Source organism: Convolutriloba macropyga, chromosome 3 (genome assembly GCF_964194025.1).
Source record: "Convolutriloba macropyga chromosome 3, txConMacr16.3, whole genome shotgun sequence".
Classification (NCBI taxonomy): domain Eukaryota; kingdom Metazoa; phylum Xenacoelomorpha; order Acoela; family Convolutidae; genus Convolutriloba; species Convolutriloba macropyga.
The window spans coordinates 14,260,637-14,320,419 of record NC_134470.1 but is presented as its reverse complement, the minus strand read 5'-3'; the positions used below and the strand labels follow the sequence as shown (position 1 = coordinate 14,320,419).

The 59,783-nt window shown below is 34.7% G+C and overlaps 2 protein-coding genes across 2 annotated transcripts; both read left to right on the top strand.

The window, feature by feature from the left end:
• The first annotated feature begins 23,429 nt into the window (after positions 1 to 23,429).
• On the top strand, positions 23,430 to 38,662 carry LOC142336882 (uncharacterized). Its single transcript, XM_075385845.1, has 3 exons — positions 23,430 to 23,807; positions 35,737 to 36,061; positions 38,431 to 38,662. Exons 2-3 carry the CDS (start codon positions 35,752 to 35,754, stop codon positions 38,523 to 38,525), a joined length of 405 nt encoding a protein of 134 aa, XP_075241960.1. The 5' UTR covers positions 23,430 to 23,807; positions 35,737 to 35,751; the 3' UTR covers positions 38,526 to 38,662.
• Positions 38,663 to 45,845: 7,183 nt separating this feature from the next.
• On the top strand, positions 45,846 to 58,463 carry LOC142336543 (uncharacterized). The gene is made up of 3 exons (XM_075385451.1): positions 45,846 to 46,089; positions 49,584 to 49,965; positions 58,005 to 58,463. Exons 1-3 carry the CDS (start codon positions 45,846 to 45,848, stop codon positions 58,198 to 58,200), a joined length of 822 nt encoding a protein of 273 aa, XP_075241566.1. The 3' UTR covers positions 58,201 to 58,463.
• The last annotated feature ends 1,320 nt before the right edge of the window (positions 58,464 to 59,783 follow it).

Below are 59,783 nucleotides of genomic sequence, written 5' to 3'. Positions count from 1 at the left end.
TTAGTTCTGGGAATTGCTATAATGACTTTTTCTCTTATTCATTTTTTCTTAACTATAGGAACTTTTAACGAAACGAAGGAAGCTGTAAGTTTTTTAATTGTCACCAAACAGTCAACATAAAAAGATCCATAGTGGTCTTAATACATCGTAGCACATATGGCATATAAAATATTAACAACCCCAAAACTTTGAGATAATGCATATAATCCTTTGTAATTTAAGAATGGGCCAAGATTTTTAAATTATGATTCGCTCTCCTTTAAAAAACTTACTACAGTCGTAATTTTGCTAATTTAAAATGAAATATCAATAAAAAAGTAGCTGCGCTCTTGCTTGGTTTTTAAAATCAATTATAATAACACAATACAATTATGTTGCGTATTTCTCTAGCCAGCATTCTTAAAATTTTTGATAGACCTTTTAAAATATATTAAGACGAAAAACTAATTAATAACTCAGCCAACAAATTTTACTCCTATACAAAGACAAAATTTAATCAAGTTTCACAGAGCAACCGAGCAACTTTTCGCCAATTAATTCAAAATTGGTGAAAATTATTAAACATACCGCAAAAGTTACACAATCCATTCATAATACAGACGCTAAGGAAGTGATAAAATCCACAAAACAAATTCTGGGGCTTCAACTCTAAAGATAACATGTTGAATATTACGTTGAGCACTATTTTAGGAAAACATCTTAGGAGAATCACTAGTTTGCAAGACAAGCCGGCTGGAGTAATACTAAGTAAAAGTATTGTGAAATTGCGCCGAAGATCAAAATATCTCTCGCATTTGGCGTCGATACCTATTTTTGATTAAGTGTGAACAGCGCAGTAACAAGATCTTTTGTCCAATTGGAGCAAAGTTCAGACCCGCTCCTCCACATTTTTGGCAAAATTGTCTACCAAATGAGGAACAGATAGAAATCCCCCAAAAATTCAATTATTTTTAAATGATGTATGACCAAAGGGATCGCCTCTAACGCAAATAACCCAGTGGAATAAGAAGTGCCGCATTAGATTCATGAGATCTGCCATTGTTAAGAAAGCGAGTCAAGATTAACAACTAAATCAAACCATAACAAACATTAATTGCTTCAATTGCAATAATAAAGTCAAAATAGCGTCAGATAAAACTGAATTTAAACAAAATAACATAATTGCAACAATAAAGACAAAATAGCATCAGACAAAACTGAAACTTAACAAAATAACTTGTACCTTGGAACTAGTCCTAAAAATAACACTACGAAAAGACACGGAACTAGTCCAAAATGAAGCTTGGTAACAATTAGACAGGTAAAAACCAGCAAAGTTTAAAAAAATTGCTGCTTATAATTCTTAAAAAAATACTTTCAATGTAATGAAAATACTTAGATATCAACTGAAAACATCCAATGGGTTTGAAATCAACTATGCTCCTATCAGAAAGCATTAAAACAAAATTATTCATTATCTTATGCTGTTAAAAAAGAACAACAAATAGAGACAACAAACAAAAATTCAATTTAAACTCGCGAGAAAACACTGACGAAGCCGTAAAGCCATATTTTGCCCTTCAATAAATGTTCAATTTCACTTTCCTTGTACACAAAGATTCAAATAAATGACGTCTCATTAATGGAACTAGGTAACAAGTTTAACAAAAAGGAGAAAAAGGTCAAAATTGGAAAATTTTTCGTCTTTTTCGGAAACTATTGTTTTCTTATTCACTAACCCATTGGCTACAAAAAATTTTTTAACTAGAATCGTTTAATAGTTCAAAGGCAGCCCTTGAGATCTGTAATTATTCAGAATCTGTCTTACGTGTACAAAAAGAACGTCAAACAAAGACAAAAATAAATCGACAATTATTTTAATTTTTTTTTCAAAAAACCGTGTCGAAGCCAGCAATGTCAAAACGAATTCCTAAAAACATTAGATTTTGTACACTTGCGCCTTCCCTAGACGCCGTCATATGTGAACTATAATTAACGAGACTAGGTAACAGATAGACGAAAAAATAACAACAAGTGCAAACTTAAAAATTATTTGATAATTATTTTTGAAAACAACTGTTTTCAAAGTCATGAAGTCTATCAATTGTCTACTCAAATCAAAATATAGGCTCAATTTTTTCTATAAAAAGCCAATGCCAATGAAATCTGTCATTATCCAGGAAAATTCACACGGCTAAAAAGACAAAAAATAAACGACAGTTAAGGAAAATGTTAAAAGATCAATTAAACTCTTTGAGAAAGTGATGTCGAAGCCGTTGAAACTATGATTGCTACACTTTAAGATTTTGATATGTTCAATTTTGTCTCATTTGGAACGTCAACAATGTGATACGTGAACTCTAAATAATGTGATAAGATGGCAGAAGGAGGAAAAACTTGAAAAAAGGCAAAAACTTAAAGATCAAGAAATTTGTGAATTCCAGTATCGAAACCAGAAAATTATAATTTAACGAATAAAACCGCAACGAATATGAACTTTTAATTCACTAGAAAAAGAAGCATTATTTCTTTGCTGTCACTAAGCTGCAAGTTGACCAAATTAAGAGAAAATGAGTGGCAAATTTCAATAAGCCTTTGTTTTTTTAAGAATCAAATTCTTTTGAAAGTTAAGTCTACCAAAAGTTTTTGAGTAAAAAAAACCAGATTCACCAGATTGGAACTGCCCAGGAAACCAATTGGAACTATCACCATTGAGCTTTAATTTGATTTATTTTGTTCTTTAATTGACAAAAAAGATAGCATTGCTATTGCTCTTCGTCCATTAAAAACACTTAATTGTTTCGAATGTTATAGATAAAGATAATTTGTTGGTCTTTTGATAATCCTTGAATACCATTAGCAGAAACGGCAAAATTTTATTTCCAGAGCACTCTCAAAGGAAGTGGAAATGGGACTAGCCCACTTTGCAATTTACAAAGATTGTATTATTATTTTTGGGTGTGCCTTTCCGAAAAAATTAATCAAATTGAACTAAATGGGCTTATTTCGCGCATATTTTGATATAATAAAAGCTGAATTTTGAAATAATTAGCCAAAATTTTAGCCCAAAACTATAACATTAAAAAGTCAACAATGCTTTTTTGTCTTGAAAAAAAATCAACATCACTTTGTTCACAATTTTACCATATTTTAGCAAATTTGACGAAAGTTTAGGCAGAAATTCCGGAGAATGTAAAAAAGCGCAAATCGGTCTAATATTCACAAAAATTTTAACCTCGGTAACTCTTTCTAGAAATCGAAAATCAAAAAAAAAATTTAATTCCATATTTAACGCCGGACGAGCTTTTTGATGATACCACTTACAACTCTCTACGATGAATATATCGATCGACCAAAATTGACTGAACAAAAAAACTCATTTGAGTTTATAGTTCCTACCCACCTCAAGAGGGGTCGGCATAATGACAAAATCGATGTGCTTCCATTACTTTTGTTCAGGATTAAAATGTCGCTTTTTCATTGTTGTCCCCGCACACTAAATAAAATATTAGATGACGAGGTTTTATCTTTGTTGTCTACGAAAAACCGAAAATGTCGCAATGTTGCCAAATGCAGTTTTGGGAACTTAATGAATGTTGCCAGCAATTTTTATGTTTCCTTTGATTGGTTTAAACATTTTTTCAAACTTTAAGCGTTTTAATTTTAGTATAAGTGTTTTTCTCAAAATTAGCTCTAATAGAACGTGAAACTCTTCCAAAATTTTGCTGAATGCATTGTTTGTTGGCAGGAGTTTTCTGGTTTGAAAATTCTCGATATTTGAACTAATTTTTAAATAAATGGATTTATCTTTGACATAAAGTGCTTTTGGTTCCTCTTCTTCACGTTATAAAGTTCCGAAAGTTGAGACAAATTATCAAACAGACGCGGATCAGCAATTTTGGTGCAATATTCTTCCTGAATAATGGCATGAAGTAAAGATGTGACACGGTATTGTCATTTTTAATTATGAAAAAACCTTAATATGCTTCAAATAAAAATGTGTCGTGGGCAACGTAATAAAAGCTTGATATCTCAAATTTTAACTCTTTTCAGAAATTAAACTTGATCCAAATTTGATCTACCAACAAAGTCTCATGAATCAGAAATAATTTAAGCAGAAAATATGCTTGCATATTAAAGCTTTTTAGTATTGGTTTTTGACACTTCCGTATAATATAACGATTCTAACTTGGAAACCCTGTGATTAACGCCGTTTTATCGCATATCCGTAATGACTCGAACATAGGTAGAACATGGGGCGTATCTTTTGAGCCATTATCTCGCTCTTTTTTCTTCAGTTTTTCATTCTCCTACTCTAACTTAAAGAAAAAAGCAGTAAAGTGCTTATTGCACGTAAACATTATCCAAGCATCTTAGAAAAATGCATTGTTAATGAGAGTCTCCGCCAATATAATCTGGTTTTGTCGGCAATTTCTGTTAAGCAACTTTTCTTTCCAATTTTATTATGCTAAGTTTGATGAAGTTTGCACTTTTGTTCAATATCTTCTCGAGGCATAACTCCAAAAAATTTGAAATTTTTAAACAATAAATTGTACAATAATTGTTTTTTTCTTAGCTGACGAAATCCTCAAAGTGCTTACAACTCTGGCTTGTTTACCGCGTTAAATTGACAATTTTTCTGTGTTTCAGGAATGAAACTGCAACTGCGGTCTCCCGCGGGTGGACTTGAACCCACACCATCAAACGGAGCAAACTACGCGTTCCAAACCTCAGCCAACATGAATCACAGTATTTCTGGTGCTAACTCAAACCCCCAAGGTCACCCCGCCTCCAGCTCCTCCGATTCGGACGAACTCTCTTCAGACATCCTTTACATTGCAATTGCCGCGAGTGCAGCTATTGTCATACTTCTAGCCGTTTTATTACTTCTCAAAATATCACGAGGACAATTTTTCTCGTGTTCATGCCGACAAAGACCCAACACCAACTGCTCAAATGGGAACCCCTCTGATGAGATCTCAGCTAAGAAGTGTGGGCGGGGCAAAAGTGGGTCCAAGACGAAGGCGGAGGATCCTTTGAAGAACCTAATTGTGCCTGACATTAAAATTATGGACGAGGATGGTAATATTATTCCTAGGGCATCATTCAGTTAGAGTCAGACAATTATATTTTGTAAACAAAAAACAACAATGCAAAATTCTATTGAACTGCTTCTATTAGAAAAAAAAAACAAGTATGTTTCGTTTCTTATTCTCGGTGTACAAAATTGGCAAGGGGAGTGATTCAATATAAATTTGTTCAAAAAAGTATTTAAAAAACTCGAAAGGCAATTTAATGGAAGGCAAAATTTGCTTTTGTTGCAGACAATTCACCCCAGAATGTGAAAAACGTTATCCCAACCCCCCCCCCCCCCCCTGTTGCCCCGCCCTCCCTCTCGCTCTATCTCAAGCATAAAAGGTTTCCACCACCCCACCACCGTATTACCTCTTCAATCAAAACAGACGCTTAATAGGGGCGATGTTTTGTTAAAAAGAAAAGCAGCAAACCTGCGAATAACATTTCGAAAATGACAATTAATAGAAGCAGTTCTGTCATGAAAAAAAAATTAAAAACTTTCCAATTAAAGAGTGCGTGTCATTGAAACTTTTTGTAGGGTTATTTGAAGCACTTTCTGCTATGCGCTCTCTTTGTCTCAATTTTTGCTGTTGCTTTCCTTAAACATTCAGATCCACATCATCTGATGGTAGTGCTTTAATGTTGTCCTCTCCGTCTTTCCTAAAATGCCAGGTTTGAAGTCCCATCATCGGATCAGCATAGGATTCTGATAATTTTATTCAATCATTCAGGTTTCGGATCTATTCTGTTTGCCCCCCCTCAAGCTTGTTTTTTTACATAGTAACGTGCTATATAACAACATGTAATTTGTAACTGGGAGCGTAAAAAACAATGGGGGGGGGGCAAAATACAAAATAGACTAGATCCCAGGTTTCTTTGACAATTAATTTCGTCAACCGGATATTTTTCGCATTCAGAAACATTTTATAGCCTTGGTCCATACTACCCCTTTAATTCCTCAAAATGTATCTTAAAACGTGCAAAAAAGAAGGGCCTTACAGTGTAGGATCTGGCAACAAAGGAACTGTTTTGCTAATACTATTAAACAACTTTACCTGTCCTGCAATTAGCTGAACTCAGTTCAGGTAAATTTACCTCAACTTTATTTTGTGTTTTGGCTGATACTATTGAACAATGGATTATAGTAAATTATACTATAATAAAACCTAAAGAATAATTGGTATATACTTTATAATTCCTTCGTCTCAAATTTCCACAAATAAATATCAACTATAAAATCGATTGGTAGGGGCTCTTAGTTGATTTTGTTGGCACGGTTGTTTTCTTCGCGTTTCTGAAGGTATTCTACCTCTTCTCGAATCCCCCCCCCTATCTCAGCTCTCAATCTATAGTTCAACTTTCTCCGAAAGCTCTGCAGAGTTCTGTTTAGTCACAAAAGCTCAATTCGATTATTTTATATCACGACCTTTAAATTTTTTCATCTCGCCTTTTGCCATCGTTTACATTGACGAGAAAATGTCAGTCAGCAATGCTGACAAAAGCTCCAATGCATTTACTGGTCTGGTAGACGTCTTAATTCTCAAAAAGGTACGAACTTGTTCCGTGCTTTGATTCAAGATGCAAATGGAAGTCATAGAGAGTAAGAATATAATGCTCTTAGTTTTAAGCTGTGTCTGCGTTAATTGAAAATTTCGGCGCTTTTTTAATGCATAGAATATTTTTTAAGTGAAGATTGATGTTTGACGAACTGAAGCGACATACATTGAAGAATTTGTTCTAACTTTATCAGATTGCACTTATTTTCGTCTCCGATCACATCTGTGATTGAACCTTTAATCTAAAAAAGTATATTTTAGAAAACGGGAAAAAGAGAAGAATACAAATAAAAAGACTTAGAGGCGACAATAGACACTAACACGGCAGCCAATCAAAATGCGGAACGAATTGTCTTTCAATTAATAAACAAATAAATTCACTTTTACAAGCACGACTCCAAATTGCCCAGGTTCTGTAAATTTTTTCAGGCCGCATCAAAGTTTAGATGTAAAAATGAGTTTAGGTTACGAAAAAGATTTTTGAAGATGCTATCAAATTAGGCTTGTCTCTTACAAATCACACTCTTTGGGATCTCTTAATGCATGGCAGCCTAAATTGACAATAGATAAAACAAATCAAAGCAAAAGGCAACGCCTTTTTGTGCTATAAGTCTCATTTAAAGTTAAGCGTTGGGCTGAAGGACCTAATTCAATAATGAAACAATTAAATAAACACGTCTTTCTGACCAGGAGGTGAGTTTGAGCTGTTTGTTTTAACTCTGATAGTTGATATTTAGGGCGAGTCCTCCTTCTCCGTAGTTTTTTAAGCTGCCTAAATTCGCGAAAAAAAATATATATTAAATAATATTAGAAGATATTCAATTGTCAGTTTTCTAGTTTAAAGTGAACATCTCTTTCTAGAAAGATAAAAAAGAAAGCAATAGGCTGTTGTCTGCATCCGCTCGGTGTTTCAATAAAAAATTTCATCCTGCATCTTTCCTCAATTTAATAATAGAAGCTATGGATCGATACGGGATGGAAAACTACTTTCAAGTTTACTGTCAAAACGGTTATCTAATTTCTCCATTGGCCAAAATTTAGTGAGCGAACTAACTCGGCTTATCTCATGAAATTGTCAGTATTCTTTCTTTTCAAAAAATTGAAAAGGGGAGCCTTTGAGCCTAATTCATCATCTTAGAGGTACCTGATTTTCCCCGTCTGCTCTTTAAACTTAGATAATGATGAGTTTTCTGTTTTGGAACTTATTATCTTCTGTTTTGCGATTGGTAGTTCCTCTGATTTGCAAATGTCAGTCAAGGAAAGTTCAGCAGTCTTTGCGGCGCCAAATTCGATTTAGTTTTTGTACTAGTTACAAAGTGGTCGTGGATAATCCAGGCCAAATGTTGGAATGGCTTGTTATTTTGGAAAGAAAAAGTGCAAATAAGGTGACGTTGTTAGCATAAAAGAGTTAATTATCCGTCGTTTTCTGGAAGTTCTACAACTGCAGCTGCCTTTTTTGAATTGAAAAAAAAATGATATATAATGGAATAAACTGCCTGTAATTATTTAAGAAATAATTCGAATTAAATGGTTAAATGGTTCTCTAAAAGCAGTGATTAGTTTAGTTCTTCTTGTTTGGGTATGGCAGATGCTGAGTGAAGTCAAGAAGAAAGCAGCGGTATCACGGCAGTATGAACAATTCTCCAGTAGTAACCAAAAGGCAATCACAAAGAGGTGGGCTACAAAGCTAATCGCAGAAAAAACGGTAGGTGAGAAAAAAAATCTAATCTCGACGTGGGATAATTCTTGATATGTATGCTAGTTTTTAAACGAAAAATAAATGACCAGTTTTTATTGCCAAAAAATAACATTTGTTGCCAAAAAAAGGTGCCTCATTTAAGTAGTTGCGTTTTTTTGGCAGTCTAAACTATTAGCTATAACGTGAGAAACCCATTAGTATAAACCTGGCTAAATAAAACAACGTTTGAATATTGATAATATCTTGTCGTTTTTGAAGCAACAAGAGAGTGAATCTTGGTGAGCTTCACCAAAAATTATGGGAAGAGGGATAAGGGTTTGCAAATTTTGATTTTTAAAATATCTGGATCTTCAGTTAGTTTATTATTACGAAAACGGTTTTCAAGAAAGTAAAGATATTCAAAATTGTTTAAACATGGTTTAATGACGTTTAACTGTCAAAATCAACTGTTTTTCTCATCCTTGTTTTCTGATGCATCAAATTGCTGTACAGTTTGATGAACTGGGTTTTGAAATCGCTCCTGTCTAATTACTCTTATTTTTCTTCAATTTTTTCGGCAATTAATGTCATCTTCTTGATTGTTCACATAGAATCCGTTAATTGTTTTACCTCTTAATTGAACTCGGTTTCAGTTTCGTTCAGTACTGTTATCTCTAGAGTTATGATTAGAACTGTTACTTCTTCTATAATCCTTCTACTGCTTCTATAATCGTTCGCCGTTGACTGCAATTGTTTTCTGATTAGACTCAATTAGATTAACATCAATTAGTGAATTAAGTTCCTGTAGAAAATCAAAATTTATTAAGAAACATGTTGCTCCTGTGTCGACTAGAAACTGCAATTCGAAACCGTTATGTTTATTACTGTCTCCGACGGCGTGAATGTACAAGTTAATAAAAATGTTTTTTACGGAGACTCATCTGGTTTAAATTAATTTCATCTTGTTGATTGTCCACAAAGAATCCATTAACTTTATTCTCTCTGAATTGAACTCTGTTTGAGTTACGTTCTCTACTGTTATCTCTGGAATTCTGATTAGAACTGTTACTTCTTCTATAATCCTGTCTTGGACTGTTTGACTCACGATACCTTGTTCGGGAATCGTTTCGATCATATTGTCGTTCCCTTGAATAGTTCCTATAGTCCTGGTGTATACGATCGTTGGATCTGCTATTATATCGTCGGTCTTGATTCTCAAAGCTTTGTGAGCCATGAGCCATTTCTGAAGTTATTATTCTCGGATCTAGGATATGGAGAGTATTGTCTGCGGTTGTCTTGGTTGTAGTAACTGTTTCTTGATTTATAGTCCTGCCTGTATCTGTTCTGATTCCTATCATAACTATCTTCTCTTGGACGACGTCCTCTATAGCATTGATAGTTTTCTCTGAATTTATCTGTTTGCTGTGGTTTCTGTCTATTTTGCTCTTTAAAGTCTCTATTTGCATAGCAAAATGCTTTTGTTTGACCTAATATTCTTTAAATTTTGCAAAATGGTGAGTGATTTTGTTCGTTTCTAGGCAAATTTCTCTTGTAGGCTGGTCTTTTATACCATCTATCTCTAATCTGTTATCTATGCTGCCCAAAGCCGATCATGTGAAAACACTACTTACTGCAAAACTTAAGTCTTTAGTGCTCAGATGATTTCTAAGTTGTTACCATGTTGCATGGGGTGTTTCTATCAAAAAATGGTGTGCTTTGTGGTTAAATGTTGAAAGAGTAAGTTCTCTTACAAAGAATTCCAGGCACTTAGTTTGCCTTTGAGCATTTGTGAACGGGTCTGGTCACCCTTTTTGTACTGTTTCGTTCGTCTGAGTAAATATTTTCTATAATTTGGTCTGGTTGTCTACGAATGTTTTGTACCTCAATTGTTTGTCTATACCTCTCTGTCTCGTCTGTGAATCTATTTAAGAAAGCTATTTTAACATCATCTCATGGCTCTGCTGGGGGCAAGGAATCGAACCATTGGGCTGCTGGTCTTCCTCGGATTGAGCCAAATGGTGCTTTGCGGCGTGCGTCATATGCATTTTGAGCTTCTCCTGTTCCGGATTGAACTCCTAACAAAAATTCTGTTTTTCTCTCTATTAGACTTAGAACTTTTGCTACGTCCTCACTTGGGTCTACGTCTGTATATTTGTCGAGAGAAATGTCTGTGTATGCTACAATCATAGCCAATTTTGACTTAAGATATTAGTTGAAGAATTACGAAATTTTTATATAAAATAGTTTAATTAAACAGTGGAAACAGTAAAAAAATCTAATCAAAAGAAAATGACGCTATGGAAAGATCAGATAATAATATAGCATTTGAAAAGTCTTTACACAGTTAGCTTTAACAAATGGTTTTAATTCAAAATCACTATTTGGAGTGATTCTAAAATTTTGTTTAAATTAGGGTTGCTTTTCGTATGTGTTTTGTAGCAAGTTACTCCTGGAACGTTATCAAAATTAATGAAAATCTATATTTTTGTTTTTTTGCACTTTTATCGTGTTACAAAATGGTAACATTTAAATGCTTTGTACTAATATCCATAAGCTAAGTTATAAAACAATAAAAGAGAAAAATTTGCTTTCCACATTTTTCACAAAACTAATTGAGATCAATTAATTATAAACATTTGTTTATGCGATGATAGCAGCCCTTTTTCATTAGTCGATATTTTGGCCAGAAAACTTAGCCTGCGTGGTTTTTGATTGTTTTCAATGCAGGCTGTTGTTAAAATTGGCCTAAATACTCAGACTCGATAGGAAATGATTTATTTATTGCTATCTGATTTCCTTGTTAGGATCCAAATAACATTTTCCTCTAAGATTTTTTTAATAAAGTTAGGTAATGTGGGCAAAAAATGCAAACCTCCTCAAAGTTATAGAGCTTTTTATCTGGCAAGGGTACTAAATTCAGGTTTTGCTTGTTTTCACTAGTTTATTGGAAGCTTGTGTTTGGGTTTACATATTTTTTAAGTTGACGATTGAGTCAAGTTTATTAAGCCAATTGAACAAAATATCTTATAATGTACTTCGGGTTTCAAATATGGTTACCTGCCCAACAGCTTTTGTTATTTTAGTACGGTAGACTATTGTCACGTATGATTGTTTAACGTTGATGACGTATTTGCGTTCCCGACAGTCTGCTGAGTTATCCTAAATACTTATTTGGGTGTCTCCTACTAGATATTCCATACACTTTTTGCTAACTGCTTGAACTTTTGTTTTGTTAGAGTGTTTTTTTATGCAAAATTTTTTGTAACCTAAAAAGTACAATTGTATATATGGCTCTGAAATACGATGGAGAAACTTAAAGACCAAAAAACAACAATAAAAAGAAAGTTTTTTAGGAAAATTGTGTAAAAAGATCCTGAAATTTTTGTTAAATTACCGCTTCGGTGGTTAATTTAGGACATAACGCTATATTTCAATTAGTTTATTAACTCAAAACAGGCGTTGGTAGGACTTTAACGCCAGTTTGTTCGGGTATTTACTCAACTTGATGAATGTTGGCCAATTTCAGGAAGTTATTTGTAAAATTAGGACCAAATTGGAGAATTTTTCCGCCAAATTGTATTCAAAATTGTATATTTTGCAGCTTTTGTGGCTCAATTTAGGTAACTTTCTACAAATTTTTGGCTTATCTGGATCAGTTTTGGGTCACTTTTTGTTAGAATGTGACTATTTTTGGTCAATTTTTATATATTACAGGTCCAAATTAGGCAAAATGTTTACAAATTTTTGCAAAATTTGTCAATCTTTTACCAAAACCGGTTATTTCCTTGGCGAAACAGGGCAAATTGGGAAAATTTTTGCCGAAATTGACAATTTTTCGACAATTGTGGGTTAATTTTTCATTATTTCGGGTCAAATCTAACAATTTGTTGTCAAAATTTTTTCGATTTTGGGTTTAAAAGCGTGAATTGTGATTAAAATTCTCTAAATTCTGTCAATTAATGGTTACTTTTAGGTAAACTATGAACTAAAACCGATAAATTTGCGTAAATTTTGGACAGAAATTGAAATATTGTGATCAAAAATGGGCAAATGTAGGGCAAAAGGGTCTAAAATTGGGCAATTTTTATGATTACATTGATAAAATCTGGTCTAAGTCAGTGTATTTTAGGGCTAAATGAGCTTAAATTGGCAACATTAGGGGGACATTTCGGTTTATTTTTGGTCAAATTTAACTAAATTTGGCAACAAACTTCAAATAATTTGACAAAACTTTGGTGTTTAGGCAAAAATACACAATTGCAAAAAGAGCAGTGCTGAATATTTCAAAAATCTGATAAAATTTGGAAGTTTTTATTTTATTTGGGACAATTCTAGTGAAAAATCTTGTATATTTGGATAACTTTCGGTAACATCTCACCAATTTTTGTTATTTTCATCAAAATATTAGACAAAATTGGGCTGAAAGCCTGACCAAACCAACTTTTTTAAACTCAAAACCGCTAATTTTTGTGAATTCAGGGGGTTCAATCTTAGAATCTTAGAACCTCTCACTCAGGTACTGGGATTGCGCGGTATCTGGCCTACCATAGAACTTGTGTTACCTCTGGATTTTGGGTGTGAAAAACTAGCCAAAAAAGTCCACCAGTTCCTTAATTTTTTGTGAGCAACCAATGTCCATTACTCCTCGTCGCTCCAGTTGTAAACAATGATGTTGTGGGGATTTTATTTGCTTGATCTTAATTACCAAACTAGAGTTAAACCGATATTGTTTAAGCGACCTTAATTAAGTGCTAGAAAAATACTATATTCTAACACTTTTCTTTTCTAATTGCAAACCTATGTGTGATTAGCTAAAAACGAAAATGATTAAGTAAAAAGATTAGAGACAGATAAAAACGATGGAGCACAGTTGTGGATAAATCCTACAATGAAAATTTTGTGGGGTATCTAATCTCAATCAGGTAGTCGATTCCATTTTGCTGCTGGATGTGAATATTACTCTCAGTTTATTTTAATATAATATCGGCAGACTTACAATTGCTGCAATGTTTCCCGCTTAATCCAGCACAAGAGTGTTTGCTCTTAGAGCAGAGAGGGAGAGAGAGAGAGAAAAAAATTGTTGGAAAAAAGCGACTTGATTTACACATGTTTAGTATAGGAACTGATTTCCTTCCTTAGCAAGCTCTAAGCTCGTACGTGTTTAAACATGATTCAACACGACGTTTAATCACGAAGCTTATAACTAGCTCCGAGTTCATTCCTAGGTCAATTGTGGAGCCGAATTCTATTCATTTTTAGTCATATATTTGTTTCAAAATTGCTGCGGTGAAGACCAGCCTGAAAAGCTTTTTTTATTCTTCACTTTGCACGCGTATCAAAAGCGATAGTTAATCAGCCGCCAAAGCCTAGTCAAGAGTGTATTGAATAATATACAGCAGCATTGGCTATGAATAATGTAATTTTTCACTGAACACGTTTCACGCAGCGTAGCTATCTTTTTATATTCCCGTAAGTTTAGACTAAGTCTAGATTGTTTAGAAAGTAAATAATAAAAACTCTGTAGTATCGGTAATGGCGGCAGAACTTATCCAATTAGCAATACCACGAAGTCAACAAGAGAAAATGCCTTCTCGCTAGTGTTTGAGTCGAAGCCGTCCACCCGATTGGTTTACTGTTCTTCAAGCCCCCATACACAGAGCTTACACTACACAAGTACACTCAAAATTTGGACGAGAAATTTTGGGAAGCCTACCTTTGTGCTCGTGATACCCTAGGACCAGTACAACAAAGACAAAAAGACAAGCTACTCAAGAAAACGCACGGAAAACCGTTTCAGAAAGACGGCAAGGTGTGGCGCTTTTCGCCTCAATTGGCAAAGTCAAAGAAGTTCTACATCCCATGGACTGGCCCATATGCGATTGTACAGAAAATTAATGAAGTTAAACACAAAAGTTGTTCGGAGAAGAGAACGAAAAGAATTATCAGATTGTGCACAAAAACGGACTAAAACCCTTAAAAGCACGATCAGAAAATGATGATCAGCCTCTGTGTCGATCCCCATGAATTGTAGAAGACTACCAACTCGACTTTAAGACGCGGACAATTGCCAACTAGCGACAATGAAGATGATGCATTGCTGCAGCGTAATCGGAGGACAGACAGGCGAATTAGAGAGCCTTTTCACCAAATGTGGGACGACAATCACATTGGTTGGCTTAAGCAAGTGATTTTTGCTGAACCACCTCTAACGATGTCACCAATGCCAGAAATCACTGGTGATGAAGAGCCAGCAGCTAGCGAAATTGAGCCAGAGCAGGAAGCAGCAGTCCAAGCAATTGAAGAGCAACCGGTGATCGTCGCAGACCAACAGAACAACAAAGACGATGATGAACAGAGTCGATATTAGAGAAGAACATGACTACCAGTAGACGGAATAGGACTCTAAAACTTTTAAGTTTTGCATGATAAGTTATCATGATTAGAATATCAATGCAAATTTTTTGAATACAAATACGATGCTAACGTTATACAGTGTAACCAATCTATAGAGAAAAACATTTTGAAGGCATAAACTGGTATTCTGCAATGTACTAGTTCAAGCTAGCCAACCAATCACAAACAGTACCAATCTTATTGCTTAGTTTTTAGATTGCATTGTAAAAAAAAGCGGACCTTTTTCTTTCAAAATCATTTTTTGGGTTTCTTTGTTTTGGTTTTACCTCTTATCCAAATTGACAAAACCTTTTGACTGCTAACATGCTGCGATACCTTCTCATATACTGGCTGATCCTCTTCAAACTTGGTGACTGCATTCAGAACGATTGGCTTGTAGCAGGAGTGGGGTTCATCCCAGATACGACTGTGTCTGTGGCTCCATTTTTCTAGACGATGAGAGTGTTTGAACCTTTTCCAGGACTCCCACTTATCGGTGTTTCCCAACTACAACTCGCAAGACACAACCTCGCTTAGATTGTGACCCAACAATGAGACGGAAACTACAAAGGACACATTTGCCCCTCCACGGATGTTACGGAGAGTTACGAAAACTTGACCGCCAGTGCTAATATTGAACTCGATAACGAATATCAACAACTTCTACAGGATTATCAGTTATTCAAGGATCGGATGTTATTGTTTAGCAACGATAAAATGAATTGGTGGTGCAATAGGAGACAAGGCAAAAGAGACAATTAATTTGCTATTGATGCCCTATTCGGTTTATACAAATCAAAGGGAGCAAGGCACATTGAGAAACTGCATGGACTAGCTAAACCAGAGAAGTAAAACCTGGATTGGCTAAACACTCAAACTGCAAAAGCAGTCAAAGTTCTGAGAGCTGCGGATCTCGCTACGTGCAATTGTGTCCTGACTATCAGGAGCAATACCGATAGAAACTTAGACTTGCTTTTCACCCAAATCAATGAGATGGGGAAAGAATGGGAACGCATGAGGAGTTGGGGGTGCAACATAACCCGAGGGTATCGAGTTGGGCTGAAAGTTAACTTGAAGTCCGCAAAATTTGCTGCTAAGTTTTGTATCCGAATTACAAGGGCAAGATCTCTTTGCGCGTGCTACTGGGACCAACCTGCGATTTGTCCTAAGCGATGCCCTATTTTCTCTAAACAAAGGACTATTACCAGCCAGCTTGCTTCTGTCTCCATAAATTAAAGACATTGTTGCAAAGATGGAACAAACAGGATGGTTTTCGCAATCAGCAAGAGCAAAATGTATGCATGTTACGGATCCGAACTTCTGAAAAGTGCCGAACTAACATGCATAGGACTCCATATTGAACTCGAAATTCCGTTTTATAACACCTACGCAAAATACCAATCAGATCGGACTGTGGCGATCCCACGACCATTGAGCAGCGGAAAGAATCCATCGATTTCTAGAAAGAATACTTTGTCGTGTCCCCACGGCAGGAGTTCTTTGAGAAACTGGATAGATCTGAATTAGAAAATTTGCCATGGCACTGACAGTCTTCGGTTCTGGAAGAATTCGCTTGCTCTAGCACCATTAGCGAAGAACTCGTGTCTTAGCAGCCTGTTTTTTGACCAAAAGAGTGACGCGATGAAATTTTGTCCGCAGAAGCAGAAAATGGTCCCGTTGTTGGCAGACCTTCAGCGCGCAACCTGAAGCATTCTATGTTTCTCTTTTAGTCGGAACACAACAATTACCATCTTTTTAACGTAACATTGGATACACGTGCAGGCCAAATACCTGGCTGTAGAATTTGTTTGGTGCACCCAACCTGCAATGGTCATCTAGAACTCCCTAGCTGTAGTCCGATCCTTCTTCAGTGTTGATACTGGAAAGATAGCAAACTTTCAACTACCTGGGATTCTACAGAAAATGTTTCAGAATCACGTGGAGAAACAGTTCACATAGGCAACAGCCATTGAAAAAAATCATATGAAATCGGATATCTTCAAAGCCGTCAAATTGACAACAAACCATCTACCGGACCAAATTATTATTCCCGAAAAACTACTTCATTTGGCACAACCCTTCACACAGCATCAAGAGATGCAACGTCAGAGCTACATCGAGAAACTTATGCGCCACGTGATAGTTACATTCAACAGTTTTATATTCCTCGCTATTTTGTTGGCAGTTGGCTTGGAAGTAGCCTGTGGCCATTGGAAGGTTCTGCGAAAACTTCGGGGGTTCGTTGCGAATAAACTCAAACAAGAGTCACGAGTAGTGGGACGTGTGACGATCTGCAAAACAATGAGAATGAAAAACCTGTGGTTGAACTGCCTGCATGGAAGCTAGACTTCTAAACAAAGATCTAATTTTTTATAGTTGCTCAATTTATACTTGCTTGATTACTGCTATTCAGAAGAATAAGATGACTAGATGAGGGTTATGTAGGATTGAAGAATAGACGCAAATTAACACTAAAAGAATTGTTGCATAGCCTCAAATATTATATTAAGAAAATATGCCCGAGTCAAGCGCTATTAGCTTGACTAAGGGAATAAGTTAAAACAAGATCAATTCACCAACATTTATGAACAAATTATATTTATATGCAGTCTACAAAAGTCTTTTATTTTTTTTATTTTACCACTGACCCGATGATCTTGCTGAATTCTTGCTCCAACGATTGTTTCCATTCAAATTGGATCCAAGATCCACCAAATCGTCAAAGTTGACAAACAAAAAAAAGTAAATAACAAATATTGAATAGGAATTGTGTTAGTTTGATTTTAGCACAAAAATCAGCAGGAAAACGAGGCTCAGGTGGTTGATTACACCATAAAACAAATTATATTCCTTTTTGTAATGAAGTACCATTTTCATTCCCTGATTTAGTAGAAACGCATATGTGCAATTCATTAAAATTCAATTGACTTGAAATATGGGTGTGTAGTTCTGATTGAATTTTGTATGCATGAACACAATTGGAAAGGATGCTGAGGAGAGGGCCGGTAATACCAAGTTCATGCTCTATGCGGTACGTAATACCAAAAGAAAAGAAGCCGAGTCCTAACGTCAATGCTTTTGATTGGCTAAACTGAGGCATATGGAAAAGTAAGATAAACGGAAGATTCTGAAAAATCCAGTTGTTTCGTACATTTTGGAGCTTCAGCAACGGACTTGGCCCTCTCTCCAGCTACCATCTCCAAGAGACTTCAATTCAATGTTCTAGCTGCAACTCTTCTCTTCTTCATAGTCCAGTACCAACACCAGAAGTGAGGTTGCCCCTTGCAGAGGAGAAGCACAGGAACCCGAGAGAAGACCAGGAGAGCTCGAGGCTCAGCAGAAGGACTTGCTCCCATGAACGTGTTTGAGCACGCAATAGGCGATGTTACACACAATAAGTTCTACAGCCGTTAATCAGAAGCACAAACAAAAGAGAAACGGAGTGAAGATTTTAAGAATTCAAAAAGTTTGCAATTTTTCTAAAAACACTTTCAGATTTAGGGCTTATAGCGTTTTTCCAGTCCCTTTTTGGCCTCAATCCGACTGTTGGCTTTGCGATAAGCTATGTTTGCCACTATTTTAATTAGACTTTTTTCCATTTTTCCCCTTTAGTCACTTATCGATTTTGCGGATTATTGGAACAATCATATTTGAGCGTCGAGATTGCTTAAAATTCTCCCTGATTTCCGAAATGTTTGACAAAATTTGTATTTTTGATGATCACTTATCAACGGAAAGACTTTATTGCTTTTAGGCTGTATTTCGGCAAAAAAGCTGGTACTTTTGAGGAGAGGCACAGATATAGCTGAGAAAACATTGAGTTCATCTTTAAATATGTTTCGATAATCACAAGCACGTTGTTCGATATCGTGCATATTTAAACACCTGCTAGTTTTGAGACTTGAGATCTTTAATATTTACAAAATCTGACCCTTGTCGAGAGAACTAGCTCCTATTGCACTGCTTAACCAGATAGCCCAACTTAGAGCAATGTCGACCGTTCAATCATTTTTTGCAGAGCTAATGTTTTATTGCAACATTCTATATCCGCAACAATGGCTTAAACGCTATTTTTTGAGGATCTAATTTTTTCCCAAAAAAACCCACTGAACATCTCTCGACAAGGGTCAGATTTTGTATCGACTTGACCTGTTATCTCCCCTAGCATAATAGATGGTTATCGCAAAGATTCGATTGTGAAGTTGGCCGCGCTTTAGTTTTAGTTGTTGACATTTAGACATTCGCTACTTGATTAGTCATTTGTTCATGGGAGGTACGTAGTCAGGAGTGTAGAACTTTTGGGGAGTGTATTCACTCCTTAAAAAGAATCCAGTGAAACAACAGACATGATATGAGACGCACATACTGAGCATTAAGCTGGTTAATAAAGTAGTCTGAATTTTCTTTTGATTAAAAATGTCCGTTTTTTGGTAGATTTTTTTTAAAATTTCGTGAGTGCTATTTTTGTGCGTGGTATTGTAAACACTGGTTCTTGTAATTCAAGTCTTATCAAGATCATGACATGTTTTGCCACAAAACATGAAATTTTCCATAGGACCTTGACAAAATCTTATCGAGATGCTTTAAAAAATTTTGGCCTATAACCAGCTTGGTTTTTGGCCTATTCTATGTTTTCGCGAGATTTTCAACATCGTTTCACGGAGACTGCTTCACAATAATTGGGAGAAGATGAAAGCATATAAAATTAATTTAGCTAAAAACTTTTTTAATTAAAATTTTTCAGGCCAGAACATTCGAACTTCATATCACTAAATTAGTGTAACCTTTTTCTTGCAGAAAACTGATAACTGATGTTTTCATCAGTTTGTTTCATACTTTGATGGATATTTATCGTTTCCGAGCTGATCATTCGAGCGAAACATGTACACTAAACTTGCCAACGAGTCTCTCTGTATACATTCAAGGGACTTCAAACCTCTAACATACTTTGACATTATTACGTTCAAATATACTTTAACAGTTTTCTTTTCATTCTGGCATACAGAAGTTTGGTTCCCTGAGAGGTTAAGAGATGAGAATTTGTAAATACTACAACTATTTGGCAGGTATTTCCTTAACGCCTGGTTACCCTGAGAAGAAACTTATCCAAAGAGGAAATTATTTTTAAGATTTACAATTTTGAAAGATATTCAGTTGGTGCAGTTGGTGAATTTCAACTCTATAGATCACGCTGTGGTAATGCTGATTCCTCCGATACAGCCCCCCACCCTCCCTCCCCCTCCCTCACCCCCGCCGAGTCGATTATGGTCCTCCGTAACTGATATTACCTTTTTACCTTTATAATATTATTTAGGCATCTATTAATTGTAATGGTAATATTCCCGCTTTCTATCATGTTTAACAATATTTTTACAAATGCAATAAAAGCTCTGGGAAATTGTTCACGCATGCTATTGAAAACTTTTAAAAAAATGTTCACGGGGAGACAAGGAAACAGTTACCACACTAAATTTGTTGTTTGCTTTTGAAACATTGTTTACATCAGTTGCCAAAATTGAACTGCTGCTGCTATTGATTTGTTCTGATTACCTCTACAGATATTTGTATATACTCTATCTTCATCGATGCATTTATTTTCTACATTATGAAAGACAACAGAGACACAGGCGCTCCATTCTATTTCATACTTTGAAATTATATGTTTTGACAACTGATTTTTGAGCTCACAGTGATGAAATGAATAATTAAGTCTGTTTCATCTGAAAGATTCCATCCATCGTTTTGTTCTCAAAGCAGGTGATTTCAATTGCGTTTTCACAAGTCAAATCTGCAAAATATCCAAGACCAATTGTACACAGGGAATAAATTATTCAGTCCAATTCCGTGCAAATAAACGGAATTAGAAACGAAAGAGGAACGATTGAAGGTTTAATGGTAGCCTTTATCAATCTTTCAGTCAGCATGAGCTCTTTTGCAGTTCTAATTCAGGAAGATTTCAGAATAGACTATGTAATGGTTCTGAATCTCTCTGAATCAGAGGAATACTCAGAATGCAATTTTGCTTCAGGACTGAATCAGAACAAAAATCAGATCAATTTTCGCATCACAAAAACACAAAAGAGACAAAAAGCACAAAAAATTTTCTTTCAGTTGTAAGAGGCATTCATTGAACATTCAATGATTTCCAAGTACTGTTGACAAAAAAGTAGCAAACTGATCAACTTCTCCCAGGCTTATTGTCTTATTTTGTTCTTTTTACTGAATGTCGATTATTGAGAGGACTAATCTGCTTGTAAGACTCCAAATCTTCTTCCGATCAAATTCTATACTTTGCCAATATTCTACTTAATGAATTTGTCACCGATACTTTCTAAATACATCAATCTTGTCCAAAATTTTTTTGTTTTAGATACTTGGTGTTTCATTTTTGAGAGAAAAGCGCTGCTATCTTAGGGATAATTAACTCTTAATTTCGCTCTGTATATCCCAGTTTTAAGACATGCTCAATGTTTATGTGAATAGTTTATCATGCATAAATTTCACATTGCGAGCGCAAAACGTGGTTTTCGACTACTCCAAATCTTTTTGAGGCGGCCGAGATATACTTCTTCAAATAGTTTAACAAAATCCACAACTTAAAAATCTGACAATGATATCTTAAGCGTTTCGAGCCATGATTTAATGTGTTTGGGTTGCAAAAAAGCAAGTATTGCAAAAATGAGGATATTTGAACTGATGCTCTTATCATCCTTACACTTGACAGAAAACATGAACTCAACTATTTTCCTGCAGTAAGACTTACAGAAACGAAAAAAAATTATTAGTTCTGAAAGGCTCCATTGGGACTGTTTTAATACGGTTTAGTTTTGTGTTAGGGAATGATAAACTATTTTTTAAATCTCTTCAAAATGTCATAACTGTGTCCCGTTTTTGTCTGACAATTGGCAGTAATGGATGTATGCAGTGCAGAATTATTTTTTGTCAAGAAAATTCGACATAGTTTTTATACTACAACCACCTGCAAAAGCCTGATTATGAACGTTTTGAAAATAAATTATATTGTCATTATATCGTAAGGGTGACACTGAAAGCCATAATTTATATGAATCGAGTGATGTTTTTTGCAGGCTTGCCTTAAACTTGGTTTTGATGAATGTAATTTAAAAGAAATTGAGTTTCAAGAAAATTGATATTATTTGAAAGTAAATTGAAGAAAAATGAAAGACAGTTGAATTGATTTCATCGCCAAACGAATCGACGAGAACAATGTCAACTGAAGATGAGTGCTTCCTGATTTGATGGATTTTAACCAAATAATGCATCGAAGCGAGATCAGAAGTAAGTGAAGAAGTTCCCCAGACATACCATCAAGTCAATTTCAATATTTGGCAATCCTAATTGCAATTCTAATGTCAGTACTGATTCAGAGCTATGATCATGTCACTTTTTACACTAGTCATCCTTGTGCACGTTTCAGCCAAGACGTGTAGGTGTAAATCTACGTCTTGACCAGAACTTAGTAGATCAATATCTCAGCTGCCCAACTAAAACAGTTTGAAGGGAAACAGTTGTTGAACAAATGATTGAAATTGGCTCAAATCAATTCTTTAATTTCATTTCTATATATATATATATATATATATATATATATATATATTCTTATAAATATATATATATATATATATATATATATATATATAAACTATATATTTACAAATATATTTGTATGTATATATATATATATATATATATATATATATATATATATAAATTATATATTTACAAATATATTTGTATATATATATATATATATATATATATATATATATGTGTGTGTGAGTGTGTGTGTGTGTGTGTGTGTGTGTTTGTGGGTTTGCGTGTGTGTAGACTAAGGAAGGCACACAGAGACTTTTAAAGACACTGAAACGAACCAAACTGATAAAGTATTTTTCATGCAGACGACATTGTACACACAAGCGTTGACAAACAAAAAGGACCGCAGCGGCTATTGTTGTCGTTTGAATATATCAAAAAAATATCGAAAAATATCGAAAATTCCGAATATCCTTTCATTAGCATCTTTGTGCAACCAATATTGTCATTCCGCAAAAAATAGGCAGTAACGTCATCTCTGTGAAAAACAATTAAAAATGGCAATATTGAAGGCCCAAAAACACTCAGTGTTATTGTCTCCTAAAACTGTACAAAACAGCCGTCTTTTAAATAGAGCAGTCAAAAACGGTTATTTTTTTAAAGAAAGTGGTGGAAACCTGTCAAAACATTTTGAAAATGCCGTTCAACAACAGTAAAAACCGGCAACCTGGAACCCTTGAAGTCCATCGTTTAAATCATATAAACCCATTGACATTTTCTGCAAAATGTTAACGTGGACGAATTTGCCGCTGTGACTGACAGTTATGATGCTTAGTTGAAAAGAACAGTAAGAAATAATCACTGTTGAGGAATGTCTATATTTCACATGTATCTTTAGGAAATTGGGATTTCTGCGCAATTTTGAACGTTTTTGACGAGCACCTTAAAAAATAGGACAGTTTTTGATCACTATGTTTGAAGGATGGCGGTATTTGATTGCTTGGTTTGAAAGACGTTCCTATTTGAGCTTTTTGGGAGATGATCTGATTGGTTAGTAACCTAAAAAGTGACTATTTTTAAAGAGCTTCTTTAAGAGATGATAGCTTTTACTGATTCTGCGAAATGACAGTTTTGGACTGATATACTTCAACAACAATTTTTTTACAAAAGAGGTAAAAACATATGGTCAAAAACTGCCTGGAAGTTTTGACCGTTTCCAGTAAAATTGGAAAAATTGTCAAGTGGGGTGGGCTTAATAACATTTTTGTCTGAAATTTGAAACCGCATAGAATTGAAATTTTAGTCCTCGTACCATTGAAACCACATTTCTTAAAAATGTCACGCGGAGTTCTAATAAACAAGCTAATAAACAATCAAAATATTGGTAAAAGTGACAAAATCATCCGAACTCAAACATTTCGATGTGAATATCAACAGTTATTTGCTGCAAGAACTTAACAGTTGTGTTTGTGAACCTGAAACTGATTACCAATACGTGAATCCTGTGCTCTCTACCTTTTGTTGCTCAAAACAGTTACTACACCATTCTGGAATTTCATCATTTATTTGCGGTAATGTCATCTACAAAACATTTCACGAGAATTTATTGAGCCCCAGTTCACTACAAATCACAATGTGACAGTACAAAAAAAACTTCTACTGAAGAACATTACATTAAGTTTCTATCAATTTGGTGTGCGTTCGGTGTGCAATTTTTCTTCTTAAAGAGGGTAAAAATTGAGGGCTACATTTCAAAAATTTTTTTGCGTCTATCAGTGCCGATTCAAATCTATTTACAAATAAATCGGCTAAGCCTTTCATCATATCAACTAAAAGGATTAAATATAAATAATTAAATTCAAATTATAGCAAAAAAGTTGTGATGTTTTAAAGTTTGCAAATGATACAGCAATTCCGTGTCATGAAAAATAGAGATTTATATCTATCGTAGTTGAAGATGTAGTTAATTAACTGATTTGTAGTCAAAACCAAAAAGTCAACCTCAAACGGGGAAAAACCAAGAGATAATGGTTTCAAAAATGAAAAGTACCAATTGTTCAGATTCTTCTTTCCAAAAGATCCTTGACTGAAGACAACCGATAAATGCGGATATTTAGGTGTAGCTACTGATACAAAATCAACATACCAAATTCAACTGAACCAAGCTATCACTAAATTGACATTAGTTTAGAAAAAAATAGCATCTCTTTGTGTCAAAGGAAATGACGAAAAACATAAACTCAGGCATAGTAGCTTGTGATCTGAAAAATACTATATTGTTCGGATTTTCTTCTAGAAACAAAAAAAATTGTCAAGAGGAGCTCCAATAGCAAAGGTAATGTTAAACAGGTTTTTCTTTTTTAAAATCCACCCAAATCCGTTCTGATTAAAAATATAGAATTAATCTAAAACAAGCATATTACCGCAAACATTTTAACTTTAGTTTTTATTTGGTTGGTAAACGTGAATCAATATGAAATAATGGTTTACTGCAATTATATTTAATTTTTTTGGAAAATGGATTAAACACCAAATTACAAGAAAGAGGCTCGCTCGTCCATAAATTTGGCATAAAGGTCTACTAAATGAGGAACAGATAGAACCCCCACAAATTTCATGTACTTTTTTAAAAAAAAAATTGTGTATGAACAAAAAGATCGCCACCAACGCAAATAACTCAGTGGAGTGAAAAACGGCGGCACTAGATTGAAGAAATCAGCCACTATTAGGAAAGCAAGTCAAAATGGACAACAAAATAAAACAGCAATAACAACAATTATTAATTCAATCCAAAACTTCATGTCCATTTTTAAAAGAAACTTGTTAATAAGTCAAAATTGCGGCCGATAAAACTGAAACTATGCAAAACAACATGTATATCACTAGAAGAAATATGGGATTAATCTACAGTAAATTTCGGTAACAATTAGACAAAGAGGAAGAAAAGCAGCAAAGTTAAAGAATTGGCTTATGTTTTTAAAAACAATTAATTTCAAACTAATGAAAACCATTAGACAGCAATTGAAAACATCCAACTTGTTTATGATAACATATGCATCTATAGGAGGGCAATAAGACCTGTCATTTTTTCATTTTTTAAGCGATTGTAAAAAAAACAACAATTAGAGACAACACACAAAAATTGACTTAAAAATTGCGAGAAAACGCTGTCGAAGCCGTAAAGCAAAATTTTGCCCCGCAAAATCGGTTCACTTCAACCTTCATGAGACACCAGTTTTACCGTATGCCACCTATCACAAACGAGAATAGGTAACAAGAAGACAAAAAGGAGAAAAAAGGGCAAAAATAATTAATACTTTTGTTTTTTTCGAAAACTATTGTTTTCAAAGTCATGAAAGCCATTAGCTGCAAAACGAAAAATTTGAATAGTTTTTTCTGTACAATTGAAGAGAATGGGACCTATAATTTTTCAGAATATCAAAAACTTTTCAGAATATACAAAAAGAACGTCAAACATAGGACGTCAAAATCAAAAAAAAATTTGTATTTTTTGCGAAAAAACCGTTTCGAAGCCAGTAAATTCGTAACGAATTCCTTAGAAACATTAAATTTGGAACATTTTGTACGCCTTTTGACCTTAATAATGCCATTGGTGACCTGTAATTATCGCGACTAGATATCAAATAGAGAGAAGAGAACAAAAATGCGAAGTTAAAAAGTGTTTTTGTTCAATTTTTGAAAACAATTATTATAAAAGTCATAAAAGTGATTAGCCATCTACTGAAATCACAATATAAGCTCATTTAATCCTCCAAAAAACCAATGAGACCTGTCATTATCCCATTATCCAGGAAATTTTATACGACACTAAAGACAAAGTAAAAACTACAGTTAAAGATAAATGAAAAAAATTACATTGAACTTTTCGAGTTAAATGTGTCGGTTCCGCTAAAACCATAACCCTTGTCTTTTCAGACTCTTGTATCTTCAATTGTGCCCTAAACTGAAAGCCAGTTATGTAATATGGGAACTGTTTTTAATGTGAAAACGTGAAAAAACGAGATGAAAACGTGAAAAAAGAAACAATGCCTAAAAATCGAAAAAAATTATTGTTAAATTTAGTATTATCAAAGCTAGAAAGCGCAACAAAACGTCGAAATTAACGCATAAAACCGCAAAAAAAGATCGACTTCAAATTCATTAGAGAAAAGGAGAAGAATTAACATTCTTTCTTTGCCGACAATAAGCTACAAGTTAAGAGAACGACATATTTTTCGAGTAAAGAAACTAGATAAATTAATTTAGCACTGCTCAGAAAACTATTTGGACTAATAAACAGTGATCTTTGATTTGAATGGTTCTGTTCTTTAATTAAACATAAGAATGTTGAACTTTTGAATAAAGTAATCCGACTGATTACAATCAGAAGTATTTTTGGATTGCAGCAGTCCAAGATTGGTCCAAAGCTAGCCGTGCTAATGCTGTTCGTCAATTAGGAACTCTTAATTATTTGAGTGTTATGGATATAGATAATTTGTTACTCAAAAATCAAAAATAAATGCTGCGTTTTCAAAAATCAACTAATAAAGTTAGCTAAAAAACGGCACACTTACAGTGTAATCTCAATGAAGTAGTACTACCCACCTTTTGAGTTTACAAAGATTGTTTTAGTAATTTTTGGATGTTTACTTCCGGCAATTTCAGTAAAAAAAGACTGAAGAAATTTTTTTGAGCAGCTTTTGTTGAAAAAGTCTGAAATTTGAATTATTTAACCAAAGTTTTTGTCCAAAAAATTAATTCAAAAGTGTCAGCAATACCTTCTTGTCTTTAAAAAAGAATCAACAGTACAATTTTTACAATTTTTACATTTTCTAGCAAAAAAGACGACAAATAAAGCATATTGGTCTAATATTCACAAAATTTTAAGCCACGATAACTCGCTCTAGAAAACGAAATTCAAAAAACTCTTAATAGTTCCATATTCTACGATGAACTGGTTATAATAATGATAAAAGTCACAACTCTCTACGATGAATATATCAATCGGTCAAAAATGACTGATCAAAATATTCATTGGAGTATATAGTTCCTGCCCCCTAAAGAGGGCTCGAAACAATTAGAAAAGAAACGTCAGAGAGCAAAAAAAAAACGAAATCTGCTTACAAGATGGAAAGAGTCCCAGCAGACTAAAAAAGTATCAGTGATTTCTGTTGAATTTTTTTAAGAGAAACGAATTTCAGGTTGTTTTTAAATACAAACGTATATAAGGTTTTTCCCCATTTGTGGAGTGAAGAACTATATACTCAAACCGTTTTTTTTTTGTTCAGTCAATAATGGCCGATACTTTTGTCATAGAGAATTGAGACTGCTGTTATTAGGGAACGCGATCAAAGTAGAAAATGGATTTTAAAATATTTTTTTTTCGTGCTCTACTTGAAGTTATCGAGCTTTAAAAATTTGTGAATAGTAGAGGGAATTCGTTGCTTTTATTAACACTTTCCGTATTTCAGTACCAAAATTTTGTCAACTTTGCTGAAATTTGTTACCAATTTGTGAACAATTGTTACAAAATATTATTTGTTTTACTGTTAGGAATAAAAGAGTCTTACCAAATTGTTTTATCCTAGGTTTTTGGTCAAATTTTTACCTAATTTTCGAAATTTCAGTCTTTTTTTTGGAAAATGGCCCAACATGCCTTCTTTAACCCGCTTTCATCAAATTTGATTAAATATGTAAGAACTAGAGACCTAACATCTGCTGGGACAATCTTTGAAAACTCTTCAGAAACGCTAGTTGTATTTTCACTTTCTATAGGATTCTTCAGGAATCAATATTTTGAAAGTTTTTCGATAAATTAATCAAATATTTATGCAAAATCCGTCAAATATTTTTTGGCTTTTTTAAGTATTAGAATTTCTAATTTATCGAAAATGCAACAATATCAAACAATATTTGCTTTTAGTGGTCGTAATCAATGACAGATCCTAATTACAACAAAATTTCATCAGGGAACAGCTCGTATTTTTATGGCTTTGACTATGTGTTTTCGTTAACTTTAATTGATATCTTTTGTTTTGCTTTTAATTGTCTTTTTTCAGCCAACTGTTTTCACTAATTATTCGGAAGTACGATTATTTTTTGATCAGCTACAGTTTAACTAATCAAATGCATTCAGTTGTTATCTTATGCATCTTATGACTGAACATTTTTATTTTTAAGAAAATATCGATAAAATTCTGAAGTTTGCCTTTTTATAATAAACCTGTCCACGAAAAGGTTATTGTGAATACAGAGAGGGAACAGTAAATAATTGTGAATACTAATTGTGAATACTAAATGTAAATCAAAAAATTGTGAATACTAAATTTATTTTAAATTTAGTACAGAAAAACATTTTATAGTGTCGTCATATTTAACCAAGTGTTTCTGGGATTTCTTACTAAGAAAATTCGAAAAAAAATTGAGATTTTTTGTATAATAACCTGTGTTTTGAGGTAGTTATTTGTTCTCTTTTCAAATTTTAAAATTAACACCTTACGGACAGCTCGAATATGCATTAAAAAAGGGAGAAGAAATTTTTTTCAATACATTTTAGTGAATATTTTAGAGTTTCAACGACTGCAAAAACGTTCTCACCCACAATTTTGTGGACTTTAATCGTTTTGCCTTAATTTTCATTCTGCATATTGTTGCACGCCATATTCTTGACTAACAAAGACCTAACTTGCTTCTAGGAATGTTTAATTTAATCTATTAATGATTTCAGTCTTTAGCTTAGGTTTTTAATGACTATCAGTTATTTCTTTTTTCAGGAAAACATTTAGAGCTTCTCAATTTTTGTTCTCAGTGTCGTCAGCAAGTAACTTAGCCTCATAAGTAACGAGACTCATCAATTTTCTGTGACTCCGAACATACTTTGTTGTGCTGATCATGTTTTGAATGATGTGTTCAGAGCTAAAAATTACGTTTTCATAGAAATTTTTTGTGTTTTCGATACTGTTCAAAATTTGTGGTTCTTTTTTCTGTCTTTTCAATAAAGACACTTTACAGAGAAGACCCATTTAAATCAAAGGAGAGCCAAACAAAAAAGATAATTTTTTATCAGTTTAAATTCCTAAAGTTTAGTGTCTCATGCTTTTAATGGCCTCAACACTATGGTTTCGACCAATTTTTTGTGAATTTGTCCTTATTTATTATTTTTGTCTTCTTATGATTGAGTCTTTTTAATAGCAAGCACAACTGGCTTCCCACTGAGCACAAGCTAGCAAAACTTGTTTGCAGTTTTAATTTGATAGATTATGATCTGTTAGAAATTTTTGAATTCTTTGTTTAAAAAATCAACGGATACTTTAGATTTGTCACCTATATTTTTGTTCTTTTTTGTAGCTTGGACTCTAAATTCACCGGTCGCATCCTCTTTCTAGTGAATCGCACTCGCATCTTATTTCTCTTCCAACCCTTTTTAATAGTTTTATCCTCAACTAATGGCTTGTTGGCTTTATTTTTAACGCATTTTCATAAGAAAAGCGGGGTTTTTGGATATTTACCTTTTTCTTGTTTCCTTGCAAATTATTAAGCTATTGTAGAAGCCCAATTGGCGTTGAAACATGCTCAATTAAAGATATCTTTTTCTTTATGAATAGCCTAACAAATTAAAGACTGCGACAGCCTTTCTTCTTAATTTTAAATGACTTTTTTTGCGGTTTACATTAAACTTCTTAAAAAGCCCAGTTGATACGTAATAGTTTCAATCAACTTGTAAATGCTTGTTTTTAAAAATAGAAACGTATATTTGAGCTTTGCCCTTTTTGCTCTCATTTGTCGATCTGTTACAAGTCTCATTATTGACAGTTCTCATACGTTATCTAATGAAGTACAGGTTGATTTGTTGAAATCAAGTTTTGTCTGATTTTATATTCATTTTTAAGAAGTTTTTTTTTTAAATTTAGAAATCGAGTTTTGGTCCTATATAATGTTTGCTATAATTTGAGTTTTACCTTTGTCTTTTCCAATACTTTCGTTAATGGCAAGTCTCGTCGGACCTCTAATCCAGCATTATTTTTTTCACTTAACTGATTGTTGAACGATATGTGAATTTATGGAAGTTTTCTATCTCTTCCTCACTTGGTAGACAATAAATTAAAACCAACGTGAATGAGCGGGGTCGGAAAATTCTGTACTATCGCACAATACCGAACCTCTTTGTTGATTAATAATTTTCAAACCGAAATTCAGTAAGTGGTTTGTTTTACATAAGTGATTGAAATCTCATACCTAACTAAGTGAAAAAGATATTAACTCGAAAAATGAGTGAATTTGCTTGGTTTCGTAGGACGCATGTCATGCAAAACAGTGAAAACAAATTGTCTCTTCTAATTCTCATACTGCTCGTGAAAGAATTATGAAATCAAATCTTATTCCGACATGCCTTTAGTTCAATCGTTACCAATTCATCGTAAGTTTGTCCGTTACCAATCAGTTCCGTTATATTAAGGTCCATCTATTCTAAATGACTCAACTGAGAAAAATGTTCTGTTACAGTAATTCAGTAAACAGAAAAATTGGGACAAATGAAATAGCAGATATTTCAAAATTTTAACGTCAGGGAAAAACATGCAGACGTGCTAAACGGCACAAAATGTTAAATTGATCAGTCATTGTTGAAAAAGCTTCGTTTGTAGTTTTTGATTCGCACAATTCAATTTACACTAATTTTGTGTTTACCGGTATTATACCTGAACCGTTTTCGAAATATGTTTTTTTGCGGTTCTTTTGTATAAGATATATGTTTAAAAATTTTGATTTGGGTCTATATATTTTTTAAATTTAATACTAATATAACTCATATTGAAATTGTCAACGGGGAAGTATTTCCATAAAAACTATTCTATTTAGCATCCAAAAAAGGTTGTTTTCAGATGAATACTAGCATTCTCCTGTTAATGAGTGACAACTACCAAAACAACAAAGAGGCCTTCATGTTGCTGTGGTAGTTGTCATTCATTAACAGGTGAATTTTATTATTCACCTAAAAACAACCCTTATTTTTGGATTCTAAATTTATTGGTTTTTATGGAATTAGTTCCGCGTTGTCATTTTCTATATGAGTACCATTAGTATTAACTTAAAAAATATATACGGCCCAAATTAAAATAAAACATGTATTGCAAAAAGTGTTTCTTTAATGAGATCGTAAATCATCAATTAAAAAGTTTTCAACGGATGTTGTTTTAAATTCGCGTTTTTTTTTTCAATAAGAAACAAGAAAATTTTCTGTAGGCATGTTTACTCAAAGTTAATTTCCTAATGATACATATCGCACAGTTCTAGAAAAAACACTATGGAGGGCATGAAACGAAAAAGATTGAATCGATAAGCATCACTAAATCACATAGTTATATAGTAAGATACGTGAGAAAAGTTAGTTGTAATGTATTAGTGACTTAAGCTGTCACCTTATCTTTGACAAAAATTTCAGGCCACTCATAATAAAACCAATTATGTGCATCTGCGATGAACGATTGACAAAAAAAAATAAAAGATGAAACAAAATCGTTGAAAAGTGGTTTACTTGAAACAACTAGAGAAAAAAAAGTTAAAGAAAATCACTATAGATTCCAGGTCATTCCATTGTCTAGTATCATTAAAGTTTAACTAATAAAAGTTAAGTTTAAATGCTTTGTTGATTACTTTTTATAGTATTAGTGTTAATATTTTCTAAGGTTGACAAAAAATACTTGTGATATTGTTGTCCTAAAATGAGATGGAAGTCTAAATTTTAGCGGAAATTGTATTATGTAGCATAAATTCATGCAATGTGTAGTTTTCTTGCATACTTTCTCAAAAGTATCGTATACTTATGCCATAATAGAAATAGGCAAAATGCGCAAAAAAATAAAATAAAATGTTAATGGACATTAAGATATCTAAAAAACTGAGGTACAAGAAATAACATATTTCTGCATAAAATTTTTTTGAATAGTGAAGGTTTCATGGGACAAGAAAAACCGACGATCAACTGTTTTTTTTTGACAAATTCATACAATGCGAGTTTTTCTAACTTCTTCGATTTTCTTCATGTAGTTACTTATTTCTGAGTCAAAAACTCAACGAAAATACAAAATCAGATGGAAAATTGATTTATCTTTTTTTTTATTTTTTTGTTAGTCCACATTTCGTGTTCAAAATAGTCCCCTATAAACGATATTCTTAATTTAATCAAAACAGTTTTAAAAACCCAGAACCAGGCGTTTCCAAACAACAAAAAAAGATGCGCAATTTTTCTTAATTTTTGGAAAGAAATTCATGTTTCTTTGTATTTGATTTTTAGTTTCAGTTACGTTTTTTAGTTTTATTCCTACCAACAATTTGAAAAAGCAAATATGTACAAAATGCATTTTTTGTAAAACAAAAGAAAAAAATCCAAAAAGAAAAGGAAAGAGTATCACTTCCACGTGTTAATTTGGTCTCTTTATTGAATTTCAATTTTACAGTTTGGATTTAAATTTTTTGAATAGGCGTTTACTATCATTTAGGATATTTGCTGCAAAAAACTAAAAATAAGAGTCTGATTACTTCTACTCTGAAGTTCGTAGTCATTTTGGATTTTTAAATTAATTGAAGCTTCAATAATCGAGATCGATAAATCGAGAAAACAATTTACCAACATTTTTTTAGTAAGACTTAATGAAAATCAAGTGTCTTTTTAGCGATAAAATTTTTGATCTCGAAGGACCAAGTTTTCCTCTGAAATGGCAATTACTTACCTCTTTAAATTTGAAAGAATTTTATGAGTTGAAGGAGCTTAAAGGCTGTTTTGTGTTTTGTAATTAAAGTGAAGGAAGTCTTCTAGTTTTCACTTTTTTGAAAAGGTTTGTTGTTGAGCTGAAGGTTTTAGTTATAAAATTTTGTATTTTTTTTCGAAAACCACAGTAGATAGATATTAGTGTTCTGCAACATTGTTATTGATGTTTATTTTATGCCGTTTTTGTCCATAACAAGAAGATGACTCCAAATTTATCATCCCGAGTGTCTTTTCAGTTGCTTCAAGATACTTCAACGAAACTTACTTTCTCATTGTAAATAAATATTTTGACAAGATTGAGAGGTAAGCTGGAACCTTGAGCCTAAACCTTGTTTTCACATTAGACCAACTTTTTCCGAAAATGGGCAAAACGATGGCAGACAAAAAAGCCGAAAGGCAATAAAAAAATTAAGTTTATAGGGTCAAAAAGTAAAGCATTTCCAACATAGAACTTTTATGAATCGTCCCTAGTACGTGCATCACGGCGTAAACAATTGCGCAATGTGAGGCATGAGAGGCGCAATGAACGTCCCAGAATGCATGAGAGGCCTGGTCATGGACAGAGGATCCATTGTAATTGATATCTGTAAAAACCTCATATATCTGTAGAAGAAACATATTTTCATTAATTGGTGCACTAGAATATACGATAAAAAGCAACCATTATGAAATGTGTGACGGTAGCTCTCGTACTTATGACAATGCAAAATTGGCACCCAACCATTCATTTCAAATCTGATTGGGTAAAACGCTTTTGCAATCAGGTCTTGTGATCTGTATTATTCACTGTGCCTTTCAATAGCGCTACATTACTTGATATTCATTTAGTTCAGATAAATAACCCTTCAACTTCGCTGATTAGAAAATCGGTTTGCTTGAGTTTACCAGACAATCGAAGCTGAAGAAACAATTATTCTCAAAATTGTTTAACAAATTGCACCAACTTTTATCTAAACTTAGGAAATCCCTTCGTAACATTTTCAGCCAAATAATTTGACTATTGACCCTGCACAGTTTCAGTTTTGTAGTTAAAAAAAACAATTGTAAATCCAGTACATTTCATAATTCATACAAAATTGAATGATTCGTTTTTAGTAAACTAGTTTTTCTCAATTGGTGTCAGTAAGACCAATTTCAAAGTTCTGTTAGGCTTCGTTCAAGCCACTAAGAGAAAATGCTTTTGAGGTTCGTAAATCCTTCCGACTAGGGCGTTTAGTTTCTCCGAAACAATGAGAGTATCAAAGCTCATTGTTTAAATTCAAATTTAGTTCAAGCTGTACAATCACTCAGTTGATTTACACAAACAGGACACAACAACAAATCAGTTTAACACTCAAGAAAAATTTGCGCTGTAATACGCATAGTTTTTCACCTCAATAAGACCAAATTTGCGGAACTTCACGAGGTTTTTGTTAGTTACTTAAACTTTAGTTATGCTCTCTAGTTGTAAAAGTACACACTAGCTAAACATCTTGACAAATCGTGAACAAATCGATTGAGCGCTGATTTGAACTGAGCATTAAAATTTCTTTATTTTGCTTTTTTCTGACCATTCTATTTCTTCCTGGATGCTTTTGCTTAATTTGCAAGATCGACTTCATCAAAATTTCTGAAATGTTACAGTAATTAATGTATTTTTCTACGAAAACTACATAACCATAGTAAACTAGACCTAGAATGAACTATGAACTATTGCGGAAACCGTTTAGCAAAAATTGCAAAGGAAAAACTAGAAAAAAAAACAAAATAAAATTGCCGCATTTGAACAAAAAAAAATACAAAAGCAATTTTGTGTTTAAAAACAGTCTTCTTTTGGTTTTAGAAAATCAGAGTGGAACATTTTAACGCAGGGAAATCACTTTCTTTTTCACTACAGTTCTTGTTTTGGCTTCACTGGAGTCTGTTCTCCAATATGATTTCAAGAATCATGAGATAGTGTGATCTTTACAAAATCTAAGGGGCACAATCCAGAATCGACACGAAATGATATTTCAATCAGACTTAATGTGAGAACTTCATGAACTGAATAAAAGACAAACTGCCCTTAACTTTTATTTTTCAAAAGAAAGTATGGTAGATTATCAACTTTTTTAACGAAAGTTCCAGCTAAGTCTCTTAAAAATACCTGGAAAACTTTTCTCAAGTTGTGAGCGCGAAATTTCATACTCCACGGACAATATGATGCAGCTGACTTTGATTGAAACGAGAGTTGCCACTTGGAAGGCATAACAATAAATTGATACAGAGCGGGCAGACGAGAAAAGAAGAAACGAACAAAGAAAAAAATAATCACAACATTTTATCAATTTTTACAGCATTATCTAAAAGTTGTCTAATCAATCGTTCTCCAGCATTTTTGTATCGTGTTTTTGTTTGCTCAAGAACTGTGATTTATAAGCCTTAAACAAAAATAATAACACAAAGACGAGAAAGCAAAAAAGATTATTTCCTTCAAAGTTGTTATTTTTAAGGACTGGTCTATCGAATATTCAAATGTCTTGTCTTGAAAACCATGTAAACGGAATAACAATTAATCTTTTGATAGCAAAAGCTGTGCTGAGAACTCAGACTGGAAAAAAAAAGACAAAAGAATGTTTCAATATTTGTTTCAGAGCAACACTGGATAGTTTGAATAAAAGATCATTACAACTCCTCTTCGAGTCGTAATACGACAGCGCCCCGCTGCAATTCAAATTTTTAAATTGTTATAATTAAATCTGGTCTAATTTGTTTAGAGGAGGAAAACGAAAATGCTCAGCGATAATGCAGTTATCAATTTCTTGATCACACCTGCTGTTCTGCTATGGGGGGTTTTATGGACCCTGGTGGAATGGAATTCGTACATAGAAAATCTGATGAGCTTTTTCGGAAACTTAAAACAATTTTTTTATTGGGTTACCGGAAGAGCTAATGAAGAAGCTCTGAAGAAAGCCTACGATGAATTGTCTCTTCCCGAAGGCTTGAGCGACACAAATGTGATTGATCAGAGATACAAGACGGTGGTTCTCGCCCATCAGCCGGACACAAGAGGCATTTTCGAAAGATTTTTGCTGCCCAACAGTAAGAAACCGTTCTTCCTTAATGTCCCGGGCAAAGAAATTGGAAAAAAAAGTAAATATAGGATTGGAAATTTGTTCAAACTGCTTATTATTTGTTCAGCTCGTATTTATTCGGGGTATTGTATAGTATTCGGGTGCAAAAGATACAGAATCTGTGAAGAACGTGCATGCGATTTGTGGCCATTTTTAACGATAATTGTTTCTGACCTAAATAGATATATGTATAGAAGTCAGTGGCAATAAGCGATTTCAAATCATATTCACACATTCTTAGAATTTGAATAATTGCTCGAGAATGTACTTTTTAACTCTAAAAGCACATTTCAACAATAAATTGTTTGATTAAGAATTAGTGATGAACGACTTTAACTGTTTTCCATACAATAGTGAAAAAATCAATAACTGTACAACTACATCGTAAGTCCAGCCTCAATATTTTCGACTCAAATGTTGTAAACTATAACTTGTAGTTGGCTGTGAGACAAAAAAATACAAAAGTCCAGTTTTCGCCGGTCCAGTTTCAGCTGTTCCCCTGAGTGACTTCGGAAAAAAAATCTATAGCGTATTTTGATTTAATTTCTATTCTAAACAAATTTCTCTGAAACAGTGACCCCAGAAGTCACAGGATTGAACTATAAAACATGACAAAACTTGTGGCAATTTTTTTTGTAGGAACTAATTCGAATGTTCTGTTCAATCCACAAAACATTATTAAAGCTGCTTACAACACTGAAACCATTTTTTGCACGCAAAGGCACTGGAGCGATTTGAAAAATTTTGTTATACAATTCCATAAACAGCTATCTCAAAGTCAGACATCATGTACAATGTGCTAATTCACAACGAATGGTTACGTTTATCGTAGAAAAAGACGGAAAAGCATGATATGAGTTACAACCTTTCCGTTCAAGGATAACCGTAACTCTTTTCCAGAGTTTCAATTGTTGATGTCGCCTAATACTTTGTTGTTAAAATTTAATTAGTAATAAGAAAAATAAATACATAATTGTTCTGGTATGAGTAGTGGCATAAATGGGTAGTATTACCCTTATACCGAACGCCAAATCAATATCAGTACTGGGCAAGTCTAATTCCAAGTCTACGTATCAGTACTGATTCAGAGCACCTTTCATCACACATTCAATACTTGTCAGACTTGACCAGTACTTGTCAAATCTTAATCCAAGTCTTGGCAGGCAAAAAACGTCAGAAATAGCCGAAAAGAACGTCAAACATAGCCAAAAAAAACGTCAAAAATGATCAAAAAACCGTCAAAAATAGCCCAAAAAAACGTCAAAAATTGGTCCGGAAAACGTCAAAAATAGCCAAAAAAAACGTCAAAAGTGATTTGAAAAAACGTCAAAAATAGCCGAGAAATTGTCCGAAAATGGTCGGAAAAAAGTCAAAAAAAGCTCAACATTAGTCCAAAATTCGTCAGGAAAGACGGGAAGTCGTCCAAAAAAAAACGGGAAATTGTCCAACAATAGTCAAAAATAGCCGGGAAATTGTGCAAAAAAATCAACAGAGCATCAAAAAATGCTACAACTAAAGCTGTTTTTCCTATACTCAGTTAAAAAACTGTACTATACTACTGAATTGGCCGCGGGCGACCAAACAAAGTACAAAACCACCGACAAACGTCTTTTTAAAATTAAAGACATATAAAATAGAGGCATCGTATTCAAAAGATAACGGCATCGGAGCTGATTTTGTTTTCGTTTTTGACCCAGAGCAAGATTATTTGAATTTTTTAAGGCAACTTAAGAATGAAGAGACAGTTGGGTCAAAACGAAAAGACTTTTTGCATATTTTTGGGATATGATTAATTTGATACGCATAGACGCGTACCAAAAGTTCTCATATATCAAATCAAACAATTAGCATTACACCCAAGGTTCTTTACGGAGGGGTTTTTTTCTGTCTTTGACGTCAGTTGACGGTCAATGTAGCAAAATGGTAACTGAACATTGTGTGATCTCCTCTCAAAACGTTATATATATATATATATATATATATATATATATATATATATATATATATATATATATATATTTATATATATATAAATAATTTGAGGATATATTTGCAGGTCAAATAAAATTTGAAGAAAAAAACTGGAAAAATAAATATCAAAAAAGTGTCAGAGTAGCAATTTGTACAAGTGTTAGAAAAGTTGGGAAGTATGAGAGCGACCGAAACCTCAGCTAGACCAATTATAAACGTTTATTATTTGGGCAGAAAACAATAGTCGGAATTGGAAAAAAAATCTGGAAAACAAAAAATAGCATGAGAAAAATCTTGATTGTCAAGGTTTTTTTTTCAAATGCTGCGTAGTGCAATTCCAATTTATTGGAACTTTTGGTGTTTCAGGCAGGCAAATTGACCCCAACTACACCAGTCAAAAGACACAGGAGCTTGCGAATGCCCGAGAAATCATTCTGCAAAATGTGCATCGTCGAAAATAGTTTAACCGCTGGAATCAAAAGCAAACACTGCTAATCTTCTCTTACAGAACTAAGATATAAATATGAATTAATCCATAATTTCATAATTTCACAAAATCATTTTTCTCTAAAAAATTTAATCTCATGATCATCTTACCCTTCAATTCAAATTTTGATAAACGTAAAAATTTATTACCTAAATTCTACAGTACAGACATATACACTATAGTACCAAAAAGATAAAAGCGTCACAGACATCAAATAAGACAATATCTTGAGTACAAAATAGTTCGTTCAATAGAGACAATTCCTTACGCTTTTAGATTTTTAAATATCAAAAAGACATTTTCTTTAGTTTCCAAACAAGTATCTCGCGAAAAATGGTTCAATTTTCCAACAATTTCCTTACAAAATTCCATAAAGAGCTGTCTTTTTTCATAACTATTGCTTCAAAATTGCGCATAAATGTTCAATGGATTTAGATCAGGGATATTTGCTGGATATTCCCGTACCTTCTGATCTTTTTTGTTGAAAAAACTGGTGACTATCTTCAATCTAATTACACGAGCATCATATTCTTGAAAATTCTAGTCTTGAAAAAGCTACTTTTCTCTAAAAATTGTGAAAATTTACCTAGTGAACTAGAACAATTGGATTTTTTGAACATCTCGCAAACAAATTCAACCAATCCCCCAAACAAAAGTGATAGCTATCCGAACTCGATTTTGTTGTTTTTTGTCAAGAAATCTCGTTCCATTTCTTCCAAGAACTCGTGCAATTCCTTGCTCCTTTGATGGAGACGCGTTGAGACCGTTACTTGTTTGGCATTATTTGTGACCATAATGTCCACTAGAACATGATTTAAAGTCGAGTTGTTTTTGTTTTCTGTCCTTGAAAATTGGACATACCGAATCGCAACAGCGTGGCAAACGGTAAAAAAGAAAGCAGCGCAACCATCCTTTCTGTCCAAGCGCACATAATGAACAGCAAATGAACAGCAAGTTTAGTTTTCACGATTTGAGGCATTTTTTCACGCATTGGCGCAAATCAAACGTTTTGAGCAAAAGTGAGACTTAAGGAACACAAGTTGCGCTTTACGTAGCTTTTCGGTACCAAGTGTACTTTAAAAGACACAATTTTTTGGGTCCCATATTTTTGCACCGTTTGCGCTGTAAGATTTTGGGAGTAGTGACATTTTGCATCACATCGATAGTTGTTTAGCAAAGTTTCGAATCGAACCAAACTTTTGCGTCTGGATAATCTGATCATACCCATTTTTTTGGATACTTTGCCCGTATTTTTTTATCTCATCAACCAAATTCTTTTTCATTTAGTAGTTTAGACAAAATTGACATTCTTTGGACCAAAGTTGCCAGAACTTGCACCCATTATATGTTACGTTAGATGTCATCAGTCATCATATCATAAAGTCATTTTAAATTCAACACAAGACTTGTCAAAAATTTAATAGCTCCTAAGTAGTGTTTCAATTAACATAAAAAAAGGAAAAAATCAAAATAGAAAAAACTCTTACACATTTTCGCATGTAAATAGCATCGAAATTTAGCTGCAAATGAAGTTTTTGAAACAAAAAAGTTAGAAAAAAATTGAACTTGATAAAAAATTATATCATCAGCCAAAAGATATTAAGAAAGGAGTTTTTTTCAGGAAAACAATTTCAGTCAATAAAACAACAAAAATTTTGAGAATTAGAGAATAAAAACAATAACTTCAATTGTCATGAATTTTGTCAACTTCCTTTGAAAAATGCTACGAACAACATTGATATGAGGTTCCCTCTTTCCAAAGTTGATGGAAAAAGTTAAAAATTGGGCGAAACTAAATTTTGATTTTGAAAAACATTTTTGTATTTAATTCACACGCATTTAATCAATTGCTTTATTAGAGTTTATAAGGTCTGCTTACGAAAATAAAACAAAATTTAATATTGTATGCTCATGCTTGGTTTTATTTTTTATTCTTCCCACAGTTACTTTTAAGAAGGAAAGCATGCGTTGCTTGCTCAACTGCAAAAAAACCCTACGTTCGATAAACCACAAAAAAAGACTAACGTGATGTCAATCAGCAGCAATTTCGAGAAATTTAACACTTATAAAATTACCACTCTGATCAATAGAAAACCATTAAACAGCAGTTGTTAAAAAAACAACAAAAGCGATAAAAATATGGAAAAAATATCTTCGAAACTAATCTTTTTTTAGATTTTGGGATTCATGTTAACCTAAAAAACCCAAAACCTGCTTTCAGTAAGCAATTGCCGAATAATTGACGAACTTATTCATCGGTACGGGCAGGTAGCAACGCACTTGACTTGGAACTGCAAAGTTGTTAGCTGCAGTCTGCCTTAAAAAATCATTGAATCTAAATTATTCTATTAGTTTCGATCCTTTTAGCTTGCTTATTTTAGCGATTAGCCTTTTTTACTTCAAATAAGAAACAGGCTAAAAATAATATTGATTAAAAATTCCCGTATTCCAAAGTTGAGGCTGTTTAAATTTTAGGAAAAACTAAATTTTGATTTTGAAGAATAGTTTCGTTGAGATTTCACGAGCATTCTTATCAGTTGCTTTTTTAGAGTTTTTAAAGAAAGTTTAGAAGTCAGTGAAAAACAAGACAATTTTTATAAATAAACAAACGAAATATCAATGTTTTAATGGTCAAGATTGATTGTTTTTTTTAATATTTCCCGCCGTTACTTTCAAAAAATGAAGCAAGCTTTACTTGCTCATCTCCAAAAACATTTTTTGCTCAGTTTACCGCAGAAAAATGACGACCGGAGTACAAACAGTCATTCAAAGTCAATAATTTCCAAAAGTAATATCACTATACAAAATAAACACTCTTATCAATGAAAACCCTTAAACAGCAGTTGTTTATAAAAACAACTGAAGCAAAACTCATGTGTTTTTTCTAGATTTTTGTAATATATCTGTACCTGAAAAACCCAAAACGGCTTTCGGTTAGCAAATGTCCAACAACTGGTGACCTTAGTCATTGGTACTGGCAGGTAGCAACAGACTTGACTATGAACTGCAAAATTGTTAATCGGAGTCTGCCTTGAAAAACCATTGAATCCAAATTCTTCGATTAGCTTTCTTTCTATTGTGTTGGTTCCTTCAGCAGCTAATTTTTTTCTTGCCTCAAATAAGAACTTGAATTATCAATTTTTGATTTTGGAAAACTTTGATTTTGGAGAATAATTATGTGCTCAGTTCACAAGTTTTCCTATGCGATGCTTTTGGAAAAAATTGAAAAAAATAGTTTCTAAAATTTGGAAACTAATAAAGAGTGGTTTAGAAGTCAGTGAAAAACAAAAAAGAGCAAGAAACACTAACAAACAAAATTTCAATAATTTATTGGTCAGGCTTGGTTGTTTCTAATTGATATTTCTCACAGATATATCTCAGAAAAGCTAAACTAGAGTTACTTGCTCAATTACCAAAAAACAAACACCCTTCGTTCAGTATAACGCAAAAAATGACGGACTTAGCACAAGAGGACAGCCAAACGCAACGATTTCCAAAAAAACAACACTAAATAAAGAAACAACACTTATCAATACAAAACAATTATGCGGAACTTGTTAATATAGAGAACAAAGACGATAAAAATACGAAAAAAAAATACATTCGGAAAACATTCCCACGTGTAGTCAAAACAACTTTTCAAGATTTTTCAGCCAAGAAGGACTAATCCTAATCCATTTTGTCACAACAGTTTAAACGGTTATGACAAAATGGATTAGGATTAGTTCTTCTCGAACTGATTGTTTTGACTACACTTCATTGCCGTTAGTACTTTACACTCAGAAGAAGGTGTATTTACTCAATCAATGTTGGCCAATCGAGATACTTACAATGTAGATGCCAAAAATTGCCAAACGTTTAACGCTGATGTGATTACTGTTCCAAAACGCAGTTTAAGAAAGTAAAACAATTTTCTTAGTTAACACATAGCTAGTTATATTTCAGCAAGAAATCGCATTGAGATATAAAGTCTCAACTTTATTACAGTACAGTTAAACAGTACAGTACAGTTAAAGAGTATTTCAGAATAGTCTTAGTTACCCATGTTGAGCAGTTTTTCATTTTCAAACAAAAGAAATGGTCAGGTTTCGCCGGGTTTACTTTACCGAAACCGATCAAAACCCTTATTTTCATTCAGCTTGCTTGAAAAGTACCACGTCTGCTAGAATCTCGAAAATTTGAAGCTAATAAAGCCTCCATCTAGACCAATCTATAGAAAATTGTTCATATATCCATACCACACTAATTTTCTCCGCGAGGCTTATCATTAACTGTTTCTTTTTCCCCAATAGCATGTGACCATCTATATAAAGCTAATGCTTTCAGAAAAATTGAAAGGTACAATTTGTAACGGCTAGGCCAAACACTTAACAAGGTATACGAGCCCAAATCATAGTACAGAAATATTCGGACATAATCAAAATTTGCTTGGCTATGGTCTGCTTTAAAACTCAGCCTCTCACCAATAACTCACTAAATTGCTCTATCTCTTTTAGAATACAAGCGATTCAGCTATTCAATGCATCAAAATTTTTCTCATTGTCAGAGTGTATATTAGACAACAGCTTTTCGACGTACCATTTGATTCACGGATTGAAACGAAGGCGCAGTCCGGGTTAAATTATCAATAACGAGTGTCGAAAGCAGTAACCTAATGTGATTTTCTAGAAAAGCTATAAATTAGTGCCCAAAATTGCGTCAAATGTTCCATATTGTATCCTTTTATTAGGCAGTTAACGCAATAGCCATTATTGTTGCACTGTTGAGATAACAAAACAGCTGTATCAATAGATGTTTGGTGTAATAAGCTGTGCTAATTTTTGCTCGGATCTTTTCCGTTTGTGCCCCCCCAGCTTAGCGGGCGCATTTTATTTGCACCCCCCCCCCGACGCACGTGTCATATTTAAACATAATGATTTACTACGTAATGACAAGTGCTCTGTAACTGGGGGGCGCATAACGTACTGGGGGGGCATAAACGGAAAAGATCCTTTTGCTCTTAGCTGTGATTTACTGACTGATACAAAAAAAATTACTCACATCTATGAATTAATCACAATTATTGCTGTACCAGGAGGCACGTGCTAAAAACTGTAACTTTAAGAAAAACCAAAACATAATGTTGACTATATAGATGTAATTCAATGGTTAGGAAACGAATGACTTTTTCACGGTAGCAAAAGAAGATTTGTGAAGCAAATCTCACGAAAGTTTTAACTGTTTAACTGTTGACAAGGAACAACAAGGCAAAGGGTAGCCCAGGCATATCGTGCCAAACACTACACATTCAATATTAACTGAAGGCGGAACACCGCACAACTGCACTTACACCCTCACCAGCTGTTGAATACTGTTCCGTATCTTTAAATTAAATTTCCATTGGTAAACAGTTTTTATTTTAAAATTATTAACAAACTTTGCAATCTTTCCTCAGTTTTCACAGACATATTAGACATAGCAGCTCACACTGAAATGTACTACTCAGCTTCTTTTTCTTTGCAACTCTCAGAAAGGGTGTTTCATAATTCGCCACTTATTTAGAGAAAAAATCACACCTGCAAATATTTCATTTTAATTAAAATCCATTCAACGCGGATTCACCGAGGTCACTCCAACGAAAATGCCTATTTTGCAAACATTTGACCGAGAGAAAATTAACCAACTGTACCCTCTGAAGAGTAAAAATGGTTAAAAAAACAGATGCTGATCTCAAGATGCGATAAGTTGTTTACAGTCAGGAAGTTAGAAACGACAATAACCAAGGAAAACATGCACAAACACATAGGAACACACACACAAAAACAAACACACACACACACACACTTACACGCACACACACACACACACACACACGCACACACATACACACGCACACACACACACACACATTTACACGGACACACACACACACACACGCACGCACACAAACACACACACACAGACATACACACACACACACACACACACACGTACACACACACACACACACACACGCACACACATACACACGCACACACACACACACACATTTACACGGACACACACACACACACGCACGCACACACACACACACACGTACACGTACACACACACACACACACACACACACACACACACTTACACACACACACACACACACACACACACACACACACAGACATACACACACACACACACGTACGCACACACACACACACACACACACACACACACACACAGACATACACACACACACGCACACGCGCTCACACACACACACACATAAACACACAATTACAACAAACACATTTTACACCGAAAACGGCCACTGTCCGCTGTTGTCATCTTTTGAGTTTCAATCTGCGATTTTAAAATGTTTTATGGGAAGAACATGCATTTTAAGTTCGCCTCGTACTATACAATTCAGTCGAATAAATTGCCCTCAATACTAAATATTAAAACACACCATGCTAATTAACTATGTTTGAGATTTTTTCAAGCTGTCAGGCCGCTTAGCGCACCGGAACAAAAAACAAGCAAAACGAAAACGACCATTCTGCTAAATAATTTTCTCTCAGCACTGATGTGGGATCGGAACAGTTATTTTTCCAACCCTCCAAATTTGTTTGAAGACAAGCAACTTTATAATAACCTTACTTTTTCCAACCAATTGTATCGACGAATATCTTCTGCTGAGAGATACAAAAGTGGTATCATTGAAAAAAATCTGGAAAGATTGAATCAATTGCCGCGGAGATATTTTGATCTTTTTTGTCAAAATAGGCCATAGAAACATAAATACGCATCAAATTGAAATTTTAACTAAATTCAGTTATGCCTAAACAGCAAACGATGACACTTATGAAAAGAGAACAAAACTAATTTCAATTCTTTGGCCTACTCAAAATTTCTTGAAAACTCTAGTTCAGACATATGCTACATAGGAACATTTTTCAGTTGCTGCCGGTCCCAAACATCACTGGAGTGAAAACCTTTTAAATGTATTTTGTTCGAGCGAAGACTCAACTCGAAAACCATTGACATAGAGATGACATTCTGAATTTAAACATAAAGTGAAGGTCGATTGTTTCCGCGATCAATATTATGATTTTAATCAATTTGCTCAGTAAATCATATGAGCAAAGTGAAAATTTGAGGTTGAAAAGTTAGTTCTGGCAAAGCAAACTTTGACCTCTCACTTTGTTTGATGAAGTCTTGAATTATTCACGCTAAAGCAAATTGATACTTCCGTTCCGCCTCTCTTTTTGTTTAACTTGTTCTTTCACCGTTCACTTTTCCGTAGAGTTTTTCCAAAATGGAGTTATTTAAATTTATCAAAAGTCTTTCACATTTTACTCTCATAACTCTGGTGCTATTAAGACCCTGTTCAACTTTGTTCACAAACAGCTGCCACCCTGTTGTACCTGTTGGGTGGGTAGATTCCCAAGATCTCGAAGGTACCTGGAACCAGGTTTTGTCTTCGGAGGACAAGCATGATGGATACAACCACTGCGTCTCAATGTTTGCGCGCCCAATCGAGTCTCAATCTTCCGTCCCAGGTTACAATTTCAATTTTACAAAAATTACAAATCAGCAAACTTTGAGAAATTTAAATTTATTAGTCCTGAATTTAGCCCCTTTAAATTTGACAATAAATAGTGCAAAAATGATGATTGAGTTTAAGAAAAATTTGTTTAATTACACACAACCCCATTGCATAACTTCAAAACTTTGAATTTTTAAGCTTCAGAAATGAGTAAAATCGCAACGGAATCTGATGATAAAAAGAACAAAAACGACACCAGTAAAGGCTCAGCTCCACTTCGTTTCAGGCGATTAAATAGTTTATTTTTTGTATAAAACCATGTAGGATCATTGGGCAATTCAATCGAATTTTTCAACCTCAGGGCTCTCAAATAATATGTCGATTTGGCCATGACCTAAGTAGAAATTCAAACGGGTCAAGTCCGAAAACAAAATATTTAATGCGATGAAAAAAACTTTTTGAAGTCTTCTTTAATAACATTATGAGCCAGCGCCCCACTTCCAATTAAAGTGAACTGTTTGGTTCAATTTACCACTTCAATTCCCCAAAACAAATTAATACATGTAAAAAGGGTCTTACAGTGTGCGCTATGAGGACAACGAACCATATTATACTATGAAGTAACAAGGCGGCTCGGTAATGTGCGATGGCACATAAGGTTCCGACCCCGCCCATCCACAATTTTGGCATAATTGTCTACCAAATGAGGAACAGATAGAAAAATCCAAAAATTTTTTTTGTGAATCCCGAAAAAGCCCAAGTCTTTTCCAAAAAATTCTGTATGAACGATAAGATAGCCTTCCAAGCAAATAATTCAGTGGAGTAAATATTAATGCATTAGATGGCTGTAATGTCTCAATATTAAGAAAGCGAGTCAAGACGAACAGCAAAATCAAACAACAACAACAACAAACATTAATTACATCAAAAAATTTATGTCCCTCTTAAAAACTAAATTTAATAGCAAAGTCAACATACCGTCGGATAAACCTAACACTAAACAAAAATAACTTATAAATCACCAGAAAACATATGCAACCAGTCCATAAAATGGTTTGGTAACAATTATACAAAAAAGAACAAAAACAGTAGGTAAAAAAATTAACTTATTTTTTTGAAACAGTTAACTTCAAAGTAATAAATTCCATTAGGAATCAATTAAAATTACCACAAATTTATGATTACCACTGCTTCTATAGAAGGGCATTAGGACCTGTCCTTATTCATTTTTTAAAGAACAACAAAGAACAAACAAAATTTCAATTGAAACTTGCCGGAAAACGCTGTCAAAACAGTCAAGCCAAATTTTGGCACACAAAATAAATTTGATTGCGCCTTCTTCAAACAGCTATAATGTAGTACGTGGCCATTCATTAGTAACACTAGGTAACAAGTAGACAAAAAAAGCGAAGTGCTAAAGTATGTAATACTTTTGATTTTTTTTTCGAAACAAAATTACATTCAATATCATAAAAGGCATTAATTACAAAAGAGCTATTTAAATCGGGTCGTTTATTCGTGAAAAGGAAGCCCTCGAGACCTGTAATTATCCAGAATATTTCTTGCATCAACAAAAAGAACGTCAAATATGACAAAAATCAAATTAATTTACTTTTTTTGTGAAAAACCGATGTCGAAGCCAGTAAGGTCATAACAAATTCTTTAGAAAAAAGATTTTGGGACACCAATCCCTTTTATTCCCTTGGCACCCAAAATGTCATATTTGAACTGTAATTAACTAACGAGATTAGGTAACAAAAAGAAACATAAAAAAAACAAAATTGCGAAATTAAAAAGTTTTTTTTTTGTAATTTTGGAAAACGATTGTTTTCAAAGTCATGAAAGCCATCAGCTATCTATTAATATCAGAATATCGGTTCTTCTATTCTTCAATGAAAAGCCAATGAAAGCTATCACTATACAGGAAATTTCATACGACCGATCCGACAAATCATAAATGACAGTTAGAGACAAAATAAATTTAAAAAGTCGAGGCCGTTAAAACGATGATATATATCTTTCAGCATTTTAATATGTTCAATTGTGCCTTATTTTGAATGCAAATAAGGTGACATGAGAACTGTCAATAATCTGATAATGTGACAAAATTAGAATACGTGAAAAACTGGCAAATATCAAAACAAACAAAAATCTGAAATCTTGTCGTATCGAAGCCAGAAAACAATAACTTCAGGCTTAAAACTGCAACCGAGATTAAATTTTAAATCAGTAGGAAAAAGAAGCAGTCTTTCTTTGCTGACACTAAGCTGGAAGTTGTACAAATTAAGAAAAAAATAGAGGAAAAAATATTTAAGCTATTATTTATTGAAAAGTCAATTATTTTTTAAAAAAGAAACGACCATAAACTTTCAATTAAAAAACCAAATGCATTAGCTTGGAGCTGCTTAGCAAGCGAACTGGTCGGACCTATCACTCCTGAGCTTTGATTTGATATGTTCTGTTCTTTATTATTAAAAAAAAAGTTTTTTTTAAAAAAAAGAAGACCGACTGATTACAACCCGATTTTTTTTCGGATTGTAACAGTCCGAGAATGGCCCAAAACTAGCCCTGTAAATACTTATTGTCAGTTAGGAACAATTGATTTTTCGAATGTTGTAGATATAGATAATTTGTTAGTTGAAAACTCAAAATAAAATCTGCATTTTTGATAATCAACGAGTAAAGTTAGCAAAAAACGGCAAAGTTTTAACTACAGTGCACTTTCAGCGGACTCTGAAGTAGAAATAACCCCCCTCTGAGTCTACAAAGATTGTATGAGTGTTGTTTGGGGGTTTACTGTCGGCAAATTTAATCAAAGTGGACAAAAGTAGCTTATTTTGTGCTGTTTTTGATGAAAAAGGCTAAATTTTGAAATGTTTATCCAGATTTTTTGACCAAAAAAATGAAATCAAAACAATCAACAATGCTTTTTCGTCTTCAAAAATAAAATCAATGATACTATTTATAAAAATTATAACAAATTTTAGCAAAATTGACGAAAGTTTAGGCAAAAATTCCGGAAAATGTGAAAAAAAACAACGTGAATTCACTCTTCTTTTCTCAGAAGTTTAAACCTCGATAACTCCCTGTAAAAAACGAAAATTAAAAAAAACTTTTTAATTCCATATTCTACGCTGGACGAGCTTTCTAATGATACCAGTCTCAACTCTCTACGATGAATATATCGAGCGGCGAAAATTCACGGAACAAAAAAAAACCCAGTTGAGTATATAGTTCCTCCCCCCCTCAAGAGGGTCGGAACAATTATTTATTTCTTTGTCTTTTGCCGCAAAATTCCACGAAATAGCTCAATGTTAATTAAAGGTAGGGTTGCTGGCTTAAAAAATTGGAATAAAAACAATAATTGATTCTGAATTGAATATCATTGTGTACAATCTTAATATCCATTTATGGCTGCTACATAGATGAATAACCGGAAACTGGAAGTTTATTTTTCATTATAAATTGTGATAATTTTTACCCAATTAATACCGAATGAAATTTCAGGTCTCCACTTTGAGATCACTTTTTACAAAACGACTAGCAAAGATGATAACATCACGAAACGTTTGGATACCTTTACCGATACGAATTACGGAACTTTCATTATGTCCAACATTGATGATTCAAATGACTTCCGAGCAAAACGTTTTCAAAACAACCGGAAGTTCAGATTCGCAGAACAGTCATTACCCGACTTCCCAAACTTTATAGTTCTTCACATTGATGAAAAGTTGTTAGTTGTGTTCACGTGTGAGCCCATTGAAGGGAACGTGAAACAGCAGGAATTGTTTGTGTTTTCACGTCACTTCGAGGTAACCCACACTGATCTGAAGATAGTTGATAGTGTTATGAGGAAGAATCGATTAAAAGAGACGAAACTCGATAGGTTTGTTATTAATTCTAACTTCGGCGTTCATTGACCTTGTTCTAAAAAAACACTTTCTGTAATCCCTGTTACTTGAAATAAGCAAGGCAGCTGGGAAATGTCCGTGCACTATCTTTTTCTAAACTTTTTAAAAAGTAGAGAGCAAAATAGATTTCGTACTGTCAATATACTAAATTAGCCTCTTGAAAACTTCTATACAATGGGGGAATAAACAATAAGAGGGCTTAACTTTTCAGTGATCAGGATTTGTATAGAATGAAGACGTATAGCCCAAAACTTTTTTTCTCCAAAAATAAGTCAGTCTCAATCATCGGACAGTTACAAAAACTAGATATACACCCAAAAAAATGTTGGATTTTAACCAAAAGAAAACACCATAAACCAAAACAAAAATTAAAAAATTCTTTGTTTCTGACAGAAAAAAAATGACCTTTTCTGTTTCTTTCATCAGCATTTATGCCATAAGCAGAAACTGCTAATTTTTTCAAATTTAACAAAAACCAATTGTGACATTTTAAAAAAATTATACATATCAATGTATTCAAATTAAACAATGCATTATATTCAACGTTAGGTTAAGGTTTGGAATTTGCACATTACCTCTAATAATAGCGGCCATCGTTGAATTTTGTTTGTGGACAGCAAAGGGATCAAGAGCAAAGTAATCAATTAGGGGTAACCAAGCTCATTGATGAGAATTATTAATCAAACACGGCTGTGAGGGCTAGTGTAGGTAGCGACTAATAGCGTTTTAAAACTTTTCCCGTTATTGCCGTAAAAGTCCGTCAAGTTAAATTAAATCTATTCTCAGAACCTCGGAAAAATACCTGAGAAACATTTGAGTCAAAATTGTTCTTACCAAACTTCACTTGAAACGTTAACAAAATATTTTTGTCCCTCGATGAAGTTGAAAGGTCTCATAATGTAAAATAACAAAAATATATAAATTAAATAGAGCCCTTTCTCAGTAATGAAATTTACGAATTTTTTCTAAATATTAGATTGAAAAAATGTGTTTGGAATTTCTCCCGCTCAATTTTTCGGCGTTTAAACTCAACATGCAATCAGTAGTGAATCTGTTTTACACTATATCAAGCATTTGTTTGGCCTGTTTTATTACACCTATTGGACATCATCGGGCATTACAGATATTACAGATAGAATAATTCTCTGACTTTACTACCACATGGGAAAAGGCAAGAAAACGTGAAAAAAATGATACTTCTAAATGAAAACATGGTAATGGAAAATATTAAAAATTGAAGATGTGTTTCATTGGTACTTAATTTATATCTGCACATTATAGAAAAACTCTATTGGAAAAAATAGGTTGGTATAAAGTAACTAAACATTATTTCCTTAAAGTTGGAACAATAACAGATCTCGCATAGTGATTTTTGTAGCTAAACTAGCAACTTAATGAAGAAATGATTAAAGCACCAAACAATTCAAAACTTCGCAATTGGGTCTGGCGTTTTAAAACAAAAGATGGTTATAATAGTTCCTTTTCCTGTTCCTCTTGAATGGTCTCACTATAAGTAACTAAATGAATTTCGTACATGTAATCTAATTTTGAAAAGCTCTGAAACGGTGCTGCAACAGGCAAATTGCCTCCTAGCATTTGTTCAGTACAACGCTTTCTACTCTAATTTGTTTATTTATTCGAAGCTTGAATATTTCGTACTGAAAACAAATTTATTATTATTCCAGATATATAACGTGCAAATCAAAATGAGGTCTGCTTAAACCTTTCCGAGTAAAATCAGCTCAGACAAAACTTTTGTAAAAGGAAGATATTGGGTTTCAATCAATATTCTGTTAATTTAATTAAAGTAACCTCAAGTGCGATACGAGAAACGTTTTGAAACATTGATCCATTTTCGTTAGATGTTAAAAACTTTGCAATTTTGCGTATTCATCATCATGATTAGTCAGTACAACATTGCATATTCATCTTCAATATTAGTCCTGGCCCCTACCTTTAATTGAAATTGCTCCAGTTGATGGAATTTTGTATCATAGAACAAAATCATTGTATAATAAGCAATTAGTATAATCATAATCATTCCCCTGTCGCTATATGCCATACACTTTCAGGCCCTTTTTACGAGTAATAAGGTTTAGTGGAATTAATTCGTAGAATTAACCATGATACACTTTGTTAGAATATCGATCAAACTATAGTCTTAAACTTAGTGAGAATTAGAAAGAAAGTTTGACTTACCAGATTAGAAAGACAAGCAATGTGACTTCGAGCAAAGAAATTATATGAATGAATCGTCAAGAAATGGTGCTTAGAATCAATATTCGGTTCAAATTGGTGAATCTAGATAACTATTATTAGAGTTAGATTAATTGATGTAAAATCTTCCCAGCATGTATTAAATGATGATGATATCTCCGGAAGTGTGAATGATTTCTTAGAAAAGTGCAAATGCATTCCATTTATGGTTCCCTTTGCGACTGATTTGCAGAAGCAAACCATATTGGGTAACCTTTGCGACCCCCGCTATAAATCACGGTGCTAAGATTAATTTTGTATCTTGATTTTTTCCCACTGATAATGTATATACAGCTGATTTTTGAGTCCTTTTTCATCCCCCAAATTCAAATCATCATCTTGATCTAATAATCAGATCTCTCCTATAAATCTCTAAATTCTACTTTAAAATATCATTTTGTTATTCTCTCATTTTTGAGAAATAAATTCTTTTACTTAGTTAAAAACGCTTTTTATTCCGCTTGCGAAAGTCCATAACCCAACAGGTTAAGGGCCCAGCAATTTTCTATGTCATAAAATTAATTTCCAAAAACAAAACTAATTTGTTGTTGACAGTCATAATCCTTTTCTGCTTAGTACCTTTTCTTTTCACAACTGTTTTGCCTCCTCAAACTCCAATGGATCAACAGACAGTGAAGCTGCTGACCTACACAGGAAAGGCACAGCACTTTCCAATCTGGAGCACAAGATTTGTGGCGATGATGCAGACGAAGGGACTCTACAAATCACCGGGGACAGAGGAGCAACCCAATGAGCCTGTGCCACTGGCCAATGGGGCAACCAATGATGAGAAGAAGAACCACAAGGTGCTGAAGGATGCATATGAGAAGGAAGTTGCAGACATCAAGGAGAAACGGAACAATGTGTGGTGCCATCTGGCACTGACGCTAGATGCAACAACCCTCATGCTGATGAGACATGACTGTGTGGGAGATGATGGCATTGGAGATGGAGCAAAGGCTTGGAAGCTTTTGCAAGAGAAATTTCAGAGTGAGGAGACGCCGATAGTGGTGACCTAAGTGGCACAGCTTGCTCGACTGCAGCTCGAGGATTCTGAGGATTTGAACAGCTTCTTCATCAGAGGTCAGGAGTTGCTCACAAGGCTACAAGAAGCAGGGGAAGCAGTCTCAGTGACCCTCCTGAACGCCTTGGTCCTCAATGGTCTGCCAATGAGGTATGAAAGTTTTGTTATACAGGAAAGCTTCAACCCGGCACCGAACTTCACAGAGTTGAGGAAAAGGCTGCAGAACTTTCATGAGAGCACGGTGCAGAGACACAAGGGACAAAGTGGTTCAGTGGCACTGGCAGTGAAGCGTGACTTCAAGAAGGGACCCAAGAAAGGAAACTGCTTTGTGTGTGGGATCCCTGGACACTTTGGCAAGGACTGCAGGAAGAAGGAGACAGCACAATGCAGCAAGTGTGGTGAGAAGGGTCACCCAGACAGGGTATGCAAGAGACAAACAGATGGAGGCAAACATGAGTCAGTGGCAATGGGTCCAACATTGGCTACACCAGACGAGGAATGCTGGGCAGCTCTTACCCAGTGGAAGACAGCAGGTATGCTAGTGGACAGTGTTTGTACAGATCACATAGTGACGAACATCGGTGCGTTCCTGGACTTTGTGCCCATTCAATCAGTGGTCAGAAATCTCAACGGAGAGGCTTCCAGAGTGGTGGGCAGAGGCTGTGTGAGGATCAGCATAACCTCAAACAAATGGGAATTCCAATGCGAACTCAAAACGTTCTGTGTGTGCCTGACTATTCTTCAAACCTCCTATCAGTCTCAAAGTTCACGGAGTGGGGACATAGCTTCACTTTCGAGAGAGGAAACAGCTGCATGAAACTCCAGACGGGAACTCGGGTAAAACTAACAAAAGAAAATAATTTCTTTTACTTACCCTGCAGCGTTCTAGAATTCAAGATGAGTTCCAACAGCGTGAAACTTGACAGTGCAAGGAAGTGGCACAGACGATTGGGTCATTTGAATCAAGCGGATGTGGTCAGGAATGCACCAGAGACAGTGGGGGAACTCGATGATGTATGCAATGTGTGTGAGTGGCAATGAGTGGCAGAGACCCAAGCAGAAGAGAAGCGGGAGAGGGTGTTCACAGACGTGATGGGACCTTTCAGAGTAGAGTCACTGTCAGGGTTCTGGTTCTGCATAGTGTTTGCAGACCAGTACACGAAGTTTGTGTTTGTGGAATTGCTTAAGGAAAAGAGTGAAGCATTGGCCAGCCTGAAGAAATTTGTTCTCAGTGTGGGGACGCCCAAGAAGCTGAAGCAAGACAATGCGAAGGAGTTTCTCTCAGAGCAGTTCAAGACGTACTGCTTAGATGCAGGCATTCTACAGGAGAAGACCATACCAGAGACGCCACAACAGAATGGGTTAGCTGAGAGGTGCAACAGGACACTGCTGGACATGGCAAGATGTTTGCTCATTGACTCAGGACTTCCCAAGATGATGGGGGGAGCAGCAATTCTTCACGCAGCAAGGATCAGAAACTTGGTTGTGAGAAGAGACGAGGAGAAGAAAAATGCCCAGCAGAGCTGATGAGAGGTATAAAACCTAAGCTTCGAATTAGGAAAGAAGAGGGACAGAGAAGTCAGCAAACTTGAACCCAAGGCACCGGAAGAAAAATTTGTGGGTTACACTGAAGGAGAAAACGGATACCTGGTGTACATACCCAACACACGCAAGGTGATGGCAGTTCGAGATGTGATCATCAAGGAGTCTGAAGTGGGCTCAATCCCTGACAGCAAAGAAACGGCTGACCTACTAGATGATGGGTCGGAACTGGGAATCTGGCACCCAGATGATGGTCATCAAAACTATGACAACAGAGAACGACAGGACACATCTACTGCAATAAAGGAGGAGTGGCATGGCGCAGGAAGCGTGAATACTCAAGAAACAACACTGAGACAAGAGGCCTCGGATGTTGGAGAAACAGCACTAGATGAAGGATCTACTGCAACAAGAGGGAGTCACAGAGATTCAGAATCACTGGAAGACAGTGACACAGAAGACTTCTCACAGTTAGAGACAGTTGGCTTCAATGAAGATGCACTGGAACACGCGGACAGAGCAGAGCCCAGACGAGGGACACGAGCAAGGAATGTTCCGCAATTTTTTGGAGAAGTCAGGACCCATCTTGCTGTGACTGAGGGCGACTATGTGGAACCCAAAACAGTCTACGATGCCAAGCAAGGTGACGATTGGGACCAGTGGCACCGGGCAATGAAGGACCAGGTCAAGGCACTCCAAGACAACGAGACTTGGAACCTAGTGAGACCACCCACAGACAGGGACGTCATACCGGGCAAATGGGTCTACAAAGTGAAAATGGGACCCAGTGGTCAAGTGGACAAATACAAAGCGCGCTATGTGGCAATAGGCTTCAAACAAGTGGAAGGACTGGACTACTTTGAGACTTTTGCGCCTACCTGCAAGCCAGAAACATTCAGGATTCTACTTCAGCTATCAACGAAGCAGGGCCATGTGATGCACCAATTTGATGTCAAGACTGCTTTCCTGCACTCACCAATCGAGGAAGAAGTGTATCTGGAACAGCCACAGGAGTTTGTAAAGCGCGGATCAGATGGGGAGAAGTTAGTATGTCGACTAAATAAACCAATTTATGGTTTGAAACAAGCTGCTATCAACTGGTACAAAAAGCTGGCAAACTTCCTACTGAGACAGGGGTTCACCAGAAGCAGGAACGATCACTGCTTGTTCGCAAGATCAGAGGCAGAGGATCACACCTTCATCTTGGTCTGGGTTGACAACATCATAGTGGCATCAAGAAGTATGACAGTGGTCTCTGATGTCATGAAGGCACTAGAAGCAACCTTTCACATGGAAGACAGAGGGAGACTACACTGGTTTCTGGGTCTAAGAATCAGACGAGAAGAGGGCAAAGTCACAGTAGACCAAGAACGCTACATAGAAACAATGCTTGAGCGGTTTCAAGGGGATCAATGCAAACCCTCAAGAACTCCAGCTGATTTGAATTTGAAACTTCAGACAGCACAGAACGGAGACGAAGAAGTGGACCAGAGGATCTACAGAAGCTTGGTTGGATCACTTCTGTATCTGGCCAAACAGACGAGGCCAGACATCATGTTCACAGTCAACATTCTGTCCAGACACAAGAATGCAACTACCAATCAACACTGGATGTGCGGAAAACGACTTCTGCGATATCTTCAAGGTTCAAAAGGTTTAAAACTTACTTACACGAAAGAGGCTAGTTATTATTTAGTGGGGGAAAGTGATGCAGACTGGTCTGGAGACGTGAACGACAGAAATTCAACATCGGGCTATTACTTCAAGCTCAACGGACGTGGCGCAGCACTCAGCTTGTGTGTCAAAAAGCAGGCCACAGTTGCTCTTTCTTCATCAGAAGCAGAATATCAGGGCATGGCAGCAGCAGTTCAGGAAGCACTCTACCTGAAACAACTTCTAGAAGATTTTGGCATCCAAAAGAAAGGTCCAATAGCAATTGGAGAAGACAACCAAATTTCTATCAGACTCTGCCAAAACCCAGTCAAGCACAAAAGGAGCAAGCACATCGAAACAAAGTTTCACTTCATCCGGGAAAGGACGGAGGATGGGACTATTTCAATTCATTACGTCCCTGCAGACAAAATGGCAGCGGACATCTTCACAAATCCTTACCCGTTTCGAAAGTGGAAACATTCAGAGCAGTTTTGATGGGAACGGACTCTACGCAATCAGCTCAAGTCTGAGTGGGGGTGTTAGAATATCGATCATACTATAGTCTTAAACTTAGTGAGAATTAGAAAGAAAGTTTGACTTACCAGATTAGAAAGACAAGCAATATGACTTCGATCAAAGAAATTATATGAATGAATCGTCAAGAAATGGTGCTTAGAATCAATATTCGGTTCAAATTGGTGAATCTAGATAACTATTATTAGAGTTAGATTATTTGATGTATAATCTTCCCAGCATGTATTAAATGATGATGATATCTCCGGAAGTGTGAATGAATTCTTAGAAAAGTGCAAATGCATTCCATTTATAGTTTCCTTTGCGACTGATTTGCAGAAGCAAACCATATTGGGTAACCTTTGCGACCCCCACTATAAATCACGGTGCTAAGATTAATTTTGTGTCTTGACTTTTTCACACTGATAATGGGTATATATACAGCTGATTTTTGAGTCCTTTTTCATCCCCCAAATTCAAATCATCATCTTGATCTAATAATCAGATCTTTCCTATAAATCTCTAAATTCTACTGTAAAATATCATTTTGTTATTCTCTCATTTTTGAGAAATAAATTCTTTTACTTAGTTAAAAACGCTTTTTATTCCGCTTGCGAAAGTGCATAACCCAACACACTTTAATTTGCAGGGGTGCTGTTTCGAAAGTTTGTGTTCTGTGTTTTAGTAATTTGATCAATTGATAGGCTCATCAGCTACCCTTTTACAATTACTTCAGACTTAAAAAGCTAAGGAAAAAAAAGCAAATCCAAAAAAGAACTAAACCAAATTCTGAAAGCAATACTTGAAAAAAAGTTTTGTTTTGAAATTGAAGGCAGTTATCAAAAAGTTATTTGAATGATTATTATAATAATAGTGGAATGTCTATATCTGAATGTAAACTTATTTAAACGGCTGCAACTGACTATATTTTATCGAGTTTATTATTTACAAAAAATAGAACTTGCATTTTCAAAAAAAACCGTAAAAACGTAATCATGGTCAGTAAACGCTCTCGTTGTTTCGAAGCTGCAATACGCGATCTTTCCACTCCAGCAGAGGTAGTCTGAAAAGGGAGCCATTCAAGACAATTAGTTTGGGCTATGATGACTACAAACCAGATCAACAGGTCGTTTATGGTCTCTGTTTATCACTGGCCAAAGAAATCAACGATGTCTACAACTGCTTAGTTGCTTATTACCAAAAGTTCAACGAGAAGCCATAGTGGACGGTTATTCTGTCAGGATTTAACTGAAATTTAAATTATTATTATTATTACAACTTGCTATCATTATCAGTTCATACCGCAAAAGTTAGAGGTGAACATCGTTCCGACTCCAATGCAGTGTCTAATGAATTCATAAACTTCAATGCGCATGAATTTCTATGAGAAAAAAGTTTCTTTTTGCTATTCTCATATATTTTCAGCGGCTCTCATTGCATTTCTTACACAATTTGCAGCCTTTCAACGCCCGTGTCGAAATTACCACCTGATTACCCCCCAAACTGATGTAAGAGTAGGGCGATAAATGTCCACGAGGGGTAAAACGATGTAAGATTAGGGGGGTAATGGGGGGGGGAGGTATTAATATGGGGTAAAACCCTCGCATCGTTTTAACTCCCATTACCCCCCGTACTCTTGCATCGTTTTACCCCCCCCCCCCCCCCATTACACCCCTACTCTGGCATCCTTTTACCCCCATCACCCCCTACTCTTGCATCGTTTTACACCCCATTACACCCCTACTCTGGCATCGTTTTACCCCCATCACCCCCTACTCTTGCATCGTTTTACCCCCCATTACACCCCTACTCTTGCATCGTTTTACCCCCCATTATCCCCTACTCTTGCACCGTTTTACCCCCATTACCCCCGTACTCTTACATCATTTTACCCCCCACACCGCCCGCCCCAATTACCGCCCACTTTTGCTTACCCCCAATACCCCCCCCCCCTAAAATGATTTAAGAGTTTTGAGGGGATATGGCTAAAAAATCCCCGATTACCCCCCCCCCCCCCCCCCAATCTTACCTCTTTTGGGGGTAAAATTCGATTCGGGCGCTTATCTTAACATATTTTCTCGTCTTTGCTGAGATAACTTCTACATTTTTTGCAATTATCTAGCACTCCAGTTGGACCGAAATTGCCGTTCTCTCCTTAGAACTGACTTTTCGCCACATTTCAACACTTAATTTTCACTCTTTCAGCGCTTTTCTTACATATTTTCAGCACTATCTTTACATATTTGAAACACTTAAAAGTTTCCTTAAAAATTTTATCGCTTCGCAGCATCTATGTCACACGTTTTTGAAGCTTTGCTCACATGACTTCAGACCCTACATGACTTAGATTACGTAAAGTGCGCTGAAATTGTGTTGAAAGTGCCAAAAAAACATTCTGAATATTTGAAAATTTATTTGAAAACTATAGAAACGAGCCTCATACTATATTAACTATGGTTATTCTAGCATCCCATAAAGAGAACACCCTAGTCAAGACCAGACGGTTATCTTGCAAGATTCTTGCAAGTTTGTTCCGGTCGAGCTCTGCTATCATTGGATGTTTTAGACGCATTATCTTTCATTTAGCGCAAACTATTACCAAAATATAGTAGAATGAGTTTTCAGAGATCATTTGAAACAAAATTTATACTAGATTTCTGTATTTTATTACAGCCGTTGGTATTAATACTGGTTACTCTCATTTATTTACATTAATTCGTGCTTCAAATTTCTTGTTTTGCTACTATGGAAAACAATTTACTTTCTTTTTCTAAATTGATTCAATTTTTAGTTTGAGTGGAAGAA

Bases quoted from the DNA above. Each gene is read 5' to 3' on its own strand.
- LOC142336543 (XM_075385451.1), top strand. From the start codon at position 45,846: ATGGAGTTATTTAAATTTATCAAAAGTCTTTCACATTTTACTCTCATA. The intron at 46,090-49,583 runs GTTACAATTTCA...ATGAAATTTCAG, and splicing joins GTCTCAATCTTCCGTCCCAG to GTCTCCACTTTGAGATCACT. The intron at 49,966-58,004 runs GTTTGTTATTAA...GTTGTTTCGAAG, and splicing joins AAAGAGACGAAACTCGATAG to CTGCAATACGCGATCTTTCC.
- LOC142336882 (XM_075385845.1), top strand. From the start codon at position 35,752: ATGCTCAGCGATAATGCAGTTATCAATTTCTTGATCACACCTGCTGTT. The intron at 36,062-38,430 runs GTAAGAAACCGT...TTGGTGTTTCAG, and splicing joins AAGATTTTTGCTGCCCAACA to GCAGGCAAATTGACCCCAAC.